Source organism: Lygodium microphyllum, chromosome 16, assembly GCF_053477565.2.
Source record: "Lygodium microphyllum isolate KBCC chromosome 16, Lygodium_microphyllum_v1.1.10, whole genome shotgun sequence".
NCBI lineage: Eukaryota > Viridiplantae > Streptophyta > Polypodiopsida > Schizaeales > Lygodiaceae > Lygodium > Lygodium microphyllum.
This window is the reverse complement of record NC_141150.1, coordinates 91,818,128-91,890,216: the sequence shown is the minus strand read 5'-3', so window position 1 is coordinate 91,890,216 and position 72,089 is coordinate 91,818,128. Positions and strand designations below refer to the sequence as shown.

Genomic DNA, 72,089 nt, shown 5'->3' with positions numbered 1-72,089 from the left:
TTCCTTTATGCCATTATCCTCTCTCTTTTCCTGGGCTTATAAAGCCTTCAAGCTATCCAAATTTGTCAATATGGTGTATTCATGAAGTATCTAACACAAGTTTTTGTTTTGCCTTGAGTGTTAACCCTTCTCTAGCAATTCTCTGGGTGAGTTCTGATGTTTTTGTGTTACAAGCTCTCTACTTGAATGTTGTGGTTCAAGCCCTCCCTTATTGGTCAATTGTGATTACGACTATTCTAGTCCCACTCAAATATTCATGATATGGAGAGTTACTTGGAGTCTTTGATTTCAAGACTGCCTTGGATACTTATCTCGACTGTGTAAGTGATTTGGTATTGTGTGGTCGATAGCACTAGTTGCAATGGAACTTTCCTTTTGGGGAGGTGGTTGCTATAGTACTTCCAAAGTTGTGTAGCAGCACCAAGGTGTTTGCACAAGAGAGATCCAACTCTCGAGGTTGGATCAAAGCACTCTAACTCCCTTCAAGGGCACAACTCTCAAAAGGTGAACAAGGCAAGTGCTAATCCTCTAAGATGAGCCTCGTGGTTATGTATCACTTGATGAGTACTTGCAATGGATAGAGAGTGTCGACACTTGAGTCCATGGACTGCAAGTGTATGCCTTGTACTCAAGAAAAATGGGAAACCCTTTCTACTATGAAGTTTAAGAGAGCTCAAATCATTTCTAAGATGTTATTAGTTCTTCTCATAAGGTCATGAAACTACTAAGTGATTTACCAACCCATCTTAGTAGTATGTGGAGTGTCGTAGCTCAAGGTTGTGATCGCCCTACAATTCCACAAGGTTGCGAGCTACCCCCTTTGACTTAGGAATGGATTTTGTACGAATGACCTAGTGACCTTCAATGTAAAGAGGTGGATCACTAAACTAAATACAAGTCATCCCTTCTAGATCCAAAAAGGCAAGCTTGTCACTAGACTATGTCTAGTTGCCCACTTCCTAGATGCCGATCAACTCATAATGGATAGCTGAGAATGGGAGGGTCATGTTTAGTGCAAAACCTACAATTCAGCCCAAAAAACCTACAATTCTCAAACCGGCTAGGATCAATCAACCTAAACTATGTCTGTTGGGAGCCGCAAATCTCTTTGAGCCCCCCAATTGACATGTCAATTGCTTGTAATAGCACTTTTGACTCTAAGTGGTTCAACCCTCCTCCTTCGCTAGAAATATCTATGAACTTTTTGGTGTGAAAGCAGAACCCAATGCATCTTATGCATCAGCCCTTATCTCCTCAAACTATATACTCTTCCGTCCCCATAGAAAAGAGCCAGTCAACCTCTTGCAGAGGACTTTCTCAACGAATCATGCAACCCTAGAAACATTATGGTTAGTACTAAAAAAACATCAAAGAATTTGTAGGTTTGCAGCATACTTTGGCTGATCACATTAAGAGTTTACGAATTCCCAACAAGTTCTGGACACCCACAACTAGTCATTTTAGTTAGTAGTGATGTCATGGCAACTAGTATATCTATCTATTCACCGCAATTGGCTCCAATGCCTGATGATTTGATGTTCAGCCCAATATCAAAAAATTTTACTAAAAAAACACAATAAATTACAGCAAATACAATCTCGAATGTGTCATCAATAAAACACCTACAAGTAGCCTACTAGACAATTACCGACTAGCTAGTCATCATCCCACCAGCTTCAAAAAAACCTTTTAATCCCAACCAATGAGCATTCAAAAATTTCATAGAGATTTTACGATGAAACTCTAGCCAACTTAGTTCCAAAACTAGTCCACACAATAGTTCCATACTAGCTCTCGTAAATCATGACTATATCCACTCATAGTATGTCCTTGGTACCTATCCTGTGCAAGTCTAGTTGGCTATCATAAGATCACCAATATTCCACGAAATTTCATGTCAAAAACTGAATTTTAGGTTGAATTACTGATGCTAAATGACCAGCACTCTTCTCCCTCTTCATGCACTTATATTCTAGTCTTTTAGGCTACACGTGGGAACTGTGACTAACTAGTTGTCAAGATGTTGCCACTACCTTTGCCTATTTTGTCCAAGCATCCATTCTCATAAAAAATTCAGCATAAATCTTTAAAAAACCAACAAATCTCTAGCATTACCCACATTACTTTACGATTTGAAAATATGCTCCAAGACATACAACTAGCAAACAATGTACCTAGTTGTTACAAGTCCAATGCTTCTAAGAGCCTCTTGCTTAATTCATCAAAATTAGAAAATCCAAATTTATTACAAAAAATCCATCCTATTTTTATACTCATTATGAGTGTCTTTTTTTCCTATACAAAAATCGCAATGATATCCGCACTCAATGCTCTTTGCGGGTACTTGATCGTTAACTGTAACTAGATAGTTGCCGTCAAACTCCCTATCCATGATATGTCAATCCATCCCATGATGAAAATTGATGAAAATCAGTAAAATCAAGAGAAAAACTTGCAACTTATATGGCTTTCCAACCCACGAAGCTCATCCAAGTGCTTAAGCACATGTTCTTGCCTCTATTGCATCATGAGATTTATTGATAAGTGAAATTGTTTTGTTTTATTTTTTCCAAAAAAAATTATGAATCAAAACTATTTTTCCCTAATCTAGAAAAAAAATATCCCAATCCAACCTATCCTATGAAAAGAAAAATATGTGAGGTTTCCATATCAAGTCCACGGCAAGAAAATCCATCTTGCTCGGACAGCATATTCTACTTGCCGTCCATGATCAAAGACTCGACAAGAGTGATACCATCATATCCTCACAACAACGAAACCAAAATGTAGGTTTGAGTCCCTACTTGCCGGATCTAGATGGGAATCACACATCACTCATGTGCCCTGTCTAACCGAGTTTGCTCACGGTCTCTCACCTCCTCGTGAACTCTCTTTTCATCAAATCTCTCTCACTCTGCTTAGGTATGGATAGCTACCCACGGCCCACCAAGCAAGAAGAATACCAAAAGAGAATAGTCGAAATAGGAGGCTCACCATGTTGTAGTCAAAGCTTTGATGACTCCACTAACGTCTACAGTCGAGCTCCGCACTTCTAGCTCAGTCATCCCTTGCATGCATAAAGAAAATCCTCTTGCTCATTTGTCCAAGACAAGATGGTTCCACCTTCTCTCTCTCTCTCTCTCTCTCTCTCTCTCTCTCTCTCTCTCTCTCTCTCTCTCTCTCTCTCTCTCTCTCTCTCTCTCTCTCTCTCTCTCTCTCTCTCTCTCTCTCTCTCTCTCTCTCTCTCTCTCTCTCTCTCTCTCTCTCTCTCTCTCTCTCTCTCTCTCTCTCTCTCTCTCTCTCTCTCTCTCTCCCTCTTAAACTCTCTACTCACCTGATGTTGCAACTCTATCTCTCTACCTCTCAATCTGGGAAGAAATCCCAAGAGGGTGAGGAAAAAGGGTAGAGGACCAAACACAGAGCAAGAACCAACACACAAGCCCGCACAAGACCTCTCTCTCCATGCCTCAGAATGCTTGTATACTCAAAGTACTCACCTTATATATGAAGTTTTAATCTTTTGAAGCTTGGTCAGGGCCCTATTCTCTATTGGCGCCCACTGCCCATTCACTTAAAACTTGCCCTCAAGGTCCTATGACCCTTCGAGCTATTTATTTTCCTCAAGAGGCTAACTCATGCACCCCTGCATCATTAATTGTGCTTTTGATTTTAAATGTTGTATGGGAGCAAGCCCAATGCTTGAGAAATTTTAATTTTATAACTTCTATTTGTAGGCAGCATGGCATTAAATGTTGGCACATTTAATGTTAGTCCATCGTCTTTTCCTACTACTTGCACTTCCTTTGACACCGGTTTCCAATCTTTCAGTTGCTTTTCTCTTTTTCCTGTTACCCTTAGTTGTTTCCTCTTGCATGCTCCACTTTTGTCCAAGTTTGTCTTTTTTTACTAAATCGGTTAATAGTGGGCATCCAACTGTAAAGCATCACTAGAAATATATGTCGATACATGTGCTAATCATGTCAATGGTAAGAATGCAAAAATGTTCACCGAAGTACATGAGAGCTCGTGTTGAGCTTGAAATATCAACAAAAAATAGAACATTAAAATATAAAGCATGGAAAAAGAATAGGGGTGCCACCCATGATTAAATGAATAAAATCCTAAAGATCAATAAAAAATTCATTCTTACATGTGCTAAATCCAAATCTTAACTTTCTAACCCTTTGCTTTTTACCTTGGATAAAGAAAAACAATTGGGGTTTTGCTTTCTGAACCACATGAGAGAGAGAGAGAGAGAGGGGGGGGGGAGGAGAGAACTACAAGAACATAATTCGAGAGATTGAGAGCTTGAGAGGGATTATGGATGACAGAGATACCATCATGGTACCCATAGCATCATCTTCATTTGGTTTTCTACTCCTCTTCTTTTTATCTCTTTGCATGTTCACTACTTAGTAGGATATCAAGGGGAGGAACTTCTCCTTCCATAATGTGTGGCTTTTTTCCTCTCAATCTCACCCCAGCAAACAATGATAAACTATGCCTAAGCACACAATAGGAGCTTCAAAGATTGATATGTGATAACAAACATTCCTCAAAATCAAAGGTTCTTCACCATTTTGGAGGGCTTAAAAATGAATTGTGCATCACTACAATCTATCAATAGGAATCAAAAGTAGCTTATTTAAACTCGTAGGTTTTTACTAGATCATGTTTACTAAGTTCTATAATTTTTTTAATCTTTCCTTGATTCAAGTGAAAATCAAGAAGGGGTATTGAAAACCTAAAATTTCATGTAACTTGAGTATACCATTGCATGCATAGCGCCTATGGGATTGAACTAGTCATTATTGGGAGGATTTTAGTGCTTATATTCTGCAATATTGATGCTTTTCTGTTTGCATGTAGATTCTTAAATACATGAGAGTAAATTTTTCATAACTTCTTGATTTACCCAACTCTTGAATTCCTTGCAAAGTTTGAACATCAAAAATTGTTTGTACTTTGATATGGAGCATTGTCTTGGGAAAAATTTTGCAAAATGGCTATGTTGCAACCATAAAATAAACTTTGAGAGCCCAAAACTTGCAAACTCATGATATTGGATTGATTAATACTTCAATTTTCATCATCCTTGTGTCTAGGACTTTTGAGAAATCAATTGACAACACAAGCTTGCATCTTGAGACTTTCTATCCACTAGAACGTTATCTTGAATTGGGTCTTGTCCTACATGTATGTTTTGGCTTGAAAACATTTCTAATACTTTAATGGCTACAAAACCTAGTTATAGCTAATGATAAAATCTCATTGGAACATGTTCACACCTTTGGAACTTACAAAGGGTGCTTCGCTCATGATCTTGCACCTAGTTCTTGTCAAGAAGATTGTTTTCTATAGACAATTAACTTATCTTGAGATATGCTTCCAAGTCAACCTTAAAAGCTTCAAAACTATAAATTCAATGTATTGGGTTTGGAATACCTAGATCTAACTAATTGTTAACAGTCATAACTCATAAGAAGGCAATTGACTCCATGATTCATCACCTATAGTATTTTAACATTAACTAGAATATTATGTTGCGTAGTACTTTGAATTGACCGCTTTTTTATGTCAAAATCACATGTAAAACTTTTCAACCTAAAAAATAGAGGTATTGGAGCTACAATAGCTCAATTTGATTCACTTTGAGCCTTTAACACCACTCAAAGGAGTTCTAACTTAGTGATTTTGCGCTCTTAGTATTACAATTTATCATATGTATCAAGAAGCAATTTGTCTTGTTTGATTTGATTGCAAAATTACTTCTAAGATTATATTTTTTTAAACACGAGGTATTCCCACTTGAGTCCTCTAAGTTGGCACCACCTAGAAATAAAGAATCCCTTATAGCAATTGGAACTAGGAACCAAGCCTTTGAACATCTTGTTGAGCTAGTGAGCTAGCTTAACAACTTGGAGTGAAATAGCTACATCTACATCTCCAGTAAATATTCAAGAAATTCCCACATTGAATACATCAAGGAATGAATTTTGAGTCACTACCTTGTCTTGAACATCAAAGAAGGGACAAAAAAGGTATTGAACTACCTTGTGTACCATCCCTAAGGCCACCTTGCCAACCTAGAAGCTTGAAACTTCAATAGAGGCCATTCTTGCTCGAGTGGCACAACACAAGGTATTCCCACATTGAATAATTTGAGGTCACATTTCTAAACTTGAATCATTGCATTATTTCTTGAGCTCAAAATTCCATTTCCTCATCCATATGTCATGAGAACTATTTGTACATGATCTAGGGAATTCAAAATTTATTGATAGAATTGATAAGGAGACCATCTTGGATCCTTGGATACCTTGAGTTAATGCAACTAGGAGACAAGAATATCTCCTCAAGATTCCTTCAAAGTAGAACCCCTAGGTAGCACATGGAAAGACCTTCTAGCCTAGCAAGAGGCTTGATATTTGACTAAAGCTTGAAAAGTGATCTCTCCTAGCACATAAAAAACCCTCAATCTATTGGTTTGATAACAAATAAATCCTACACTAAAAATTCTAGCTCTATTATTATTTTACTATCTTGAAGGCTTAACATCTTGCTTAATGTATAAACTTCAAAACAAGTGAATATAACTTGAGAAGGAAACATCTTGCTTCTAAGTTGAGAAGGAACCCATCATTGTGTCTCATTGTCTCATCAAAGAAAAAATCAATGTAAAATATTACACGGCACAGCGAACAGAATCTGAGAAAGAGATAGAGAGTACACAACAGATAAGAGGAGAATCAGTAAATTCTTTAGCTCCAAACAACTGATACAAAGATGGCTCTGTCCACCTGTGCGCTTCCACTGTGTGAAGCTTAGATGGCGATCTAGACAGAAGATAGGTGAAGAGCTTAAGGCTAGCTGGTACAACAACTCTGACTGGGTGAAAGATGAATGATCGATGGCTGTGAAGGGGTTTAGCTTTTATAGCCTGCGAAGGCCATTAGGTCGGCCTAACCAACCTACCATATAAGCCTCCACTAGTCGGTCAGGGAATATTCCCTTTACCATCGGGCCGGGGGCAGCACCCCGGGACCCCCCCAGCCAGGGGCTGCTTCCACGGTCCCCCGGACCCCAAAATAGGGGCCCCTTTTAACTCCCTTACCCCGCAACTCGATGCAATGCGCCTCGAGTTGCTACTAGCTTAACCACTCCGTCTAAACCAAAGATTAGGCCCACAATGGTCACCTTTTTTGCCATCCGGTCACATAGACCTCATCTGATATTCAAGTCAGGACTCAACCAATGTCCGGGCTCACATTTGGCTTCTCCTCATAATGGGGGCCTTACAACTTTGAGCACCATGGACCATTGGTGGCACCTAATAAGGGTGGGACATTGATCATATCTAACACCCCCCCTCAATGTCCACCCATAGGTAAACTATCTCCTCGGCCCAATGCCGAGTCTCTGAAGATGAACTTGAAGCAGATCCTTCATAAGTGCTTTGGTGAAGATATCTGCTCCATTCTCCTCTATTGGATAGTAGACTAGTTCCACTATCCCATCCTCCATCAAATCACACACATAGTGATACTGGATCTCTATATATTTGGTGCGTGCATGAAACACTGGATTTTTGGCAATGGCAATGCAACTCTAATTGTCACATCTCAGCATAGTTGGTTCTTCATCCTGCACTCCCATATGCCATAGAATCCTTCTCAACCATACAGCTTCACATGCAGCAAAACAAGCTACCTTGTACTCTGCTTCAGTAGAAGACAATGCCACTGTTGGCTGCTTCTTACTAATCCAAGAGAAAATTCCTGAACCCAAAGAGAAACAATAACCAGAAACTGACTTCCTAGAATCAATGTCTCATGCCCAATCTGAGTCACAGTTCCCCACAAGAGAAGTTTCAAAACTGTATGTGATACCATAGTCAAGAGTTTCCTTCAAGTATCTGAGCACCTGCATCCCAGCCTTCCAATGACTCTCATGAGGCTTGTTTGAGAACCTGCTCAAAACACCAACAACAAAACTGATATCTGGTCTGGTGTTACACAAGTAGATCAGACTGCCGACCAACCTCCTATACCTCTCAATGTCTGCTAGTGCTGATGTATCCTCAATGGATAACTTTGCATTCACTTCCATAGGTGTAGCTATCTCCTTGCACTCAGTCATGCCAAATGCCTTCAAGATCTCCCATGCATACTTCTTCTGAGAGATGAAGATCTTTCCTGGCTCTTGCCAGACTTCAATCCCCAAACAATAGTGCGATAAGCCCAAGTCTATCATTTCAAACTCAGAACTCAAAGCCTTTCGAGTTTGGTTGATCATATCTTCATAGTCACCTGTAATAAGAAGGTTGTCCACATATAGGACACTCACTACAGACTTTTTACCATCCCTGTAAACATACAAGTTAGCATCTGAGGCACATCTTTTGAAGTTTAGGTTTAAAAATAACTTATCTATCCGCTGGTACTATGCTCTGGGGGCTTGTTTCAGCCCATACAATGCCTTCTTTTGCTTACACACTTTGTTCTCAGAATGGGGGGCCTCAAACCCTGGTGGCTGAGCCACGTACACCTCCTCCTTGAGGTCACCATTTAAGAACGTTGACTTAACATCCATTTGGTACACTGGCCACTTCTTGTAGGCAGTTGCAAGTACCGTGCGAATAGTGGTTATTCTGGCAGTTGGGGCAAATGACTCTTGAAAATCAAACCCTTCAACTTGTGAAAATCCTTGGGCAACCAATCTAGCTTTCTACTTTTCTAAGGTACCATCAGCCTTGTACTTTACCTTCCAGATCCACTTGTTGCCAATAACCTTCCTCTTTGCTTGTCAATCCACTAGCTCCCGTGTCATTATTCATTATGCTGTCATACTCCGCTTGCATAGCAGCCTTCCATGATGGATCTGCAAGTGCTTCTTCTAAGTCAGTTGGCTCCTTTACTTCTCTCATAATCTCAACCATCAAGGCCATATTGACTATGTGAGCAGAAGCCCTCCTTTGCTCCTCTATTCTCTGAGACCTCCTTGGTCCGTCTGCCTTCTCCTCAACAGATGCAAGTATAGGATTATTGTGGTCATAGAGCTGCTTCACCCAGTGCGGCAATGGCTTTTCCGGTGGGGTGATGTCAGGTTGGTGAACTTTTTCCTCATCATCTGAAGATGATGCTTCCTCCTCCTTAAGGATGGGGATAGCTCTCGGGACAAGTTCATAGTGGACTACTTCTTCGCTTGATGATAAAGTGGAATAACTTGCCTTCTCCTCCTCCACTGTATGCGGCTCCTCCTTGAATACTAGATCACGGCTTGCGATGATCTTCTTTGCCTCTTGGTCATATAATTTGTAAGCCTCCTGCTCATCACTATAACCCAAGAAGATACATTTTCTGCTTTTTGGTTTTAACTTGTTTCTCTTCTCATCTGGAACATGTGCATAACATTTACATCTAAAATTTTTGAAATGTGAGATAGATGGTTTCTTACCAGTGTAAGCCTCATGAGGTGTTTTTCCCTTGAGAGCCTTTGTAGCTCCGATTTAGAATGTAGACTGCAGTATTAACAGCTTCAGCCCAAAAATGGTTAGGCAATCCCTTGCCCTTTAGCATGCATCTTGCCATCTCCACAATGGTGCGATTCCTATGTTCCACAACACCGTTCTGCTGAGGTGTGTGAGGCATCGTCAATTGACACTTGATCCCTTTGCTCTTGCAAAAGCCTTCAAACTCCTTTGAGTTGAACTCACCACCACTATCTATTCTAAATTTCTTCACACTTTTCCCTGTTTCATTCTCAACAAGTTTTAGCCATTCTTTAAACTTACCAAAAGCTTGAGCCTTATCACGAAGGAAGTACACCTACATCTTCCTACTGTAGTCGTCGACAATCAACATAAAATAAGAAGATCCCCCCAAGGCCTGTGTAGGCATCTTACCACACAAGTCAGCATGCACCAACTCTAGAGGAGCCTGTGCTCTATTCTTGCTTTCTTGTGGAAATGCCTTTCTCTGTTGCTTGCCCATCATACAAGCTTCACATGGTTCCTTCAATTCAGTTATTGTAGGTAGGTGAGCAACCATATCTTGCTTTTGCATCTCCTTCAACAATGCAAATCCGATGTGTCCAAACCTTTCATGCCAAAGCTTACTTGTGCCCACTCCAGCGGTGGCTGTAAGAGCACTTAGCTCATACAAGTTGTTCCTTCTTTCTCCTTTGCCAACAATTATGCCAGCACTATCAAGAATTTCTACACCTGTCTTCTTGAACCTTACTTCATGACCAAGATCAGTTATGGCAGCACAACTGATAGCAGATTTCTCCTGATTTTGGGAACATATAACACATTTGAAAGCTTTTTGACTTCATCATTTGCAGCAACAAAAGAAATAGTACATGCGCGCCTGCAGCAGGGCATTTAGCATCATTTCCAACCGTCACAGTGATGGATTCTTCTAGAGACTGCATAGAACTGTATAGACCTTTCTTATTGGTCATGTGACGGGAGGCCCCACTATCCAACACCCATGAGTTAGTGGTAGATTCTTCTTGCACCGAGGAGCACACTTCCTCAATGGTCGCTATGAATAATTCCAACTCTGCTTCAGCCGTATTGGCTGTCTCTTTCCCTGTAAGGGTATCATTCTTTTCATCTGCCTTCTTAACACAACAATCTGCCTTTGCATGTCCTTTCTTCTTGTACTAGAAGCACTCTCCTTGAAACTTCTTCTTGCCGCCCTTCTTCTTTTTGTCACCATCATTTTTTGTGGAGAAACCACCTTTGCCTTTTGCATTGGTAGAGAATGCAGCATCTCAATTGTTGCTTCCTTCTCGGGCTTTCAGCCTCTACTCCTCCTCCATTAATAATGCATAAAACTCCTCAAGAGTCAAAGCTTGAGGTCTCACTTGAGTATTAAGGGCAGTTACTAGTCTATCAAACTTTTGTGGAAAAATCCGAAGACACCTCCGAGCTAGCTCTTTGCTAGTCTTTTGTATCCCAGCGCCAGCCATCTGGTCGCGCAGATTCTTAATCCAAGTGATGAATGCTTCAACCATCTCTCCTTCCGCAAACTTCTCCACTGCTAGTTGATTCTCCAAGTTTTGAATCCTTGTTTGGTTTCGTGTTTCATACTGACTCCTTAGTACATTCCAAGCCTGTGACGCTTTGGTTATATGCTGAATCAAAGTCAGAACACTGTCAGAACAGCTTGTAACTAAGGCACACAATGCATCTGCATTCCTTCGTTTCCAAGCTCGTAGAATATCTGCATTCGGAGGAATCATCACACTAGGATTTGATTTTTTGAACTTCCACAAGGTGTAGTTTGTACCATCTAACTTGCCTTCGCTGAAGATTGGTGCACGAATCCTCAGTGTTTGAATAGCTGGTACATCAGCACCACCTCCTGCACCGCTTCCTGATGTGCCAGAACCGCTTCCGGAAGTCGACATAATTTCTCTTTGCTGTTGAAGCCTTTGCCTCTTGCACACTCTCCGATCTCTAGAGCCACCTGGGCTCTGATACCATGTAAAATATTACACGGTGCAGCGAACAGAATCTGAGAAAGAGATAGAGAGTACACAACAGATAAGAGGAGAATTAGTAAATTCTTTAGCTCCAAACAACTGATACAAAGATGGCTCTGTCCACCTGTGCGCTTCCACTGTGTGAAGCTTAGATGGCGATCTAGACAGAAGATAGGTGAAGAGCTTAAGGCTAGCTGGAACAACAACTCTGACTGGGTGAAAGATGAATAATCGATGGCTGTGAAGGGGTTTAGCTTTTATAGCCTGCGAAGGCCATTAGGTTGGCCTAACCGACCTACCATATAAGCCTCCACTAGTCGGTCAAGAATATTCCACTAGCCAGGGGCCGCTTCCACGGCCCCCGAACCCCAAAATAGGGGCTCCTTTTAACTCCCTTACCCCGCAACTCGATGCAATGCGCCTCGAGTTGCTATCAGCTTAACCACTCCGTCTAACCCAAAGATTAGACGCACAATGGTCACCTTTTTTGCCATCCGGTCACATTGACCTCATCTGATATTCAAGTTGGGAATCAACCAATGTCCGGGCTCACATTTGGCTTCTCCTCATAATGGGGGCGTTACAACTTTGAGCACCATGGATCATTGGTGGTACCTAATGAGGGTAGGACATTGATCATATCTAACAATCAAGATATAGGCAAGGATAATACCTTGAGCCTATGCTTCCAATCTTGAATATTTGCCAGCCTCACATTTTTACAAAAGCTCTATTGTTTACTAGAGAGACTCCCATGTCTAGTCTAAAGGACCTACTCTTAGAACTTGAATTGAGAAGGCTCATTCTTGTGAAGCACACCCAAAATTGACAAAGTCCAAGACAAAACCTTGAGGTGACAATTTTGGACCTTAACTCGTGATCTAGAGGACCCTAAAATGGGACACCTAGATTGCACATAACAAAACCTACCCAACCTATTCCAAGGCTTGTCAATTGATCCTTGTCTTGAAGAGTGAACCATCTTGGCATAGCTAGTGTACTTGAGGTATGTCAATACATTGAGCCTACATAGACAAGCTCCACACTTTTTCCAACTATAGCTAGTTGAAGGATCTACTTTGAGACCTTGCATACATCATTCCAAGATTGTGTATCACAAGCAAGTAGCGCCCGTTGTACTTGAGCTAAAAGAAGATCCACCCTTGCTTGAGAGACCAAATCTCAAGGAAAGTCATGTGAATAATTTGGTTGAGTACCTTAGATTTGCTTTTTCAAGCCAAGGTTTACTAGTTGGAAGATTTTGGCCTTGAAAGTCATTCGCCACACATTTAACTATATCCTCAATAAAAATTTGTGGATGAAAAGAAAATATTTCATCTTGCAAAACTAAACTTGAGGTAATGATTGATGAGTACCGCAATCCAATGTCTTGAGAGCCTAGACCCTTGTCAAAGCATTACAAAGTGGATTCTTGACCCCCTTGCATATATTTTAGAAAGCAATAGTTGAGGAGAGTCACGCTTTCCTAGCTCTTAGAAGCCCTCTTTCGCATTAAATCATATGATCATGGTATATCTTAAGATCTTAGTGTTCCTTTAGTTACTGTTTCCACCACTCTAAATATAATTTTAGCACCTTGGGCCAATGCGGACACCTTGTTCACAACACTCCAAAACCACTTTGTCTTCATAGAAGTATCCATACACAACTTGATCTGAGATAACACTTCTTCAATTTTCCCAAAGGTGAGTCAAGGTATGGAGTATGACAAGATATTCCTACTACACCTAAAAACATCAAGCTTGGACCTTGAACAAAGCCCAACACATCTCTTACAACATAGTAAAACTACATTGCCTATCTAAAAGGACCTCTTAATTGTCTTCATTCAATATGCACTCATAATTGGGTGATAACATCAACTCAAGCTATTAGAAATGTATCTTGAGTTACATGTAGATTGTCTAGAAACCAAAAAAACAAGCCTAGCTAGAGGTGCATGAGCACCCACTCCTTCCACAAAATTAATCGACAATATTGCCATATATCGAATGCTACGTTAAAGCTTATATACACTGGCCTAAGGGATTATATTGAGAAACAATAATCATCCTAGCCATTGGCATAGTATAGCCTTACATGGGGCACCTCTATCTGCTCATGAAGGATCATCTAATTAGGAGCTAACATCTCCTTGTCTATCAAGGTGAATATCTCAAGCCTATCAACAAGATCTCTGACATCTTTTGTGAACATCAAGACATTGCACTTACAAAAGCACTTTAGCCTTGGACTACAAATCTTGCATTCAAAAGGTTTTTGAATTCAATTCTATTTGAGATTTACCTTATCAAGACCATCACTCCTTCCCCTCAAGGTATTAAGAGATATCTTTAGCCCACAAATTAGGAGCTCCTAGACCTAAAAGGCTTTAACCTCAAGTTTCAAAGTAATTGCCTTACATAACAAAAGTGTGTTGACCCTCATGCTTCTTCAATACCTCAAGTTGTACCTTAAAAACAAAAATTGGAAACCTTATGAAACACAGCAAACTTGAGAGTTGAATTTTAGAAAGACTAAGACTTATTAACCATTAAATTGACTCAAGCGGTGCACTTATAAGAAACCTTCGACATCACATGTGTTCAAAGGATATCAAAAACCCCCTTTACATGCATGTCACGAGGCAATGAACTGGCCCCTTTTTCTTAGGAAACTCATGTCGTTTTTTCAAAGTTCAATCAACATGTTCCTTATATAAATGTAGCATATAAATTTATCCAACTTTTGTCAAGTGAAGCAGCCATTCTATTGATCATGTGTAACATACTCACATTTTTTGACATCCATCCCCCAAGAATCAAGAAATCTCTAAGAAATGGCCCTACCCTGTAAGGAACTGAGAGCAAAACACATAGATCAAACTTGACTTGCAACTAAAATAGAATAGCCCATTTGTCCATCTACTACTTGAATGGCATAATCATATCACCTAGAAGGATACCTTGAAATCTTAGATCTTGAAGACAACTCAAGGTGGTTGTCACATTGCTTCTTATATGGAACCCACATCTTATCTTTAACAAGCCTTATCAAAAACCTTGTTTGTTAAGATTTTAACAAAAGGGTGGAAGATTAGACTAGCTAGTTTTAGAGAATCATCAAAGGCATTTTTAGGGACTACATTAGGCGCAATAAGATAATACATGAAGTTAATTAACCAAATGAGGTATTTGCCAATATTGAATATTTTGGGATCATAGTAAAAAATCTCATATAGGAAATGTCCGAACACTCTAGAAAGCAACAAGAAGTTAAGAACTAAGTAGAAGAACAACTTGATAAAGTCAAAAAGATAAAATTATTGATGTAGAACTAGACATATCAATTGTTTGACCAACAGTGTTTAGCTTTGGCAACCCATCTGCTAACACGTGTAGGAGTAGAACTTGCAAGCAATTAATCATCCAAATTTCATAATATTTTCAAAGAGCTCTAGAAACTTAAAGCCTCTTAAAATCCTCATAAATGTATACAAGTCAAGCAAAAATAATTATTCAAATACACAAGTAATTTTTCATCGATTGACTCTTAAAGTTGTTATATGTCAGGTCTTTATGATTAGAATTAAAAATAAAGAGTTGTATAAAGTCTTGGTAGATAACTCAAGTCCAAATAAAAGCAACTTGATAGGAGTTTTTAAAGATGCCATTAGAGTAGAGGGTCTATAATAGAGAGAAATAAAGAGAAGACACAAACCTCAAGCATCATCACACTATACAACAATAAGAAAACTGAGACAATCATGTCATAAAAAGTGGCCAACCTTAACAAGAGCTTATAAAGATAAAGGAGACAATAAAAATTAGATTGTAGAAGCAAATGTTCAATGGATCCATGGTGAAGGAGACCACTTGTAAGTAGTACAAACTACTGCAAGGAAGCCTATGTTATCATTGTCAATCATTTAGCCTTGTTTGTAGCATAACATGTCTCCATTAGGTTTCATCTCAAGTATTGCATAACCGAGCTTAAAGAAAAAAACATATGTTACAAGCAACAATGGAGGTGATGATCAAACCTTGCAATGTATATATTCATCATAAGGCATGTTATCTTCAAAGGATATAAGTCCCATAGTGAGATACTAGATATGAAAAGCTTTAGGTGGTGGTTTTTCTTTTTTGGAAAAGGGTTTTGGGTTTTGGGTTTTGGGCGAGGGGGGGGGGGGGGGGGGGGGGGCCACAGGGGAGTGTTTACAAGGGAGTGTTAAAACCATAGCATTAGCATTAGCATTATAAACAAACAAATTGGCCCGATGATTTGTACATCATGTGGCTAAATGTTAAACTACGAAAAAGCTTTTTACATTGATATTACCGAAAGTTACAACAATGAAGCAAGGACCTACATTCAAGCAACCAAGGGATATGTGAATATTAAACACTCAAAATTTAATGAACTTTGTATGTGCACATGCACAATCATGTTCGAATGAAATTGAAAGGAGTCCAAAGATTTAACATCACTTGAGCCCAAGGTTATGATTAAGACCAAAATCTAATTGATTTCCCTCAAGTAAATTTCAACATTCCTAACATTTACAATGCCCAATCCATCACCAGTGATTCTTGTTTTCAACCAAGTCCTACCAAAATAAAACATTAACCATAAGTTTTCCCCATCCACAAAAATTTCCTAATCAAACCATCCCCTCACTAAATATCGTCCTCGAATTAAGAACATATTGAGATTTAGAATTAAAAGACAACATAGGTTAAGGATTCAATTTTTTAAAACTAGAAATGAAAGGGCCAAGCCATATTATACCAAGCATTGACCTAGTTTGGACCCAAGAGTTTTGCCTTTAGGATTGACATCAAGTCGTAGTGGAAAACCAAGAAGCCTAAAAACCAAACCCCTTCTCATAATCATGCCTTTTCAACTTAGCTTCAATAGGTCTTCAGCCATACTAGCTAGTGTAGTTTTATGGAAAATTATGGATCTAGTAGCCTCCCCATATATTTGAACAATCATGCTCATTCTTATAAACTTAATTATTTGTAATATTGTAATATCAAGAATCATGTTAGTGTCTTTAGGGTATCTTGGTGTTCGAGCTATTAATATCTATACCTCGACACAGAGTAGCTATCCTTCTACAAACATATAGTTTAATAAATAAGACGTATATTATTTGGATAAGATGTTAGAATGGAACAAAACAAAAAGAATGAAGTAAAAAAATACGTATAAAACAACAAATACCCCTACAAGTGATAATAGATAATGTACATAAAAGACATTTGGTTTTAAAAAAAAAGTTAGCAAATATGAATACAAAATACCCTTGCATGACAACAATAAAAAATTGATATCATGTGAGAGCAAATTACAAGCTAGTTGAGAATAGTTCTTCAAGAAATGGAGTAAAATAAGCATGTGCCCATTGCCTACATTAGAGTTCTTTGATAAAAGGACATGATCCCACATGATAATTGACAAACCAATTAAAAATGAAAATATTAATCATGAAGAGGCTTTTTAATGAAATAAAAGAAAAATTACAAAACATAATATAAGATATATCTTGTATTGTAGGACGAAATGGCAAGAAAAGTTGAGATGAAGACATTTTATTCTTTGAACATTCTAACTTCAGTCAAACTTTATAAACAAGACTAATATGCAATCTTCAAGATTCCCTTCCTTGTAGAGATATTGTGAAGCTCTAATCAATGCAATTGCTTTCCCTTTTCAATTTAGAGCATTCCAACTTTAAACTAGATTGAAATGTGCAACTCTATAAGGAGGTTTAAGGTTTTATATGCAATTCTTGCATGTTTACTTTGTTGCAATATACCGATGGTGTTTAAATGTGTCATGTTTCGAAGTGAAGTACATTTTTAGATGAGTTTTGTGTTGTTAAAATACATGGAGGATGTCGAAAGAAGAATATATATGCATATACAATTCGAGACACTAATCATGATTTTGGACATTCACATCTCTTTTGGTTGTAGACGCCATGGCCAAGTGAAAAGAAAAACGGAAACACTTCTTTTCCAAGGTCATATCTAAACAAGGTGAGGTTCTTATAGGCGAGTCGTTCATCCTGAGCACCATTCTTTCAATGAGATTTTTATTATTCTATAATATGATACATGCACTCTCATGTTGATTGGCTCTTTGAAATACCTGTCATTGGCTTGGCTCAACTACATTTATTAGCAAACTGTAAGTTCGAAAGTTGTGCTTTCATTTTCTTAAATACATTCAAAAGTTCCTTACATTTTTATTTTTGCCATGCGTTCAAAAGATCATTTTCTATCATTTTTGTTTCACTACTATTTACTAATCCTAAAAAGAACGAATGACAAATTTGAATCTAGCCCTAATAAACAAAAAGGATTGATAAAATTGCTTAAACTAATCTTAAAAAGAACGATTAACAAAGATTTGAATCTAACCTTTTAGCTTGCGAACGTGACGACCAAGGAAAAAAGTATGCACCTCCACACACTTCTCAATGACCTTTCTCTCTCCTTAAATAAGAGATGTTTACAAACTTGAAAAGTTTAAAAACCTTTCAAATGTTTAAACTTTTCTTAATAGCTTTTCTTCAATTGGGTGTACCCTTATGTTTTCCTACTTCAACCCAAGAAAATAACAAAAAAGATCATTACAATACGTCACATAACTACAATTGTAACATGTTACAGGTCTTAAAAAACAATCAACAAAATTTGTGCTTTGATTGTAGCCTACCTGTTGTAACAAATGTTTCTATTGCTCATGAAAGACCAGCAACTTTCCTTGGCTACAAACTACCTCAATTAGATAGTGTGATCAATTTTCCTAGTTCAGTAGCTTAAGGTGAATCTATATACTAAATCAATCTTATCAATCATTTCCATAAGCAATATTTATCATCAACGATTATAGATCCATACATTCCAAAAGGTATTAAAATACCCTCTAGCAATTCACCAATGAGGCAGATGTCTTACATCGAAACCATTAAAAACATCAAACTAACATTGGTTATTTAATAAAACTATATAAAGGACATCAATCCCAAACAAAGGTGTGAATAGTGAGATACACGCCCCAATTTTCCTAAGTAGAAACTAAAATTCAGGAGTATTGGGACACACTTCAAGGTCAAATTGAGTGTGTTGTCTTCATTAATGCTCTGCGTTTCATTAATGCACACTCCTACTTGGACTTGGTATCAAAAACCAAACCCCCTTTCATCAAAAAGCTAACTGCTTCAGTCTGATAGTGTAGCATTTGCAATGTTAACAGAATCAAAAAGCACTCGAGTTGGGGCTGCAACTCTGCGCATCTACAACTGAACAGAATTATGGCGCTTCAATTTAGAACGGTCTAGACCTTTCAGCAAAGAAAACAACGCTTTGAAGGTGTACACAGGACAAGTCTCAAAGATTAATTAGCACACTTTACTCTTGGCAAGGCACCCTTACAGCCGTCATATCCATTCCATCATGGTCCACAAGGTTAACATGATACGAGCAACTGCTCCTAAAAACCTTCACATGCAGTTTTTGCTGCTGCAGAAATGATTTACAAGAGTACGTATACAGGCTGATTCGCTTGAGACATTTTCCATAAACTGTACTTCCAATGCAAACAACTTTGCATGCGATTTAACCTGGAATGTACTTCTGCCAAAACACTTAACATGCCAGTTTAGCTGTGCCATAAAAAGACTTAAGAAGAGTCCTATTGCAAGCCAATGTACTTCCACTGCAGAAAGCCTAACATGTAAGTCAACCCTGCTGCAAAACACTGTCCAAGAACGTTTGTGCAAGCTAAATCTACTACAGGACCTTCACAGGAAGTGTTAAGTTTGTAGTCAGGTTTTCATCTTCTGACTACTGATGCTAGGTGCCATCTTGGCAAAAGACTTCCATCCTAATTGATTTGACCTTAGTTCCATCGGTATGAAAAAAATAGAAAGGTTCTTGCCAAGGTACACTAAATAGCCTACACTTACACTTCAAAATGTGCTTTCCAACTCCAGAAATACTACATCAGACAAATTTTCTCTTCTAAAAAGACAGGCAAAGACATTATCCAACTAAAATGAGCAGGCACATATACCACATACACCCGAGCTCTAAAATATACATTTAGATGTTGCACACATTACAAACCACATGGATTTATAAACGAAACCGCAAAAGCTGAAAACCTGGATGTATATGTTCTTTGGTCCATAGTTTAACAATTCCAAGTCCAATTATCTAATTCCTTTCCTTTTGGTGCCCCCAATTTAAGAGAAATTCAAACCACAGATTACAAAGAGCATGATACATTACTGTAAATGACAGACTCGGACCTTGATATGCACATCAAACAAAGTTCATTGAAAATATAAAGAATGCTATCATAGTAAAGCGATGATGATTAATTAATGAACTGAAGAAAATGCTAGAAAAAATAAAAACAATGTAAGAAAGTAAAATCAGAAAAAGGTAAAAAGGAACAACACCTCATGTTCATGGCAGCTATCATTTATCCAAGCAATAAAACAAACAGAAGAAAGTATTCATGCTGATGTACCTACTGATGCAATCTTTACTTCAAAATACAAATTTCAACAATTTTACAGCCTAAACTAGTCAACGATTCACATTAAGTCCACCATCACAGTGAGATTGCATCTACCTCATTCAAAATTTTCTGATATAATTTAGAGTGTTCAAACATCAAACTTTGGTAGACAAGCACTTAAGACACTGCAGACTTGATAAGATGACACTTTAATGAGGACAACACAATTTACTTTGTAAGAGGGGCACTGAGATCTAGTCTATGTCCAGCAAAGCAGCCACGTTCTTTTTTTTTCTGTGATAAGATATGCACACCTAAGCACCCTCAAGCGAGGGCACCTTCCTCCAAATATAAACTGAGAGAGCATGCTCTTGCCGCATTGGCAATGTTCCTGTGCACAGATAGGCCATACTTGTGGGAAGTGCCCACATCTTGGTCCGGTAGGCACAGTCTTTGGCCAGTCATCTAGCGTATATAAAGCAGCTTGCTATTATAGTCACACCAAGATTGGGAGGCTGCAAGTTTTTAAACCCTTAATTTGCAATCATACCAGCAAGGTTTGAAGTCTAATTTGTACAGCTCCTCCAATGCAGCAACTCATGCTTTAACAGGCTGATCCAGTTTGAGAGAGTATTGTCATCACGGATGGGGATCTCGGGAGGCTTCTAGGGCTCTCTCCAGCGAGCATAAGAGACTTATTGGCAATGGAAATGAGAATTGTATAAGGCTTCGTTTAGAGAGCATAAGTGCAGTTCCGATACTTACTTTCATCATTTGGCATGGCTGAGAACATTGCTATTTCTTCTCCTATGGACCCTTTATCATATGGATTTCAAGTCAACCTTCACTCACTCAGACCTCAATATCCCTGGATTAAGGTTGTGCAACCACTTGCATAAGGCCGCCCTTTACTGGATGACTTGCTCATCACAAGTGTAGTTGACAAACATGAAACATTCGTGACCATTGAGCTAAAGGTGCATTACACATTGAACCTTAATTAGCTCATTCAACATCCCAAAAACTCGTTTAATGCACCCAAAGTGTTCTAAGACCACGCTAGAAAATGAAGGCGCCAACCCAAACAGAGTTGGCTCATGTGTCTATAAATAGGGATCTGTCCAGTCACTTAGCATATCTTGAATCCTTTATGCATCCCTAATCTCTCCATTCTACCCATCAACTTCTGCTGCTGCCATGACCTCCTAGAGGCTTTCCATACCTACCTTTGGTTCTAGCTGTTGTCACCATAACTCCAGCCCTTTTTTTGACTACTACAGCCCTTGTTCGAGTATTCCTAGTTACTGCCCTAATCATTATGATCCAGTGGACTGCTGTGTTCTCATCCCTACATAATGCCACTCCCACAAGAGTCATCCCTACATAATGCTATTTGTCATTTGGAGCACCTTTTCAACATCAGCCTAATCTGCATTTGCATCTGCAGAATCTCCTTTGGAGTTTCACAACACTTATTCATAATCAGCATGATCTGTGTTTGCATGTGCAGCAGGTTGTTTCGAGTTTTCAACACTTTCCACATCATCTTATGCTCTCACTGTTGGTTACTGCAAGGAAGATCCAGCTCCGGTGGACGACACACATCAAACTCTCCTTCAGCCCACTCCCACAAGAGTCATCCTCTGTTGGACCGCTCTACCCTTGAGCACATCAAACTGTTGGTTACTGCAAGGAAGATCCAGCTCCGGTGGACGACGCACATCAAACTCTCCTTCAGCCCACTCCCACAAGAGTCATCCTCTGTTGGACCGCTCTACCCTTGAGCATTGTGTGCATTCGCTTGTGTACATTCAGCATTCATTCAGTGTCGTCAGATTCCACTCTCCTCTATTTTGGTATTTTTGTTCTTTTTCCAGGTCTGACTTATTGTGTATCAATCATCTACTTCATTTTGCAATTTTATTTCATTCCTCATTTTTCTTGGCACCCATATATCTTCACATGGTATCAAAGACAATGCTCTACTGAAGAGTAACCAGCAGCTATTGTGAAGACTTAATTTTGTGCAAGATACACAAACCACATGCAACCAACTTACAATGGGATACAAATGCAATATTACTCATGATGGCTAAGAAAAATCTGGTGTCTTCTCAGGATTCTTCATCACTAGAGGCCCTAAGGAGGCATTGTGGTCTCAATGAGGAGGACAATGTTGAGCTAAAAATGTATTACAAACTGATTAACTCTTTAAAACAGCCCCAGAACATGTACATCACCAAAAGTTTCATTGAATTGTGTGCAGTCCTAGAGAGTCTTTATGTCTTATAAGCAAAACCCTTAATTGAGGATGCTTCTGAATCTATAAATAAACTGGCTGCCCACCATTCAGGCCCATCCTTTTGTGCAGGTTTCTCACTCTACGGTGCAGATTTCATCCATCAGCCACCTATCATCTACTGTCCAGCCTTCATCGATTGCAGCCCATCACAATGCAGCCCCGCGCAGCCTGTTTCCAGCCATCGCTGTGCTATCTGCAGATCCTGTTCTGCTGCACTTGCTGCTCCTCTGCAAGTGCCATCCATCATGTCATCATTGCACCTCTTCAGCTTGCATTTTCAAGATCTAGTGCTAGGTGACAAGCTGCTGCCATCTCTCCCTCCAAGTGACTGTTGGAACACTTGCGTTTTTGCTATCCAATAGGCCACTTGCATCAACACACATCTCTCCAGTGATTGCCTTACTATCCTCAACCTCAAGATGATACTGTATTTACTAGATTTCAGCCTCTAGACGACTGCATTTTGGTAATGAGCCTGCTGCCCTTCATTATTCAGCACTTTCTCAGCTCTGACTAGTGGTTGCAGCACTCAGGATCCATCTCCCATTTACATCACTCCAACATCATTCACTATACCCTTGAGCATCCTGTACACTCTTCCATTCATCTATAGCATTGATTCATTCACTTCAGAGTACTCTTCTCTCTCAACGTGTGATTGTGTTTTTGTAATTTGGGTTCGAGTTTTGAGAGTTGTGTTTAGGATTTGTGTTTATTACGTTATTGTCTAAGTTATTGTCTTAATCTTGGTCATATTTTATGTTTTCTTTGCACAAACTCCAGCATACCTTTACATGGAATCAAAGCCAGTGCTCCTTTAAAGAGTATTATGTAGTATTGTGAAGGCTTGGTTTTTGTGTGAGATACATGGACGACACACAACCATTTTTCAATGTCTCAAGATCCTTCTATGTCATGTCAAGCTTCTCCATCATTGGAGGCCTTGAGGAGGTATTATGGACTCCATGACAAGGATGACACTTCATCTTCACCTTCACTTTCTTCTCCTTTGCCAAGCTTCAAGATAGACCAAGAGTTTGAAGACTCACATGCATCACATATGGTCCCAATTACATCCCTCCTACTAGCTTTTCTACTACATCCGGACCCATTGGTGAGGCTAGCCACCTCTCCGATCAAGGAGGACATACGGCATTCGGGACAACTGGTGAACCAACTTCTTCATCTCAGCTGGGCCCAATGTCAAGTTTGTATAAACCCTTTGAGTCATATGAATCTAGACCCTTGCTTTGTTTCTCCTTTTGATGTGCAAGAACCGGATAATTTTCAATATGTCAATTTTTATTGAGGAAGCCCTAAATGCAAATATGCATCTACAAGTATACCTGGAACTATATCTTCTATTTATTTTTGACATGGAATTGGCACTTCTCTATCACACTTTCCCCTATCCCAATCTCCTCTCTCAAATCTTTTTCTTTTGCATTCTATAATTTAGGATTGCACTCCACTTTTGCATCCAGCACCATGGGAGTTAGGTTTTCCATCTCTCCTCCTAGTTCATTCTCCTTCTCTACACCCCATGTTACCTGTCCTTACGTGAAATCCACTTGACACCTTGGTACATCATTAGGGGGCATTCCAACCTTCAACACTGTGCCTTCCACCTACCCGCAAGTGAGCACATCCTTTTACCCTTGGACGATTGTGACACGTATCCCCCTAACTACCACACATACTCACTTCCATTGACCTTTCAAACACAAGGATTTCCATTCTCTACTTATGGTGAATTGTCACACGCTCCCTGGGTCACTCCCATGCAAGGATATTCATTCTTTGCCACACATGTCCCTATCCCCCCTTTATGGGCTGCTCATGCCATCAAACTACCCTACTGCTGAAAACACAAATTTTCAAAGTTGTGTTTGCTGCATGAATTTTTTGTGTTCTATAAGTGCTTTCTACAAAGACAAGACAAGACAAGACATGTACAATTGTTTCTTTGCAGATGTAGCTGCTTATTCTCTCTGCTCAAGCTCTTCTTTAGTCAAACGCAGAAAATTTAGTGTTTGCAGGTTTCAAGATATGGAATATCACCAAGGCTTTGATCACTCATATGTCGAGTCTATCCATACTCCCTCCGATAGACAGTGTGATCATTGCAAAGATCGGAAGTCCAAATCCCATTTTGAGCAAAAAACCTCTATTGCCGGGTCACACACAAATTGGAGCAACCAACTCCTCCCCCCTCTGGTCATGTCTCCCATAGGGCCATTTCTTTTGGCCCCAAGATGCATATAATGGAACCGTCAATGCAGGTGCCTATACTCCCTTGTTAGACGATATGAGGAATGAGCTTGCATCCCGTGGCAGGATGATATCTTTAAAGGATATGGCAATAATTTTGTGGACTCAACTACCTTCTCCGAAGTATGAAGTCCTCTACACCAACCTTCTTACATTAAGCACCCGAGAGACACTTCTATGGGAGGAGCTAGCCCCGCTTGTCTTAGTGCACGACGAGCATCTCGGATAGGTAGAAGCAAGTGCATCCAGCTCCATGAAGGCTTTTAGAATACGTACAAAGGAGGGAAGAAGGAGAAATCGAAGGCCAAGCACAAGAAAGAGAAACAAGAGAGTTCTTTAAGCTCAAACACAAATTCAAAGCCTAGATGCTCACACTATGGGAAGGGGACACATCCCAAGGAGCAATGTTGGAAGAAGTACCCTCACCTTCGTCCATGACAACTAAATCATATGAGCCTCCCTCTACCTCTATACCAACTGTTATTGTCACGAGGACGTAAAGTTTTATTGCTTTACATAGCATTTGATTAAAACTTAATCAAATGTACTAATGTAACTTGCATATGTGAGGTGCAACTTAATTATTTCACAGTGTGGGGCGGGAACCTAAGACACCCCCCGAAATATCAATTGACACCAAAGGCAAAATTTGTAACAAGTTATATGGGCTAATTTATCTCCCAAGATGCACGAGTGAACGTCAATCCCCTAGCAAATCAAGGGGCAAATTGATTTAAAGGCTCGATTGTCATTTATGACAGCAACAAGCACTGGGACTAGTGGGGGAGGTTGAAGAATCTCAATTCTCCGACACTAAGTTTTGGGACCAACAAGCTATCCAATGTCCAAGATTAAGCATTAACATTTGCATTTTCAGTTTATGTGAAAGTTATACTTGTTGCAATTTGTGTTAAATCAAGTAATTACCACCCTATCAGAGAAGGAAGCTTGATTTCAATTACCCATGAGTTTGTGATTCTTCATATCCATGTGTTGGAGAAGCCTTCTTCAATGGATGCTTTGTCTTCCAAGCAGCTTTGGCTGATTGATAACAGTGCTTCGAGTCATATGACTCCAAAAGGAGAATTGGTACATGCTCTTCATCCATCTAACGGTCTTGTCAATATTGGTCACATTTGTTCCGTGCCACTTAGAGGTGTTGGCACTTTGCCATGATTGCATGCATGTTCCTTGAGCTCCATTTCGAAAATCCTACATGTTCCAAGCTTGGGCTTTCCACGTCTCTCTGTCCATGGGCTTACTAGGAAGGTTACATGGGTAGTCTTCACCAAGCATGCCATTTTATTGAGATTCTACTTTAGAAGCTCTTTTAGCCACATGTTGCCAAGGGAGCGAGCTACACAAGCTCAATTCCCCTTCTCTTGTGCAAGGTCCTCTGCGATATTTGTCTCTTGCTACACCAGTTGCCGGTTAAGCACCATCTATCCCACAAGCTTCATCCCATCCCCAACCATCTCCTCTAGTGCTTCCCTCGTACCCCCCATCCCTTTCAAAGGGGGGCCATCTCAATAAAGTGGCTATGGATTCTGTGGCCCCTAGTGTTTTAGAGGGTGATTCCCAAGATTGTGAGGATCGTGATGAGCTTCTTTATCAACAATCTACATTGATGGACTTCTTCAACATTAGCGCTCTTCTTGACACCCTCGGATCCGCAAACCTTCTTTGGCCTTTAGCCACATCTAAGATTTAAGAGGGGGTATTAGCACTCATGTTTGTCATGTGCTATCCTCTCGCACTTGAGAGCCTCAGTCTAAATCAATTGGGTACATTGGGAGCTGACATATCTCTCATGTGTTTTGACAAAGGAGGCAAAGGTTTAGGTGTCTTCACACCATGCATTTTATCCCTGTTTAGTCTTGTTTGGTTGCAATCAGCCTAGAGACCTGCCAAGCCAGCTTTGTGCTACCATGCTGGTATTTTTGCTGTCCAAACTTGCCGTCCAACTATATTAAATGCAATCAACTAGCATCAATCAATCAATTTTGCCTATTTTTTGTTGTATATAGCAGCTGCATGGTTTGGGCAGATTCATTCTTCCTTTTGCAAGTTAGCACACACTCAAATTGTTGTGTTTGTCCCTGTCTCCAACAAGAATTACTAGTTGTACAAATTGTTGCTATCATTATCACCATCTCTGTCAACGTCTATGGTGGTGGTGTTGAGCTACAATAAGTATTACAGGCTGGATTAGCCTCTTAAAACAGCCATAGAAATGCTTAATTAATGAAAAACCTTGAAAAGGGGAGCAGTTCAAGAGAGCCCGAAACTTTACATAAATAGGTAGCCTACCCTCTAGTCAGTCCAATCTCGTTTCTACAATCTTCTAGCTTCACTGCCCACACCCTGTTTGCAAAGGACATCTTAGCCAAAGTTGCCCGACCTTGTGCACACCCACCCGAGGCCTATTTCCAGCCTTCACCTACCTGCCCGAGCCTGTTGCTGCTGTCTACTGCTGTTGCTAGCCCTATGCAAGCTACAATCGCAGCTGGCAGCAATTTGCTGCCTAGATTTACTGCTCACGTGAACTCCCAATCAGTTCACGACAAGTCTTCCTCTACATTTGCTGTTGCCTGCTGCTGCGAGCCTCTGATCAGCCCCTCTTTAGGTTGGGTTTGGCTGCAGCAACTACCACTTACTAGTCCTTGGCCCTCTACTAGCTGCATTTCGCAGATTTCTCCCTCTTCTGCCTATCCGACACCACTGTCTGCTATTTTTGCTCCTGTCGGACATCTTGGAGGCTGTCTTGTTGCGTTTTGGGATCTGTCAAGAGTATGACACTCTCTCCCGCTCATTACCTCTCACTCGAGGGTTTAGGGTACAATTTTCAGTCCCTACATGGTTTGTTTGTTGCATGAGAATTACATATTCAGTATTCAATCATTCACTCAAAGTTCTATTGTGTTCATTGTCTCTGGGTAACCCTAACCCTAACTCTATTCAGTTGAGGTTATGCTTTCTCATACACTTTCATTTATGTTTCCATGTTAGGATGTTTCTTCACATCTATCATGATGTTCGAGCTTGACCCAATGGCCTCACTAATGCTTTGGGCTAAGTGTAAGGCCAGATCAGTCCGCCATTGTATTCAGCATTCATTTCAGATTTGCTACAAATTTCTCCTCTTCCTGCTATCTTTTCTAGTCTCCTTTTCTTTGTGTTCATGTTCCTCTTTTGTTGTGCACTCTCACATAAAGCTTGTTTGCTTTGTCATGTGGTGATCTAACCATTCCTTTTCATTCTCCTCTTGGGCGCAACTACTTGACAACCTGCAAACCATACCTTTTTCTCTTACGTTCACTATAGTTCCATCTACCTTTGCGGGTCTTGGTAGGCCACTAGGCAACCGACAAGCACCCTTTCTCTGATGGCTTGGCCTCTCCAAGGTGATTACTTGGGCTCCCTTGATCACCATCCAACCCCAAGCCACTTGTTCCTAAACATAGCCTTGCTGTCAAAAGGTCCCCTATTGCTGCATTTGGGACTCCTCTACAAGCGCTAGCTATCATGTTATCATTGCACCTCTTCAAGTTGTGTTTTTAAGCTCCAATGCCCAATGACAAATTGATGCCATCTCTTTCCCCAAGCAATTGTTGCAGCATCTACGTTTTTGTTCTCCAATAGGCAACTTGCATTTGCACACACGTCTCAAACTGTCGCCTGACTATCCTCAACCACAGGTGATCAATCCTAAGCTCGTTCAAATGGCCTTGCTGTCCAAAGGTCCCCTATTGTTGTGTTTGGGACTCCTCTACAAGCACTAGCTATCATGCCATCATTGCACCTCTTCAAGTTGCATTTTCAAGCTCCAATCCCAACGACAAATTGCTGCCATCTCTTCCCCCGAGCGATTGTTGCAGCATCTACGTTTTTACTGTCCAACACGCAACTTGCATTTGCACACACGTCTCAAACTATCACCTGACTATCCTCAACCTCGGATGATCAATCCTAAGCTCGTTCAAATGGTACATTGCTGCGTTTACCAAATTACAGCCTCTATACTACTATGTTTTAGTGACCAGCCTGCTACCCTTTGTTATTCAGCACACTCTTAGCTCCGACTAGGGGTTACAACACTAGCAATCCGTCTCTAGTGGACATCACTCCCCGACAACGTTCATTGTTCTACTCTTAAGCAATCTATGCACTCTTCCATTCATCTGCTTTACATTTCAAGTTTGGGTTTTTAGTTTTGCATTTATTGTGTTACTATTTGAGTTATTGTGTTTTAGTCGTAGCCTACATTCTTTGTTTTCTCTACGCAAACCCTAGCATATCTTCACAAACAACACATCATCTCTTTTTTCTTCAATAGATATAAATCATATATTGGACGCGGAATTCACCAAGTAGTTACAAAAAAGATATCCTACTACACTCCTCTTCCACAACTCTATACTCCAAAAAAAAAAAAAATGCATCAATTAGATCACTGTTAAAGTGGAAGCAATGATAGAAGAGTGAAAAACTATTGTAATAAGCTGCTGAACACGAGAGAAAAGGGAAAGAGAAAGAAAAACACTACACAAACAACTCAAAAGCATTCGGAAATGGAATCCATATACAAAGATATGAGAGAGTACAGAACCTCTAACCAGCCTTCCTCCTTGGACAGGGTGGTAAATAACCTGATTAAGCACCATTTATGTGTTGAGCAACAAAGGAAGGTCTCTGTTTATGTGTGTGTATGTAAAGTCCAGGTGTTAATTTAAGGAACTACCACTTTATGTGAGTCATAGACCGGTTTCATGGCTCCATCCGAGGTATTTGAATTCTTTTCTGTAAGAATTTAAGCTCGGACAGTCTTGGGTGAAAAGGCCATACACACAGGTTTTACAGAGATTACAGGACGAGAGAGATTGGAGACATGGATAAAGGCAAAGGAAAACTCCCCCATGAAGAAGAGAGTTCTTCTGCTCATAGACACCGAAGAGAGAGTATTGGTGTGCAGGTGTCAACACCTTCTAGAACCAAGATTGAACCACATGATGAGGAGCCTTGAACAGGAGGACTTGTTTATGGCACAACTCCTCAGTATGGTTGGCTCTTTTCAACAGCTGGTAAAGAATCCTCGAATGCAAAAAATTTTGAAGTCACATAATGAGGATTCTCAGGCTGAGTCATCACATCATACCATGGAGCGCTCAAAAAGGCAAACCTCTAATGTGCGTGAGCATGTGGAAAAGACACCAAACATGGAGACAAGTCCAGTGCAACAAGAACCACAAGCACAGGATCAGGGAGTGAATGGTCAAGGCAATTATGCACAAGTGGCACAGCAGACTATTCCTCCTCAATTTGCTACTTATCCTGGTTACTTTGGTGGTGGGTCAGTTTTCCAAGCAATGGCTGGATTACCCACGGGTTATCAGGGATACTTGCCTAGAGGGCCACCAAGAATAATGCCTATTGAGGCAATGAACCCACTTTATGCTAATATTGGTCTACAACCCAATTATCAGACTCTGCAGAGTCCTTATTTGATGCTTGGAGTACAAAATGCAGCCGCTGGTTTTTCTCAGCCTAGTGGGCATATGGCAGCTAAGATAGGTGAAATCATAGAAACAGGGAACCGCCGTTCCGACTTGTAGGAACGGCCTAACGCGTTCCAAACCCTCCTAGGAGGTGAAACGGCCAGGGAACGTTTCCTAACATTCCCCCTGCCGTTCCCTGTTGGAACAGCCGTTCCAGGCCTGTTGACTGAAAATTGACGTTTTTTCCTGTTTTTTTTTTCTTTGCTTGGCTCACAGTCCTACCACCACATATTCATCCATCTCCATTGCCTAATGTCCACACACTACTACTCTCTCTCTCTCTCTCTCTCTCTCTCTCTCTCTCTCTCTCTCTCGGGTTGAAGATTCAAAGTGTGAAGACAATCCACAAGCTAATTAGGAGTCCATGCAGTTAAAATTTGATGCATTATCAACTCTTGCAAATCAGAATCAAATTTCAGCCGATCCTCAATTCCAAGGTATTGATCCATTTATATTGTCTAATTTCAAGGGAAATTGGGATAATTGAGGCAATTCAAGGAAATTTGGAGCTATGGGGGTAATCGAGTCAATTTTGGGACATTTGGGTCAATTTCATGCATTGACGGGTATTGGGGCAATTAGAGGGACATTCTTAGGGGCAATTTGGGTCATGCAGGGCATATTTGGGGCACTTAAGACATGTGCCGTTCCCCCCGTTCCCGTTCCCCGACCTTGGACGTTCCCCCCCCCCCCCCCGTTCCAGGGGGTCCCGTTCCCATTCCCATTCCCCGTTCTAGGTAACTATGGGTGAAATGAATGCTGATAATGCACCTAAGGAGCTCCCCTTTTTTACAACCACCTGTCTATGACAACCTGACACCAAAAAGTGCAAAGCCTAAAGACTATAAAGAGGGTGGTCAGGCAATAAAGTTTGAAACCTTCAGTGGTATGCAAGATAAGCTAAAAGCTTTGACATTTATACAACAGTTTGATGCAGCTTACACGGGAGGGAATTTTACTGAGACTTCTAAGATGCGAAAGGCTGCAACTTTTTTGAAAGGTAATGCTTTGCAGTGGTGGAACATATTGTTGATGCAAGGATATGCACCTGCCACTTGGGTTCATTTCAAACAGTTGTCGGCAACCTCATGGTTAACTAACACGTTTGAAGTAGATGTCATGACTGCATGGCATAAATTGGACGCGGCAAATTGTACGGATTTAGAAGAGTATAATAAGAATTTTTGGGAAGCACTTTTGCCCGTGAGTTCTTACAGGACAGTGCCCCTATCTATACAAATTGAAAAGTACTGTTGCGGTTTGCCCGAAGCCATCGGGGATTATTGTACCAAGACTAGGGTTACAAATATGGTACAGTTAATTAAAAATGCTGGTGTGGCAAATGCATTGTTGAAAGAAAAAGCTGTCAGCTTTAAAGGCACTGAAAATAAGGATTCTCAGTTTAAGCAGGATCCTGGCAAGAAGAAGAAGCAATTTGTAGAAAGGACCAGTTTTACAAAGAAGTCTTTTTGGAAGAAAAGATTTCAGCAACAACCTCAGACTTCTTTTAAATAGGGTAAAGGACAAAAGAGGCCACTTTTTGGCAAAACATTTGAAGAAAGAAAGGCTTTAATGATGGCTGGAAAATGCTTTATTTGTGAACAAAAAGGCCATATTGCTTCTAAGTGCCCACAGCAATTTTCTAAAGATGCACCAAGTAAAAAGAAGCCCAACATTAGCTTAGTGCCTGATATGGTGGAAGATCAATCAGTGACGCTACAGAATTGTGCAGAGCCTGGAAAAAGATCAGAGATTCCACAGTGCTTATTTTCTTTGATCCTAGAGCTCCTACAAACTTTATCTCACCAGCATTGGCAGCTAAGTTTGGTATACGTCCCGAGGAAATGGGACCAGTTGGACAGACTGATTTGGCATACCCAAAACATACTGAACCTGTCACCCCCATTCTTGGCAAACTTCATATGCATATTCAGAGCTATGTGGACACAGAGGAGTTCCATATTATGCATCTAGAGGGGTGTGATGTTCTCTTGGGTATCCCATGGTGCCACAGGAAGCATGCTATCTTGGACACTTACAATAGAACGATTACTCTTGTACATAGGAGCAAGACTCATGTGTTAGATGTGCAGCTTAAAGGAGAGTCTATCCCAGTTTTTTTTGCTTCTACAATTGCTTCTGTGATGAAAATTCATATTTCTGCGTACTTGGTTTTTGCAAAGCAAGTTAATGAAGTTGACAGTAATGTGTCTGTACTAGATGAAAGTAGAAGGGCTTTCTTGGATCAATTCAATGACTATTTCTCAGATTCATTACCAAGAGAGTTAACCCGTGAGGGGCCTGAAGATCATACCATAGATCTTATTCGAGGGACTAGTCCGCCCAATAGGCCACCGTACAGGGTCAGTGCAGCACAGCAGAAAGAGATTATGACACACCTTAATGAGCTTTTAGAGAAAGGACTAATTCAGCCCAGTAGTTCTCTATTTTGTTCACCTATGTTGCTAGTTCAAAAAAAGGGCGGCTCTGGCGAATGTGTATTCACTATAGAGCCTTGAATAAGAACACGATCAAGAATAGGTTTTCAATTCCCAGGATAGATGACATTCTTGATCGATTACAGGGAGCAGGAATGTTTAGCAGGATAGATTTAAAAAGTGGATACCATCAGATCAGAATCAGGCCAGAGGATATCCATAAGACTCGTTTTAGAACGACATTTGGTCTCTATGAATTTTTAGTCATGCCATTTGGATTGACCAATGCTCCTGCTACGTTTAACAGGATGATGGATAGAATTTTCCACCCTTATCGAAGTTTCGTTGGCACATTCTTTGATGATATGATTATCTTTTCAAAGAATAAACAGGAGCATAGAAAACACCTAGTTGCAATCTTTAATGAGCTTAAGCGTAACAGATTGCTCATTAATGGTAAGAAGGGTGAATTCTTTTTGGAGGAGATTCACTTCCTTGGGCACATAGTTTCTAAAGATGGTGTGAAGATGGATCCTGCAAAGATAGAAGCAATTGTCTCTTGGCCAGACTTGAAAATCGTTCATGATGTCCGCACTTTCCTTGGCCTATGCTCTCACTATAGAAGATTTGTAAGACACTTTACAAAGATTGCTTCCCCTTTACATGCGCTTGAAAAGAAGGATGTCAAATGGCAATGGACTGATAAAGAGAAATCAGCATTTAGATGTTTTAAGGGGAAAATGACTACAGATCCAGTACTTATTTAGCCAGATCTGTCTAAGCCATTCGTAGTACAATGTGATGCATGTGGAAACAGCATTGGTGTTGTATTAATGCAGAATGGCCAAGTTGTGACATACGAGAGTATAGTACTTTCTGTCGTTGAAAGGACTTTCCAAATTTATGAGAAAGAATTATTGGCTGTGATCCATGCACTCTCTAGTTGGAAGCACTATTTGCTTGGTGCTGATTTTGTAGTGCAAACGGATCATCAAACACTTAGATACTTTCTCACACAGGCCAAATTGTCAAAGAAACAAATGCGTTGAGCAAATGTCCTATCTATGTTTCATTTTCAAATAGTGCATGTGGAAGGCAAGAAGAATGTAGTTGCAGATGCTTTATCTCGCAAACCATAAGTCTCAACTGTTTCAATTTTTTATCACCATGAATTGGATGATATGAAAGAGCAGTATACTAATGATGAAGATTTCTTTGAAATCTATGAACAGTTGATCAATGGCCAACATCATGACCATTATGTGTTCAAAGAAGGCTTTATCATGATGCATGGAAGACTATGCGTTACAAAACAGCTAAGGCCAAAAGTTTTATTAGAAAGTCATGCTCCACCATATGCACGACATCGTGGTGTTGATGCTACAGTCAAAGCGGTAGAGACTTTCTTCTATTGGCCAGCCTCGAGATCTAATATTGATGCATATGTAAGATCTTGCCTTGTATGTCAAAAGGTCAAATTTAATAGACAGAGAGCACCAGGGTTATTGCAGCCACTGCCTATTGCAAAAAGACCATGGAAAAGTATTGCCATGGATTTCATTTTTTATCTTCCAAGAACTTCTTCAGGGAATGATGGAATCTAGACTATCATTTGCAGATTCAGCAAACAGGCACATTTCATTCCTGTAAGGAAAAAGGTTAAGTCAAAACACATGGTAAAGATATTTATGCAAAATATCTTCAAGTACCATGGACTGCCACGATCAATTGTCAGTGATAGAGACCCAAGAATGACTAGCTTGTTTTGAAAAGCATTGTTTGAAATATTGGGCACTACGCTGAAATTTTCATCTTCTTTCCGTCCACAAACTGATGGACAGTCTGAAGAAGCAAATTCAACTGTTTCAGATTTACTAAAGTGTTATGTTTCAGATCATAAGACTTCTTGGGAACACTACTTGCCTTTGGTTGAGTATGCATGCAATAATATAGTGCACTCATCTACTGGCAAAGCACCTTTTGAGATTGTGGAAGGTGAAAAGAAATTGCCTCCAATTTTGCAAACAAAAGATAACATCTTTAAAGCAGATCGTTATGTAAAAGATTGGGAAGAAGGATATAAAAAGGTCAAGTATGCCCTAGAAAAGTCAGAAGCTAAACAAAAAAGAGCTGTTGATAGTCATCGTCGAGAGCTCTTGTTCAAAAAGGATGATTGGGTCTTATTGCGCTTTAAAAAGGCACGTTTGAGAAAACAGAAGGGCAAGGAACATTTATTTCCAAAGTTTAGTATGCTTTATTATGGCCCTTTTCAAGTCTCAGAGAAGATCAATGACGTAGCATATAGGCTGAAATTACCAGAGAATTGGAAAATTCATAATGCATTCCATGTGAGTCTATAGAGGCCTTTTATTGGTGAACTGCCAGAAGATTTGGGTCAAGAGAAACAACCTCAAGTAGAGGAATTACATGAGATTCTAGTTCCTGAGCAGATCCTTGCACATAAGGATAGGAAAGTGAAAGATAGAGTTATAAGAAGATTTTTGGTGAAGTTCAAGAACTATTCACCAATGGATGCCAAATGGATGGAAGAGGCTGAATTAGCAGATTCGCCTCAATTATTGCAACTTACCGAGATCTACCTCTAATTTTGCAAAGTACCTATGAGCAACTCGCTCACTTTGGTTCATGAGCAATCTCCATCTACCATTTAGTCACTTGCATCTCTCTTCACACATTACTTTATCGTTACAGGTCCTAGTACACCATTGAGCAGCCCACGAGCACCTTTCTATGATCCCTTGGCCTCTATGGGGTGGCCCTTTGGACTCCGAGAGAAGATAGCCATTGCCTCTATATTCTTGGTAGGTTCTTGGGCAACCCACATGCATCCATTGACCAATGTTCTAGTTGCTTTGGGGTGGGATCTCTCAAGGTACACATGGGGTGAGCTACGCTTGGCAATCCCTTGTGGTTTCGATTTAAGACGTGATAGCATGTGTGAAGCTAAAAATTGTGCATTACACATTCAACCTTAATTAGCTCCTTAAACATCCCAAAAGCCATAAACAATGCATCCAAAGTTCATAAATAAGGATCTGTCCAACCACTTTGCACGTCTTGAATCCTTCTACATGCCTAGTCAGTCCTATCTGCCCATCATCTTCTATTCCTACCATGACCCCTTTTGGAGGCTTTCTACACTTCCATTTGGTTCCACCTCTTGTTACCATCACTCCAACCCTCTTTCCAATTGTTATGGCCCCTTTTGGAGGCTATCTACACTTGTGTTTCGTTCCAGCTACTATCACCATCACTCCAACCCTCTTTTCAACTGTTGCAACCCTTGTTCATCTATTCCAAATCATTACGACCCGGTGGATTGTTGTGTTTTTTCATCCTTATAGGCTGCCCTTGTTTGTCTACAGCACCTTTCAGCATCAACATGATCTGTGTTTATATCTACAACAGGCCGTTTTGAATTTTAGCACTTTGCTACATCATCCTATGCTCCAATTAGTTATTACTACACTTAGGATCTGTCTTCAATCGAATCCATATCTCCCTCAACCCACTCCCATGAAAGTCATCCGCTGTTAGACTGCTCTGCCCTAGAGCATTGTACACATTCAGCATTCATTCAATTCTATCAGATTCTACTCTCCCATATTTTTCCTGTTTTTTGGATTTTTTACGTTTTTTGCACTTTGTTTGAGTTATTGTGTTCTAGCCATGTTATTGTATTTTGTGTTTCCTCGGTGCAAAGCCTAGCATAGCTTTGCATAGCCTCCTTTATTCTTCTTTCACCTTGAGACATTCCATTACTAGAGGGCATTATTGTCATGCAATACAGGTATACTACATAGTAACTTCCAATATTTGGCATGGCTGATTGTGAGGCAAATTTAAGGACCAAGAGTGCAAGCTATCCTAGTGGGTTGTTGAATGACTTCTAATACTAAATATCAAATGCTGAATTTGGCTTATTTTTACATGGCCATACGTATCCATGTGAGCTGCCATCTTTAGCTCATTTATGCAAAGTCCTTTACTTTCATTTTCATAGGCTTGGATGTCATGACCCTAGGACACACAAACTGTGTAGAGGGAAATACAATTATAGACTTGACAGAGTCAAACTCAGCTGAGCACATGGACCCTTAAAGATCTGCTATGAGTTTTTATTTGACCTTGGGATATGATAAAAAACATTTAATGAATATGGACTCTCTCTTTGGTGAGTTTCTCTTGAGAAATGATAAAACTTCAATAATGAAAAAAATGGTAAAGTATCTCATTTGTGTGATACTGAATTAAAGGTTTCTAACAACCCCAAAACTTGATGAAGTTGAATTAATCAAACGCACATGCATATTCTTGCAACCTTGTTTTTGCTAGAATACTATTCAACACCTAAACCTTAAAAAAGATGCAATGTAAAACCAAAGCTATATGCAATAACTCAAGCTTTAGAATAGAGGCCAAAACTAACATAACCTGCCATCCATTTAGAGTGATTAAAAACATAAATCAAAGGTAGTAGAGCCAACAATTTTGATGCCAATGACTTATGAACAATGATTCATGAACATATTAACTTTTGCCATTGAGGCCACAATGGTATTGAGCTTCTTGACAAAGCTCGTGGAGAAAAATATTTTGAAACTACTTAGGGGAAGCCATTGTGAAACCAAGGTCCTTTTAAAACTATCAAGAAGGCACCCTCTGGGACAAACCACTAAAGGAATCTTTTACAAGAGGAGCATGTAGAAGAAGCAACATTATACAAAGCTTGTGTAAACAACCACCTTGGCAAAAGCTTATGAGCAAAAGCTATGATGGAGAAAACTTGCTGAGGATATGTTTTGCATGAGTCAAAAATTCTACAAAAAATTTGTATAATATCTTGCATTAAGTGGCTCCAATATTTATTTAGGAGAAGGTTTTTTATACTACTATTTGTTCAGCCCTAGCATATACCTGTTCTCTCTTGATTGATCTTTTCTAGATTAATTGATGGCTTTAGTGATGTGATTGACTTGCTTTCATGGTTAGCTAAGATTTGTGATTGGTGTGAGCTCCTCCTTTCTCAATGCTTAATAAGACAAACTCGTTATGGTTTTCCCACCTTGTAAAGAAACTCTTGTCAAACTCTTGTACTCCTGTTGCCTTTTCACCACCTTTTTGACCAATTGGCAATTTGTGAGCTAGCAACAATGACATTAAAAACTCTAGATAGTGCACACCCACAAACACAATATGCAATACAGCACTCTTCAATACATCCTTTGTCATTAGCTCATATTTGAAGTTGACTTTGTCTTTAAATACCACACCCTATTTGGTATTCAGAGTGCATGTCACTTTAATCTTGTAAAGAGATGTTCTCAATTTCATCGCTTCTCTCTTGGTTGCAAGTTTGTTTAAGCCATTTCTGCAATTGCCAATTCTCAAACTAGTATCAATGACATTCACAACTCCAAGGAATCTATTTGCAAATTATGAAAGATGTTGTAGTGCATGTGTGACATGGTAGCATTTTCCTTGGCAAAGGCAATACTTTTTGGTGACAAGAAGAGCTATAACCTATCAAAAATGTCCCTAGACCATATGTACATACAAAAATTTTAATAGCCCTTGGCAATCGTTTCATTGGTCAAAAAGTGACATTTTATGTTTTTGGAGACTTTGTAATTATCTTAAATGGTTTGGCCTTCTTGTAAATTGTATCAAGAATTTTGGGCTATTTTAAACAACTCTTAGCCCTTAAATTGATGAATCAGTATCATCAATAACAATTGTCTCTTCTCCAAAACAAGACATGATCTCAACTGAACAAGGTCTTCTCCTAGCAAGTCATCAACACAATCGCATGTGGGATGGTGCAAGCATGCATAAGTGATTCGAGTGCAAACTAGAGTGGCCATTACACGAGAATGAGTAAAGATTGATCGTGACTGATTGACATTGTCTTGGGTTGAGTAGAAACGTGCTTTGCCGATACAAAGTGCAAGAGTTTGTTGGATAGTGCATGGCTTGGGCTTGCAAAGCCGTACCTTGTTCATCTTTTGTAATATAAGATTTGAGTATTGTTTTCCCATTTGGCTTCTCTAGTCTTTTTATGAGTTGTGCATTCAAGACCTAGTGCCTTATAACTTCCTATCAACAGGCGTTAAATTCAATGTTTTCCATGAGTTGAGAAATAAAGCTTACAAGCACAAGATGAAGAAACTATAAACACTCCCTCTCAAATCTTGGCTATGTTTAAACACTATAGGAGTGCAATGATTCAGCTCATCAAATATGTGCCATTATCCACATCAAATAAGTCCAATACACCAAGATTGCTCATCTTTTTTAAATACTCCATACAATACAAGATAACATGCTTTGAAGAATGATTTTAACAAGAAAATTTTCAATTAGACTATGTATTCTCACTTTTAATAAACAAAATGTATGTTGGTGCATATAAAAAATCATAGGTCCTATTCTTAGTTCAATATCTACAAAAGTGTTATTGTTCCATCCATTGAAAACTAGACCATCCACAATCTTACAAAATTGCAAATTCACACCAACCTAACAACTGTTCCCAAAGAATCAATTCCAAAATATTGTTTACTTCCTAATGCAAACACAACAAATTGTTACATAGATTGATGCTTCTCTTCTCAAAGCTGCATGTGGTGATATTGTATCTTACAATCCCTACCATTCGTATCCCAAAAGGTTGCATTATCTTTGGACCAATATAAAATAGGATTACCAATTCTTCAAGATCCCTAACAAAAGCACTTTTAAAGTCCTTTTTTTCTTTGTTTTTAAAGAATTGATTCCAAGAAATTCCAACAACAAATTCATACTTATCTTCTCAAAGTGTTGTGTGGCAACATTCCTCACTCATATTGTACTTCTCCACCGGATAACAAATTGGAATGTTGTCTAATAGCATATGCTAAATTTGTATAGTGATTGTTCTGTAGGAAATCTCCAAGATAATATTTCCAATAGACTACTAGGCCATTTCATGAACACATATGGCCTAACATATGCCCCTACAAAACCAAAAACGCTCCTACAAAGCTTGACAAACAACCCTTAGTAAGATAATCGTCTTCATTATACTGCACATCCCCCTTATGCTTATTTGCACTTTTGTTTGCTTCAAATAATATACAAAGGCTCTTACCAAATTAAATGCCATATGCCTTGGTGGATTGCAACCCACTAGACCCTTCATCCCAAGAACCACTTTTTGAGGACCACAATAGATGGTTTCATTGAGAGACATGGACACCTAGGCGTACATCCCACAAGAGATGCAAATAGCCATCAGTCAGCTAAAGATCTCCTCTCATCAACTAGAGATTAAAGAAAGAGCAACTCAAATCCTAGAGCCGAGAGGACTTGCAAACTATGCCAAAAGGACGTGGAGAGCAAGGAGCACTACATGTGCAAATGCAAGGCCTACAATAGAGTCCAGCCATAGATACCCTCTACTTTTCAAAGGGGATACCTCCCTAAGACTAGTTATGGAGTCCACCTGCATATCATTACTCTAATCGGGCACCACACATGAGGTGGAAATTACAAGCCACTGACTCTTTGCAAACATTCATCGCACACTATATCCTCACATAGAGAGGGATGGCACTCCAGAGAGCTCAAGAGATTAGAGTTGCACATTAGCCGAGGATGCTATTATATCACATATTAGGATTGCGCTAGTGAGATTATGAAGATCCATTTGTGGCACAAGCAACACCTCATGCCAATAAGCAACCATGGTCACTATTGATATATTCAACTTCAAGTAATCCTTCTTTCCATTTTCTTGGAATTTTAGGTCTCAAAAATAAGTAAAAATTATAATTGTTGAGCATACTATGTCACACAATGCATTTGCAGATGCAAAGTGGAACAAAAGGGGGACTTAGCAAATTCACCTCACTTGTTGCAAATTTACCTAAAAGCATTTAAGTAGAACCCACTTTGGTAGAGGCTAAGGCATATTAAAAAAAGCATAGATCTAGAGCTCAAGAGGTCTTTATTACTTCCACTACCTTGGTGATGCTATGCTCATCAAGGTGTTATTAACTTGTAATATATACACTTTGGACTTCTATGATGAGTGGCCATGACAATCCACTTGTAGCAATTCATTACTTATTGTAGCTAGATGTGCAGCCCTAGCAATCAAAAGGATAATTTCACAAATAACAAAGACATGAGGACCTTTAAGCCCAACTTTGGTAGTTTTAATGTTTACAGATTCAATGGATCTAGTTAGAAGAAGATGGATTGTATAAAATTGAGAGACCATTGAAACATAAATAGTTGGTGGGATTGCAATTAGCAAGTTGCCCAATGCCAAGCATTACAAGGAAGATCAAATGAAAAGAATCCATCAATAAACAAAGCATGTCATACTTCATTTTGGTTTCACAAGAGCTAAGGAGCTTTAAGGAAGATGACTTCATAAGAATCCCATCACTAGCATAACTTGCTGAAATAAATGTAAATTAATTCAAACCCCATTACGTGATATCACACTAAGCTGACATCTTAGAATAGCCTAAACCATTCCTTACTCATTGCAACTAGAAGTACCATATTAAAAACTACTTGTTAAGAAATGTTAATTTCTTTTCAAAAAACATAGTTGTGACTTATAGCATCTGTAACAATTGTAAATAATGCATGGAACTTGGTCGTATGTATTGCCAACATATGGCTGCCATGTTCCAATCACATTGGCATGCCATAGAGGATACTTCTCGTTTTTCAAGAGGGAGGCATGTGATGGGCATGTGATTTATCCTATTCTCTTTTGGCGAGTCTGAGACATTGCATGACTTGTGCATGACATGGGCAAGTCCATCAAAGATCAAGGTTCTGTGAATGAAAAATGAATATATTCAATTATTTCAATTTGAATGAATCTTCATGAAGTTACTAAACTTAGGTCCAAAGCGTTTCCTTTAGACTGGACACTTAAATTCAATGGACTAATGGCCGAATAACTAAATTTCAATTTTAAATTCGATTGTTCAAGTGACAAGTTGATAACATGTATGAAAAGTTTGAGAAATGCACAACAAGCATGAAAGCGCAGCCTCCTCCATCATGTGGCCTATATTTGGACAAATTTTGGCTGCCACAAGACATTAAATGCCAACATCTATTGACCATGCCACTACTAAAGCTAAACATGCTGTTCTACACATTGGCAATGCAATTCTTAAGTAAGACAAAGTTGTCCTATGCCTAGCCATGAATTTCTAAGATAGATGAAGCACATCTATCCCACGCAAATTCGTGCTAACTCTGAAAATGGCTGTTCCATGCAGCCAAAGCTGAATTGGTGCAAGGCATGCTACTCCAAGTTGGTTTATTCCATCTTGGATATACATCAAGTGATTCTACAGCTCATCCAAGCATTTCTACAAGATTTTGCGGTCTTTTCTATTTGTAATTTGTGGCATTCAAGAGAAATATATTGCACCAATGCTTGCCAGATAGGTTACCTTGGTAGGATCCAATTTAAGGCACATTCGTCCTCTTGTACCTCTATCGAATTATTGCCGACTTACTCAAATCTAGTGTCCTTGGCCTTGGCTGGTCAAAGCAATTGGAGACGGGTACTTGAGAGTATTGCATACAAGTAAGCTATTATACTAAATTGGCCTACTAAGAGCTAAGATTGGAAAGCTAGTGCTTAGGGCTTTCTAATCAATAAGCAATTGTATTTCCAATTTCATAATGATAGTAAAATACCAGAAGGGCACCAACCTTTTAAGCCAATCTTCATTCGTCTCCAAGTGCATGACCATTCTAGCTCCATTAATTCATTTGTTTTTTATTGCTAGCTTCTTGCTTTCAAGATTAAGAGCTTGCAAGTAAAATTTCATTGCCCTTTGGTTCAACAAAGGCCGATTTCACCAAGCATGGCAAGCTCACTCGGTTCTAAAAGGAGGCTATGGCTAAGGTGGAAAGCTCACTTTTTCTCATGATCAATTGTCACACTCTAATCAAAGCAATTGTGGTCAATGTGGAAGCCATGGCTATAGCAACACCTTTTGGCACTCGATGATAAGAGTGTTTTGGCAACACAAATTTGCACTTCTATAAGTATAGTGGTTGATGCAGCCCCCTACTACCTACTAACCACCTAGAGCAAGCCTCATCTACAATTTTGTTTGTATGCTGGAAGGCCACCAATGGATCTATCCAACATCTACTTGTCTCATAAGCTTTTCCTTACGGCCAACCCCATAAGCTAACAACAGGTAGGCTGCTACTTGGCTCTATCCAACAACAACCTAAGCAAGGCCTATGCTGAACACTAAAACAAGCCAAAAGGTCAAGATTATGCAACAAATACCACTCAATATTATCACATAACCACCTTTGACACCATAACCAACTAGGGATCATCATCTTCCCCCAAGAAGACGATGGAATGGCATAAAAGCTTTATAAGTTTCTTACAGCTAGCACCTTCATTGGCAAGCTTGGGTAATGGATTCGCACACTTGTGAGCACAACAAGGTACATATACCAAGCCACAACCCATAGTGTTGAGCAACCAAAACAAAAGGACAGCATTAACACAAAATAATCATGCATTTAGGTCATAACTTAGCTCAACAAAATAGCCCCAAACGGATTTATTTCATCGAAAATGCATTTTACTTTGGTTGTAGCATGAATGCTAAAATATCTCATTTATAAGGACATGGGCAGCAAGCCTCCTATCCTTATCCCCTCATTCCCAAGTTGTGCATGCACTCCATTCTCTACATCATCAACCTTCTCCTCTTGACAAAAAAACTCCCACTTAACCAGATTTGTTGTCTCTAGTGTTGCTTCCACCTTCCTACAGCTGCCACCCTCCAAAAAGGACTCCCAACTGTTGTGTCTTCAATCTAAGCCATTTCCACCACATTGTTGCTGCTATTGCAAGTCATCATCAACTTCTAGTGGATGCAATCTTGGTTCTAGACCGTTGTTCACCATTATTGACATCACATCACCTCAAGAACTTTCCTATTGTCGACGAACATCTCCAAATAGATGTGTTTTGGCTGCCAACTATGAAGATATGCTAGGGTTTGATGAAGTATTGAGCTAAAAATGCATTCTGCACTTAATTAGGTCTTAATAACAGCCCCAAAACTCAAAATTACCAATAAAAAGAAACAAGATCCTAGAGGGTCTCTCTCCCACGCGCCAAACTCTAATTTGGGAGAACTGCTTCTAGCCTTCTGCCCTCTACAAATCTGCTGCATTCACTGCAGTTCATCCATTTGCTGCTGGTTTCAACCGGTCATCGGCTGCCACAAGGCAGCACCTCCATTTTCCAATTCCCACTACCATGCAGCCTGCCACATCAGCAGGCTGCATTTTGCTGCTGTAAGCTGTCGTCCAGCTATCACATCAACTTCTACTCCTGCATTTGCAGGTTTCTGCCTTGTTCCAGCCCCTAACACTGATCCATTGATCCATCCACTCTTTGGACTGTGTTTGCTGCTGTCGGACATACTCTGAGGCTATCCACTGCAATTCAAGTTCCATCAAAGTACAACACTCTCTACCTCACACTCTCTGCCCTGATCCTTGACACACAAGAGGTCAAGGGTCAATATTCACCTTTGCATAGTATGCTTGCTACATTGAGCATCATACATATATTCATTGTTCATTATCTTCTTCAGTGTTCACTATCTAAGTTACCCTAACCCTAATTGTGTTCTATATCAATCTGTGCTTTGTTGTATAATTGTGTTTGTTATCTATAAAACAAGTATTTCTTTACATCAAGAAAACATAGAATGCATAGGCGCAACTAAAATACATAACTCAATTAAAAAGAAAAAGCAAATTATGGAAGAATGAAAGTGCAACTAAATGAATAATGTATGTTGAATGAATGAGTGAATGTATACAATACTCAAATGCAGATCAATCAACTCATGACAACTTTCGTGGGAGCAAGCTAAGGGAGGCTTCAGAGGGCATCGTCCACCAAAGGCAAATCCCAAGTGAAGTAACCACAAGTTAGTGCAGAGAATGATGCAAAAAAATATTGACTCAAAAAAGCACCAACTAACTATATGGATGATGACATGGCAATCAAGGCAGCCTGATCAGCAATCACCAAGAGTAGACCAACAGTTGGGTGATGATGAGGGAGAGCTGGAATTCCAGTGAACCAAACTAAGTATAGGCAGCCTTTAGATGGTCATAGCAGCAGCTGGAGATGATCAACAGGCTAGAAAGACCAGGGTACAAGTGACCACGCATAGTCTCTGTTTACAGATATGATCTTGATGTGGAAGCTATGCTTCATCATTTTCCAATATTTTTCATCCAAAAATTAGTCATCAAAGCCCAACTCTCCTCCTTTATATATAGCTTCTTCACAAGGTGCTCAATTGAGGCATTCAACTCAAGAGATTGATCATCTTAATTGGGGAGGACAAACCACTCAAGGTGGAATCTGAAGATCAAATTCTTCATTTAAACGGTACGTTCGTAAAATCCCTTTTAATGTGAGCCGAATTCTCTCTCCCTTGCTCCTTCTATCATCCAAGCTTCAACTTTATGTAACTGCAAAGATATACGTCACTATCAACATGGACATGAGGAAAATTTGTATGTAAAAGTGCTCCATGAGATACACCCTTCTCTTCCATTTCTTTTTTAACTATGAGTTTGGTGCTTTGCACTACTGCTTTGTTGTGAGGAATGCCTCCCATGTAATATGCACCTCCTAGTTATTCACAAGTCACAAGTCACACCCTATCCCCTGGTCCAAAGTCTCAAGAAGAAAGGGTAATAGAAGGAAGAGTTTGCTTCTTGACCCAAAGCAAAAAACTCTTCTTGTGCTAATGATTCATCTATCAAAATATGTTGTTGCACAAGATGAGTGAGAGAATGGAACGCACAGAGAGAGAGAGAGCTCACAAACGAATGAATGCTGGATATGTAAGAGTGCGCAACAGAAGAGCACAAACATAGAGAGAGAACAAAAGAGAAAGACTACAATTAAAGAAGAGAATGGAAGGACAAAATCTGCACCAAACTCTGAATGAAAGCTGAATACAAAAGGTAGATTGATCAATCCCTACAAGAGAGCCCCATATGTTGGAATGTGCTGGAAACCTGATTAAGGTAATGACCAGCCAAGTGAAGCAGCAGCTATAAATAGCCAAACACCCAAAAAACTAGCCAACGTGCATCAAGGCATGCAATAAAAGCTGGACAACCTGCTTTAAATAATGCAATAAATACAGTTGCCATAATAAACATTGATCTACTTATACTCGACAATGTGAACAGAGTCCAAACCACTAAGAAAGAAATGCACAAGATGGAAACTAACTAGCAAGTCTTGAAACACCTAAACCAACTGAAAAAGAAACGCACGATCTAAACAAAGCTGCCTCCTGTGTTATAACACATGACATTATTGATAGACACAATGTCACAACTCCAAATGTCATCGTTTAACTCAAATTGAGGAAAACAAGCAGAAGACGATTAAGTTAGACCCACAACAACTAACACCCCATCTCAAATCTTGGATGTGGCTAAAGGCCAAAGAAGATGGAACAAATCCAATGGTGGCGAGTAAGTGTCAATGTTGATGAAGTCCATCAATGAAGAAGCTCCTCATGATCTTGGGAATCCCCCTCTAAAACACAAGGGTCGTCCAAGGAATCCACAGCCGCATCACCGATATCATCCCCCTCTAAAAGGGGTAGGGACATACAAGGGACATGACATTACTGATAGACTCAATGTCACAACTCCTAATGTTGTCATTTAACTCAAACTAAGGCTCACAAGAAAAAAACAATAGTGTCAAACCCATGGTTGCTAAAAACTTGAATGTCACTAAAGGCCAAAGAAGATAGAATGGATCCAAGGGTGGCAAAATAAGTGTCCATGTTGATGAAGACCATTGATGAAAAAACTCCTCGTGATCTTGGAAATTCCCCTCTAAACACAAGGGACCAAGGAATCCACAACCACATCACCAATATCATCCCTCTCTGAAAGGGATGGGGACATACAAGGGAACCCCCACATCACCAATATCATCCCTCTCTGAAAAGGATGGGGACATACAAGGGAATCCCCAAAGGAGGTGGTGGGAAATGGGATGAATGAGATAGGTAGTGCACAATTGAGAACATGTGCAGCTATGGAAGATTACCGCAGAGGACCTTATACAATGAAAGGGGAATGAAGTATATATAGCCCCCTCTCCTGCCAACCCTCGCTAAAATGTCTCTTAGAGAAGAATCCACATAAAGAAGGCATGTTCAATGCTTGGATACCAAGTCTAGTAAGGCCATGAACTAAGGGGAGTGGGCAACCCAAGTCCAAAACAATTAGAACTTCTAAAACAAAGCTCAATGGATGGTCAAGCAAAAAAAGCAAAGTGTGAATATCACTAATAAGTACTAATTAAATGTCACCAACAATGGCTATACACTCTAGCGGATGAACATCCTACAATGAATCACATCAAGGAGTCATACGACTCAAAGCACCACTGTCAATAAGCTAAGATCTCTCTAAGGACAAGACAACCAATGACGAAGGCTTCTCCATCTCATAGATGTGAACTCGTAAGTTACAGCTAGAGCAAAGGTGGAGGAACGCTCCTATGATTTAGTTTCATCTTTCACTCCCAAAAAAAGGTGAGGGTATTTCTTCCGACATTTCTCTTCAACATGGATACCCTTCCCACAATGTGGACATATTACGCTTCTATGAATCCATGTCAAAGCCTAAAGAAGACTTCTTATCCTACTTCTTGTTCTTGGCCTTCTTGTTGCCCCCTTGTGAACCTACAATAAAAGCTTTAGTAAAGTTGGATCCACTAATACCAATCTCCTTGAGTCCCTCTTCATGCTCCAAATCAAAGGGAGCTAACTCTTTCCATAAAAGAGTCTCCCAAAACCTTGATATAAGCAAAGTGGTACAAAAAACAACATATTTGGGAGATGACAATTGAGTAAGATGAATCATCGCCATGTCCTCCGATGAGATCATCCTGCCAAGGGATACAAGCTCATCTTGCATGTCCTCCATCTTGTTGATGTTATCCTTCATAGCAGCCTGCAGGTAAATCATCAATAGAAAACATCAAGAGTTTCTTCTTTGTGGCTATGCGGTAGGTAAAGGCCTTCTTATGGTAGAGAGAAGAGAGCTTCCTCCACACCTCCATAGAGGTCTAAAGTCTAAGCATATGCACAAGGAGAAAATCTTGCAAACTCATGACAAGAAAAGATCAAGATCTAAATTTGAGTCAATCCCAAAGAGCTCCTAGGTCCATCGTAGAACCAATACGGAAATCCTGTTAACGAGTCATTCCTTGGCCACGTCAGTAGTACGGACAGCACAAAGGATGGCACACGATGCCACATCAACAGGTCGACAAACACGTGCCACGTGGCACAGCTGCAGTCGGCCAGTTTTCTGTTTAGTTGGCTGCATTAAATGCAGCCGACCTGTTTCTGCCTAATTTTTGTGATTATTTTCTCTGCTATTTATAGCAGTTCAGTCCAGCACTTGGACATACATTCTGATCTTGAGATCTGACAGAGACAAACTGCAAAGACGGACAGCACCCAGGCTGACGGAGATCGAGGTCCTCAAGGCAGAGACACATGCAGATATTTTCTCTGCACCCGTGTATATTTCTGCATTCCTATACAGCATACTACACTGCAGATTTTCTGTGTTACAGTCTCCTTTTATCTCTCTATTTTCTCTCTGTGTTCACTCTCTTTCAGTCTTTGTCCTACACTTCCGCATCGCTACACTCTGACATGGAAACAGAGCGGTGAAGACGGACTGACGGAGTGCTGAACCTACCTGAAGAGGAGATTTCAGCGCAACACAAGGCTGCGTTTCTAGCATTTGAGGGCGAGCAGGAGGGCTGCACATCGGATTAAGGCTGAAGCGAGCGTGGGCGTGCGGGAAAGGAGTTCAGTTGGTAAATTTGTTGCAGGTTGTTGTTGTTTGAAGGGGAGGTAGGCCACGTTTCAGGCCTTCCGTTGCAGATTTTACCTTGTCATCGCCTCCAGCACTTGAAGAAGGTTCGAAAAGCGGAGGAAAGAGCCCAAGCAGGCTGCGTCTTCACAGTTAGAGGGGGCTGCTTTTGCATTTGTGCAGGCATTACAGGTGAACATATCTACAGAGACAGATTTGGAGTTCTCGGCGATCATGGACAAGAAGGTGCCTGTCCTACCAGCTCTTCCATCAAATCAGAAGCTTGATGGTGACAATTACTACATCTGGCGGGTGATGATGTTGGCCATTCTGGAGTCTTAGAGATTAATAGGCCCTCGATGAGAGATGAGTCCAAACTCTCCTCCAAATGCTCATGCAAAGTTGACCAAGGCCCAGTCTCATTGGGACAAACTAAATGCCAGGATTCGTTCTTTTCTTTTTCTGTCTTGTACTACAACCATGATCGCTCACATCAAGCACTTGACGGTGGCTCAAGAGATATGGCTAGAGCTCAACCGGATGTATAACCAGATGACCCTAATGAAGAGGGTTTCTTTGGAGGTGCAGATGCAAACCTTGTCCATGAATAAGTCTTCTTCGCTTCAGGAACACATCAACAAGCTTCGACAATTTCAAATGCAGGTCCAAAATGCGGGGAAGCCTATTTCCTCAGAAGACATGGTGATCATTTTGTTGTCCCAATTACCGCCACGATTTGGTACCTTTTATTCTGCTCTTATTGCATCGGGGCGGGAGTCGACTCTTCGGTGGGAAGAGTTGGTTCCTATGGTCTTGGACCAAGAGAAACATTTGAAGGGACAAAATGCTTCCAAATCGGAGGCATTGATTTGTCAAGCCTCTCAGAAGAAAGGGAAGGACCAAAAGAAGAAGAAGGACAACAAATCCAAGAAGGACAAGGAGAAGGAATCGACTTGCCATATTTGTGGTAAGACCGGTCATTGGAAGAAGGATTGCCCCAACAAAGACAAGAAAGACAGAGAAACATTTGAAGGGACAAAATGCTTCCAAATCGGAGGCTTTGGTTGGTCAAGCCTCTCAGAAGAAGGGGAAAGACCAAAAGAAGAAGACGAACAACAAATCCAAGAAGGACAAGGAGAAGGAATCGACTTGCCATATTTGTGGTAAGACCGGTCATTGGAAGAAGGATTGCCCCAACAAAGACAAGAAAGACACCAAGAAGAAGGACACGAAGGATTCTAGAGCGGTGACTGCACCCTCATCAACTGCTTTTCTACACTTAGCAATCATTGAGGACCCTACACCAAAGACTTCTAAAGTTGCAATGAGAGCTCCCCGGGCTCGAGAGTGCATGTGCCAGGCTTGGGGTATCATTTACTTTCAGTCCATACGATTTGTGCTCTTGGCCTCTTGGTGAAGTTCGACAGTTATACTGTTCAAGTCCTTGATCGTGGATCGAGGAAGGTTCTCTCTGTAGGGTATGAGGAGAATGGCATCTATAAATTGAAGTCTTCTACAGCTCTTACCTCTCTTCTTCTTATCTCTCAGACACAGTCGGAGCTATGGCATGCTCGGTTTGGCCACCTGAACTATGAATACCTTGGGAAGGCGTCGTAAGGAACGTCTGTCCAAGGTTTACCGGACATAGTGGTGAGCCATCAGCCATGTGTCTCCTGCATTCGGGAAAATCTGCATCGGGATGCGATTCCCGACAAAGCTTTGCGGCAGTCTACTTTACCTATGGAGCTTGTATCTACCGATCTTTGTGGCCCGATGAGGACCGAGTCCGTGAAGGGGAGCTTGTACTTCATGTTGATTGTAGATGACTACAGCAGGCTAACATGGACCTATTTCTTGATATTGAAATCGAAGGCTTTCTCTCACTTCAAGGATTGGCTTCTTTTTGAGGAAAACCGATCTGGTCGAAAACTGAAGACCTTGCGTTCAGACAAGGGCGAGGGCGGTGAATTTATGTCTAATGAGTTTGCTTGTTTTTGTGCAGATAGGGGCATTAACCAAGAGTTTGCTAACACCAACATTTCTCAAAAGAATGGCATTTTGGAGCGGAAGAACCGAAGTGTGATCGAGATGGCGTGCACCATGATGGGGCACTAGCAAACACCTCAATTTCTGTGGGCCGAGGCAATGGCTACCGCAGTTCACATCCTCAATCGACCTCCCACTTTGGCCCTTGACAGGATGACTCCTTTTGAGGCTTACTTTGGGACTAAGCCTAATGTCTCGTATTTCAAGATCTTTGGGTGTGACACCTATGTGCACATCTCGAAGACATTGCGTGACAAGTTTGAGGCGGCTTCCCGACGACAGGTTTTTGTTGGCTACAGCTCCCAATCCCAAGGTTATCGTCTGTTTGATCCCACCAAGCGCGATGTTTACACGAGGCGAGATGTGCGGTTCGTGGAAGTTCCGAACACAGAGGGGGGTGAGGAGCACCCCGTCTTTGGAGATCTAGGGGAGAGTTGGGCTACCGAGACAGTTCTTTTGAAGCCAGAGCCTCTTGATGGAGATTCTTCTTCTAATTCAAAGTCTTTCCTTCCACCGGCCACCCCCGTGGAGCTTCCGCCGGTAGATGTACCCAAGTCTTTAGTAGATGGAGAGCGACAGGGAGAGATCTAGCCTCCTCCTCATTGGACCCGTGACACACTCCGCGATTCAAGGATCGAGGGGGCCCCTGAGGAGTGGGAACCGCAGGATGGACCGGGGAGGTCACGGAGGAATCAGGCACATTCTTCAAAGCTTCTTTGCTCTTACTATTGTTTGTTAACCCATGTTATGCAATATCAAGAGCCCATTTCAGTAAAGGAGACTTTGCAGTCTGACGATTGGCAAAAGGCTATGGAAGTCGAGTTGAAGGCTATTGAGAGAAATGGCACTTGGTCTCTTGTGCCTCGTCCCTCTCACAAAAAGGTGATTAATGTCAAGTGGGTCTTCAAGACCAAGTACCTTAGCGATGGTTCTTTGGACAAGCGCAAGGCTCGCCTTATTGCTAAAGATTTTGCTCAGCGCCCAAGCATTGACTCCCATGATATATTTGCCCCCACTGCTCGTACGGCAACTATACGAGCTGTTCTTGCCTTAGTTGGCCATAGGAGATGGCCTGTCTATCAGTTGGATGTGAAGTCGACCTTTCTCAATGTTGACTTGCAAGAGGAGATCTATGTAGAGCAGCCTCCTGGATTTGGATCCTTGGATGGGCAAGTTTACAGGTTGAAGAAGGCCTTCTATGGCCTCAAGCAGGCTCCGCGTGCATGGAATGAGAAGATTAACTCGTTTCTTCAGTCAAAGTTGGGATATCGGCACGCTCCACAACCGATCCGCAGCTTTATGTGCACACTTCCAAGGCTGGTCGTGTGTTGTTTGTGTTGTATGTTGATGATTTGATTCTGACAAGGGATCGTGCATAGAAGGTCCACGCAACCAAGACAGCATTACCTCAGACTTTCGAGATGACGGATTTGGGGCTTCTTCATTTTTTCTTGGGTCACGAGATTTATCAATCTCAAAAGGGAATTTTCATCTCTCAATAGAGACACATTCAGGAGCTCTTGGTGACTTTTGAGACGGAGACTTGTCGATCCATTTCTACTCCTATGGATCCAAACTGGAAGGCCACTTCACACTCAGATTCTCCCTTGACGAATGCTTCCGGCTACCGTCAGTTGATTGGATCCTTGATTTGGCTGCTCAACACTCGTACTGATCTTTGTTTTGTTGTGGGTCTTTTGGCCGGATTCATGAGTGAACCCCAGCAGATGCATTGGCAAGCTACCCTGAGGATTCTTCAGTATTTGAGGGGGACCTCTAACTTAGGGATTTCTTATCCAACAGGTACAGTGTTAGCGAGTCATTCCTTGGCCGCATCAGCGGTACGGACAGCGCAGAGGATGGCGCAGGATGCCACATCAGCAGGTCGGACAAGTGCCACATGGCACGCTGCAGTGGCCAGTTTTCTGTGCAGTCGGCTGCACTAAATACAGCCGACCTGTTTCTGCCTATTTTTTGTGATTATTTTCATTGCTATTTATAGCAATTCAGTCCAGCACTTGGACACATTCTGATCTTGAGATTTGACAAAGACAAACTGCAGAGACGGACAGCACCCGGGCTGACGGAGATCGAGGTCCACAAGGCGAAGACACATGCACATATTTTCTCTGCACCTGTGTATATTTCTGCATTCCTATACAGCATACTACTCGGCAGATTTTCTGTGTTACACTGTCTCCTTTTCTCTCTCTATTTTCTCTCTGTGTTCACTCTCTCTCAGTTTTTGCTTGCGCTTCCGCATCGCTGCACTCTGACAAATCCTCCATTGGACGAGGGGTTGGGATAGTAACAAATGCCTACAGGCCAAATGTGTAATGTATGTGCTCTGCTTTGCATGACCAAAGGGAATATTTCGCAAGTTAATCTTCTCTAGGCAAAGAAGGAAGCACATGCACCTAAAATAGTGCCATAATAGCGATACAATGACGTGCAATACAAAACTTGTGAGAAACATGTAGAGAAGCAAGGGGTAAGAAAAGTGTTGCAATCTTCTTGATCCATCAAAGTGTCAATCTCTTCATGATCCAAGCTCTATACATCGATCTTCTAATGGTCTAACTGATCAAACCGCCCATAGTTGCCAAAGGTATGAAACAGATTTCCAAGGTTTCATACGAGTTTCCTAAAATGTAAGAAGCATGTTTCATTGGAGATGAAAATTATTTGAATTTTTTATACATAAAAATGTACTTTAAGTCCCATGGGACATGACAAAACACGTATTGCACATGATTTACCCATGTACACAGAGTCTAACAATCAATAGACCAACAAATGATTAGTCCCCACACACACCCCAAAGCATCGATGAGGGCACCCAATCAAGTTAATGACAAATGGCAACACCAAAAGACAAAGGAGAGTCTTGAATGTTGAAGTACACTGGAAACCTACAAAAGATAATGAGCAGCCAAGTGGAGGAGCAGCTATAAATAGCTTAACACCCAAAAAATTGGCCAATCTGCCATGCAGTAAAAGCTAGCCAACCTACATAAAATAATGCAAGGAATGTCATCGCCATAATCAATGCTTATCGCCTCATACTGGCCAAGTGAACGCAATCCAAACCATTGAAAAAGAAATGCACAAGATGGAAATTAACCAGCCAATATGGACACACCTAAAACCGACTAAAAAAGAAATGCATGCTATAAACAAAGCTACCTCCTCCATCAAAACATATAACATTACTAGTTGATAGAATGTCGCAACTCTTAATGTCCTCGTCTAACTTAGGTTGAGGCTCACAAGCAGGAGATGGCTGTGCAAGACACACAAGACTGCTAACAAGATAATTCTCAAGTAAAATATATAACGATGTTTGATATACACTCAACCTAAGTCTCACTAACAAAAAAGATAAAGAACAAGGTCCGTGCACAAAAGCCACAACCTATAAATACGCTACAAGTTGGCTTTGCTGAGACTAGCCAACTATCATTGTGCCACATGGCATAGCCTATCGGACTTTACTTGACTGCCATCCTCCCCGACTGGCCACACCTCCCCACATTCTACCCACCTACTCAAGTTAATTACCCAACCTTCCTGCATTGGCTACTTGCCACTCATCCAAAGAATGCACATCCTAACACCCCTATCAAATCTTGGATGAGTCATAAGATTTGGGGATCGAGAGTGTTGGTCTAACTCACATTGAGGTTCACAAGCAAGAGATGGTTGTGCAAGACACACATGATTGCTAACAAGATAATTCTCAAGTAGAATATGCACACAATGTCGGATATACACTCAACCTAAGTCTCACTAACAAAAAAGATAAAGTGCAAGACCCATGCACAAGGGCCACAACCTATAGATAGGCTACAAGTTGGCTTTGCTGAGACAGGCCAACTATCATTGTACCACATGGTATAGCCTATAGGACTTTACCTGACCGCCGACCTCCCCAACTAGCCACAACTCCCCACATTCTATCCACCTACTCACATTGATTGCCCAACCTTCCTGCATTGGCTGCTTGCCACACATCTAGGGGATGCACCTCTTAACACCCCTCTCAAATCTTGGATGGGTCATAAGATTTGGTGATCTAGAGTGTTGGTCTTGTAAAATATTACACGGCGCAGCGAACAGAATCTGAGAAAGAGATAGAGAGTACACAACAGATAAGAGGAGAATCAGTAAAATTCTTTAACTCCAAACAACTGATACAAAGATGGCTCTGTCCACCCGTGCGCTTCCACTGTGTGAAGCTTAGATGGCGATCTAGACAGAAGATAGGTGAAGAGCTTAAGGCTAGCTGGAACAACAACTCTGACTGGGTGAAAGATGAGTGTGAGATGGCTGCGAAGGGGTTTAGCTTTTATAGCCCGCGAAGGTCGTTAGGTCGGCCTGCTGACCGACCTACCATATGAGCCTCCACTAGTCGGCCAGGGAATATTCCAGGGAATATTCCCTTTACCATCGGGCCGGGGGAGCTGCCCCCGGACCCCCGCCAGGGGGGCCGCTGGCCCCCTGGGACCCCCCAGCCAGGGGCCGCTTCCGCGGCCCCCGGACCCCACAATAGGGGCCCCTTTTTGCCATCCGGTCACATAGACCTCATCTGATATACAAGTCAGGACTCAACCAATGTCCGGGCTCACATTTGGCTTCTCCTCATAATGGGGGCCTTACAACTTTGAGCACCATGGATCATTGGTAGCACCTAATGAGGGTGGGGCATTGATCATATCTAACACCCCCCCTCAATGTCCACCCATAGGTGAACTATCTCCTCGGCCCAATGCCGAGTCTCTGAAGATGAACTTGAAGCAGATCCTTCGTAAGTGCTTTGGTGAAGATATCTGCTCCATTCTCCTCTGTTGGACAGTAGACCAATTCCACTATCCCATCCTCCATCAAATCACGCACATAGTGATACTGGATCTCTATATGTTTGGTGCGTGCATGAAACACTGGATTTTTGGCAATGGCGATGCAACTCTGATTGTCACATCTCAGCACAGTTGGTTCTTCATCCTGCACTCCCATATGCCATAGAATCCTTCTCAACCATACGGCCTCACATGCAGCAAAACAAGCTGCCTTGTACTCTGCTTCGGTAGAAGACAATGCCACTGTTGGTTGCTTCTTACTAATCCAAGAGAAAATTCCTGAACCCAAAGAGAAACAATAACCAGAAACTGACTTCCTGGAATCAATGTCTCCTGCCCAATCTGAGTCACAGTTCCCCACAAGAGAAGTTCCGAAACTGTATGTGATACCATAGTCAAGAGTTTTCTTCAAGTATCTGAGCACCCGCATCCCAGCCTTCCAATGACTCTCATGAGGTTTGTTTGAGAACCTGCTCAAAACACCAACAGCAAAACTGATATCTGGTCTGGTGTTACACAAGTAGATTAGACTGCCGACCAACCTCCTATACCTCCCAATGTCTGCTAGTGCTGATGTATCCTCAACGGATAACTTTACATTCACCTCCATAGGTGTAGCTATCTCCTTGCACTCGGTCATGCCAAATGCCTTCAAGATCTCCCATGCATACTTCTTCTGAGAGATGAAGATCTTTCCTGGCTCTTGCCAGACTTCAATCCCCAAACAATAGTGCAGCAAGCCCAAGTCTGTCATTTCAAACTCAAAACTCAAAGCCTTTCGAGTTTGGTTGATCATATCTTCATAGTCACCTGTAATAAGAAGGTCGTCCACATATAGGACAATCACTACAGACTTTTTACCATCCCTGTAAACATACAAGTTAGCATCTGAGGCACATCTTTTGAAGTTTAGGTTTAAAAAGAACCTATCTATCCGCTGGTACCATGCTCTGGGGGCTTGTTTCAGCCCATACAATGCCTTCTTCAGTTTACACACTTTGTTCTCAGAATGGGGGGCCTCAAACCCTGGTGGCTGAGCCACGTACACCTCCTCCTTGAGGTCACCATTTAAGAACGCTGACTTAACATCCATTTGGTACACTGGCCACTTCTTGTGGGCAGCCACTGCAAGTACCGTGCGAATAGTGGTCATTCTGGCAGTTGGGGCAAATGACTCTTGAAAATCAAACCCTTCAACTTGTGAAAATCCTTGGGCAACCAGTCTAGCTTTGTACTTTTCTAAGGTACCATCAGCCTTGTACTTTACCTTCCAGATCCACTTGGTGCCAATAATCTTCCGCTTTGCTGGCCGATCCACTAGCTCCCAAGTGTCATTCTTCATTACGCTGTCATACTCCGCCTGCATAGCAGCCTTCCATGATGGATCTGCAAGTGCTTCTTCTAAGTCAGTTGGCTCCTTTACTTCTCTCATAATCTCAACCATCAAGGCCATGTTGACTATGTGAGCAGAAGCCCTCCTTTGCTCCTCTATTCTCTGAGACCTCCTTGGTCCGTCTGCCTTCTCCTCAACAGATGCAGGCCTAGGATTATTGTGGTCATAGAGCTGCTTCACCCAGCGCGGCAATGGCTTTTCCGGTGGGGTGATGTCAGGTTGGTGAACTTTTTCCTCATCATCTGAAGATGATGCTTCCTCCTCCTTAAGGATAGGGATAGCTCTCGGGACAGGTTCATAGTGGACTACTTCTTCGCTTGATGATAAAGTGGAAGACCTTGCCTTCTCCTCCTCCACTGTATGCGGCTCCTCCTTGAACACCACATCACGGCTCGCGATGATCTTCTTTGCCTCTTGGTCATATAACTTGTAAGCCTTCTGCTCATCACTATAACCCAAGAAGATACATTTTCTGCTTTTTGGTTGTAACTTGTTTCTCTTCTCATCTGGAACATGTGCATAACATTCACATCCAAAAATTCTGAAATGTGAAACAGATGGTTTCTTACCAGTGTAAGCCTCATGAGGTGTTTTTTCCTTGAGAGCCTTTGTGTAGCTCCGATTTAGAATGTAGACTGCAGTATTAACAGCTTCAGCCCAAAAATGGTTAGGCAATCCCTTGCCCTTTAGCATGCATCTTGCCATCTCCACAATGGTACGATTCCTGCGTTCCACAACACCATTCTGCTGAGGTGTGTGAGGCGTCGTCAATTGACGCTTGATCCCTTTGCTCTTGCAAAAGCCTTCAAACTCCTTTGAGTTGAACTCACCACCACCATCTGTTCTAAATTTCTTCACACTTTTCCCTGTTTCATTCTCAACAAGTATTAGCCATTCTTTAAACTTACCAAAAGCTTGAGCCTTATCACGAAGGAAGTACACCCACATCTTCCTACTGTAGTCATCGACAATCAACATAAAATAAGAAGATCCCCCCAAGGCCTGTGTAGGCATCTTACCACACAAGTCAGCATGCACCAACTCTAGAGGAGCATGTGCTCTATTCTTGCTTTCTTGTGGAAATGCCTTTCTCTGTTGCTTGCCCATCATACAAGCTTCACATGGTTCCTTCAATTCAGTTATTGTAGGTAGGTGAGCAACCATACCTTGCTTTTGCATCTCCTTCAATACTGCAAATCCGATGTGTCCAAACCTTTCATGCCAAAGCTTACTTGTGCCCACTCCAGCGGTGGCTGTAAGAGCACTTAGCTCATACAGGTTGTTCCTTCTTTCTCCTTTGCCAACAATTGTGCCAGCACTATCAATAATTTCTGCACCTGTCTTCTTGAACCTCACTTCATGACCAAGATCAGTTATGGCAGCAACTGATAAGAGATTTCTCCTGATTTCGGGAACATACAACACATTTGAAAGCTTTTTGACTTCACCATTTGCAGCAACAAAAGAAATAGTACCTGTGCCCGCAGCAGGGCATTTAGCATCATTTCCAACCGTCACAGTGATGGATTCTTGTAGAGGCTGCATAGAACTGTATAGACCTTTCTTGTTGGTCATGTGACGGGAGGCCCCACTATCCAACACCCAAGAGTCAGTGGTAGATTCTTCTTGCGCCGAGGAGCACACTTCCTCAATGGTCGCCATGAATAATTCCAACTCTGCTTCAGCCGTATTGGCTGTCTCTTTCCCTTTAGTTTTAAGGGTACCATTCTTTTCATCTGCCTTCTTGACACGACAATCTACAATTGCATGTCCTTTCTTCTTACAGTAGAAGCACTCTCCTTGAAACTTCTTCTTGCCGCCCTTTTTCTTTTTGTCACCATCATTTTTGGTGGAGGAAACACCTTTGCCTTTTGCATTGGCAGAGAATGCAGCATCTCCATTGTTGCTTCCTTCTCGGGCTTTCAGCCTCAACTCCTCCTCCATTAATAATGCACAAAACTCCTCAAAAGTCAAAGCTTGAGGTCTCACCTGAGTATTAAGGGCAGTTACTAGTCCATCAAACTTTTGTGGACAAATCCGAAGACACCTCCGAGCTAGCTCTTCGCTAGTCTTTTGTATCCCAGCGCCAGCCATCTGGTCGCGCAGATTCTTAATCCGAGTGATGAATGCTTCAACCGTCTCTCCTTCAGCAAACTTCTCCGCTGCTAGTTGATTCTCCAAGTTTTGAATCCTTGTTTGGTTTCGTGTTTCATACTGACTCCTTAGTACATTCCAAGCCTCTGACGCTTTGGTTGTATGCTGAATCAGAGTCAAAACACTGTCAGAACAGCTTGTAACTAAGGCACACAATGCATCTGCATTCCTTCGTTTCCAAGCTCGTAGAAGATCTGCATTCGGAGGAATCATCACACTAGGATTTGATGGGTCGGGGGTAGGCTGTGGTTCTGCGTCAGTCCCCAGCACAGTCTCCAGAAGCTCATAAGAATCAAGGATAGTTGTAATTTTGAACTTCCACAAGGTGTAGTTTGTACCATCTAACTTGCCTTCGCTGAAGGTTGGTGGACGAATCCTCAGTGTTTGAATAGCCGGTACAGCAGCACCACCTCCTGCACCGCTTCCTGATGCGCCAGAACTGCTTCCCGGAGTCGACATCGTTTCTCTTTGCTGTTGAAGCCTTTGCCTCTTGCACGCTCTCCGATCTCTAGAGCCCCCTGGGCTCTGATACCATGTAAAATATTACACGGCGCAGCGAACAGAATCTGAGAAAGAGATAGAGAGTACACAACAGATAAGAGGAGAATCAGTAAAATTCTTTAACTCCAAACAACTGATACAAAGATGGCTCTGTCCACCCGTGCGCTTCCACTGTGTGAAGCTTAGATGGCGATCTAGACAGAAGATAGGTGAAGAGCTTAAGGCTAGCTGGAACAACAACTCTGACTGGGTGAAAGATGAGTGTGAGATGGCTGCGAAGGGGTTTAGCTTTTATAGCCCGCGAAGGTCGTTAGGTCGGCCTGCTGACCGACCTACCATATGAGCCTCCACTAGTCGGCCAGGGAATATTCCAGGGAATATTCCCTTTACCATCGGGCCGGGGGCGCTGCCCCCGGACCCCCGCCAAGGGGGCCGCTGGCCCCCTGGGACCCCCCAGCCAGGGGCCGCTTCCGCGGCCCCCGAACCCCACAATAGGGGTCCCTTTTTGCCATCCGGTCACATAGACCTCATCTGATATACAAGTCAGGACTCAACCAATGTCCGGGCTCACATTTGGCTTCTCCTCATAATGGGGGCCTTACAACTTTGAGCACCATGGATCATTGGTAGCACCTAATGAGGGTGGGGCATTGATCATATCTAACAGGTCTAACTCAAGTTGAGGCTCACAAGCAGAAGATGGCTGTGCAAGACACATGACTGCTAACAAGATAATTCTCAAGTAAAATATATACACAATGTCTAATATACACTCAACCTAAGACTCGCTAACAAAAAAGATAAAGAACAAGACCCATGCATAGAAGCCACAACCTATAAATAGGCTACAAGTTGGCTTTGCTAAGACTAGCCAACTATCGTTGTGCCACATGGCATAGCCTATCAGACTTTACCTGACCGTCAACCTCCCCGACTGGCCACATCTCCCAACATTCTACCAACCTACTCAGGTTGATTACCCAACCTTCTTGCATTGGCTACTTGCCACTCGTCCAAAGAATGCACCTCTTAACACCCCTCTCAAATCTTGGATGGTTCATAAGATTTGGGGATCTAGAGTGTTGGTATAAAATGGCCTAAGGAAGAGCTTTGGTGAAGAAATCCGCCGTAAGTTGCCTTTATCAAGCTTTTAATCCTAGGGAAGCACTAGTAGAATAGAGACCTTGCGATCCATAATGACTTGCAAATCCATGTTTGAGTCACTAAACATCCTTCTCCCACCTTGAATGGGTCACACTTCTTGGATAGTCCCCCATCGATTCCGAAGATGGGTCCCAAGCTGCTGTCCAGAATCATCTATAATCTGCAGCAGTCACCTACTATCAAACACTCTCCAAGTAGCTGTGTTTTAGCTGCCAGCTGCTGCCCAACAACATCTTCAGTATCAACTGGCCCTTGTCTACTGCGTTTCATCACCCCCAGCTCTCACCCTCTACATCGAGTGGTTTTGCTACACTCAGATCATTCTCAGAGGATGACTCCCCCTCAGTTGGCTCCCATGAGAGAGAGACTATCGGACAGTCTACTCCTTGAGCTCCCTCCATCTATACCTTTTTCTTATTTTGTTCACTCATTCATTACTTACTTTCTTCTTTCCTTGCCTGAGGTCACTGCATGTTAGTTGTGTTTGTACACTCTTCAGTGTTTTCTCGGCAAACCCTAGCATATCTTCACAAACAATCCCCATCACCACCAAGCAAGTTGCTCTAGTTTGTAGGAGGTTGTGTTGTTTCTAAATGGGTACTCCTTTCAACTCCTCACAACCTCATGGTATAAACCATGCTCAGCCTTATATTTGTTAGATAGTTGGTCCTAGTTTCACCTCCTTTGGTTGCACTTGCAAGATGCAACATCTTACATGTCATATGTTCTGAAAGGTAAAGACTTGGACTTGTCCAGCTGCTTGAATTTCCCAGCATTAATGCACTTGTAGTCACTACAAGTACATACTTACCCAACTTGAACCCATACAGTTGGTTGACTTTTCCACCCCTTTGCAGTCCATCTACAGACAATGTCCTCACCAGATAGTCTATATCCCATGATGCAAGCCATTATGCAATACACCAATCTGACATCCATTATCCAAAATATAAAATATAAGTGCATATTTACTCAACTTGCATCCATGCAGTTGCTTGAGTTTTCCAGCATTCAATTCATCCTTCGCAGTCCATCTAAAGATTGTGTCCTCACCAGAGAGTCTGTGTCCCATGATGCAAGCCTTATGCAATACACCATTCTGACACCTATATCTGCAATAAAGAGAGCCAACTCTGGCTGTGATCAGCTGCATAGCTGTTCTCTTCAATTACAGTCATTTGCATAAAGGACCAAGGCTTCTGATATTACATAGTGGGAAAATTTGCATAGAACAAATTTGCTCCTAATGGTGTAGCATCAATGACCTCAGTCCTGAAGGTCAACAATCAACAGTAGCCAAAGAGAGCCATTTCCAATAATGATTCATCTGCTGTCAGCCTATACTAGTCATTACACACTAGGTATATGAATATGCAGTGCCAGTGTGCTACAGATTTGAAAACACAACATTTCTTTGCAAATCTTGAGTGGTGGAATGAGACATAGGGCTCTGCAAAAGCAAGAAATGTGAATGAAGAAATTTGGTCTCAGCATGTTAGAGTGAAAGGAACTGGTCTTACTAATAGTTTGATGGACAGCTATCCAGGTGGAGATCAAGATTAACGCAGATGAGGCAACTCATATATCCGAGCTATACTGGGTGTCCAGCCACTAGCAGGACTGCATGTTTAAGGTTTAGCTGGGCATAGCCTATGCTTGTATCAATTTTCAGAGATATGTTGTCTTTCATTGAGAGCGGAACCCAGAGCCCAATAGCCTAAAAGGCGTGAAGATGGACAACTTGTGAATGACATGTCAGAGTGAATACAGATGGCTTTTGGGGCTGTCTCAACTTGTATGAAAATTTAGAAAAGCCACCACCTCACCGCACAAGAGAATAATAGAAAGCAATGCAAAATTGATTCAATGAGAAAATCGCAGCATCCTGCCTACCAACTTTCAAACAACCTAATAACCAAATCCTTGAAATGTTATTGCATAAACACCTCTGTTGTTCCAAACAGCTAATAACATTTCAAGGTGTTAAACAAAGCCAGCTACCTAAAAACCACATCTGTTTATAGAACAAATAAAAACATCTCCAGACTGAACAAGAGCAGCAGAGACATTACTTCAAATTGAGTCAAATCATTTAAGTACTTTGGGACTCAAATTTGAGTTAAAACATAGTATCAACCTCAGACCTCAGGAGCTCGGGCAGCAGCTCACTAGGATAGTATAATGTTGTTCAAAACAGTCAATAGCATCTCAACATGTTTGAAAAGACCAGTCAATCCAATTCCAACTCGTTTTCAAGCATGAGCTGTAGACCATCAACTCCACTTTGGGAAGACTGGGACTTCACAATTAAGTTGAAATGTAACTATGATAAGGGTCCGCTGCATCTTTGGCTTTCCAGTATCAAGAAGCTTTGGAATAATGCGATAATAATCAAAGCGATGCCTGTTGGACAGCTGATCTGCCACTTTCACGGCTTTGAAGGAAAAAAATGCAAACACAGTTTCTCAATGTTGCATCTCAGTTTTGGAATAATGTTGTAATGATCAACGCAATGCCTGTTGTCAGCTGATCTGCCACCTACACGGCTTTGAGACAAAAAAGATACAAATACAGTCTCATCTTGCAAATTTGAAGGCCTTTGGCACCAAGCAACAGCTCTAACTCTCAGAACTCTTCAAGATATCAACCTTGCTTAACACATCCATGATAATAAAGATGTAATTTTACAATTAGATCCCAACTAAAGAAAGACCATCCCTTACTAAGTTAGGTTTCGTGCAATCATAGTAGGAATAAAGCTCACATGGATAGAGCAGACCGTCTACCTTGAATTTCAGTTAACAGCAGAACAGGCTATCTGGGAATCCTCACACCCTAAAGCATCAGACAAGAATTTGATTCAATGGAACGTTCATGTTCAAATGCTCATAACATAAGCCCAACATGATGATTGTACAAAAAAGAATGAGGTTGGGCTTCATTGGGATCTTTTAGTCAAATTTAAAGTCACCCCCAAACTTAGCACTGCTGCACTAACATCATCATATTCAAGCATCTCTTAAATGAGCAAATTCATACCAGCAATCAGCTTTAGACCCAGATAACACCTTACAATCTACAACTGCTACATGAAGGCTGTACTATGTATGAATTCATAAAAGCACTTTCATTGTGACCCCTTTCAAATGGATCAGGTTATTGCATGGTAAAGCAAATGTTGTGAAGACAACATTCATCAGATACAGATAAAATTCGGCAAGGATGACTCTGTGTAGGCTTTCTATGCGACTTTGCTTGAAAAGTGTGGACCTAATAATACCCATACCAAATCAAGCATCAGACCTACAAATTTTAATCTCCTAGTTCTGGTTCACTGCCCATATAGATAAATGAGATTGCCATAAGCCTCCACTTGTAACCCCATTAATCACTTTTTTATCAGCCCTGACAACACTGGTCATGAAGGTTGGAAAACAAATTATAGATTCATAGCTTGAACTTAGGCATATGACATATCTGCAACTTTGGCAAGAAAAGTAAAATCTTCAACCACATGATTCAAGAAAATGGAAAATGTCATAAACTCATCAAAAACCATGTGGCTCCTCCTTACACTAAGTGAACCAATATATTGATCAGCATTGATTTGATGCAGTGAACTTACTTTATTATTTGAAATAGATAGACAGCTCAAATTCAGAGTTACAACTCACTGTCACTAAGCCAGTCTGGTGTAATAATCTCTAATCCACTCTTAAGAGAACTGCAATAAAGTTTATAATCAAAAGGAGCTCATTTTTCAAATTAAATGCAGCTCTATTTCAGCTGAATGTGATCATGATCAAGTTGAACCTTGCAATCGGAGCTTGAGATAAGGCATAACTATTTACGTACTGCTCAGAATCCTCCTGCTAGATAGCTAGACTGCCTCTCAAGCATGACCACCCAAATTACAAGAAATAATGTTCAGCTCAGAAAGCATCTTGACATAATGATCTTGACAAGGAATGAAAAAACTATGTTTGTAGAGTCTGCACCAATGTAGCTTCAGTCTTCTCAATTCTTTACAGAGAAACAACCAAATAGATAATTTAAATTTCATGGGCAGGAATAGCCAATATCTTGTGAAGTTACCTCACTAAGAGTCAAAGTCACCTCTAAATGCATTATGCTAGACCTTCCAAGTAAATAATTTACGACCACATAGTTACAAATCAAGTTGATGTATTGACTCTGAGAAATGCCCTTGTTGAGGCCTGTGTTTAGTTAATACACTGCAGATGCTTGCTAATTTTTTGCGTAAGTCACCAGTTAAGCATTGTCCACCCAGCATTCTGCCCATGAGTTCTCACAAAACATAGCTTTCTAGCAGTATCCTTGAACCATAAACCACGTGTAAAACTCTACAATACCACAAAAACGTTCAAAGATCTTATCAGACTGCAAGTATTCTCTTTCATTTTGCTGCTAAGAACTTTGATGCACTAAATTCCACTACTTCTGTAAATCTGTTTATATAGGGGATATGATCTTGAACACTCGTAACATTGCAGCCCAGTAAGACTTGGTCACATTGCGAAACCTTCAATTGGGGCATGCTAATCTTTCATCTGGCACCATGCTCATTGGATGTACAAAAAACCTTCTGCCAAGCCTAAGTATCTGCCCAAAATTCAGAAGGAATAAACTCTTCTGCCATACGAAAGATGACCCAAATGTAACAGACAGAAGAACCGCTTGAAAATCCATCCAACAATTCCCCCTACATCTGTGCAAAGAATAAAACGGCATGAGGAAGACTGATCTGTTTGGCCACAATCCACCACAAATCCACTCAGGACTTTGTCGCACACAAAAATGGCCATGTAGTGGTGGAAACAAACAACATAGTCGACCCAACACACAGAGTTCAAAGGATACTACTGCCAAATAAAATGAAAATTCAACACAATGATAATTACCAAAACTTAATAATATCCTCGAGGTTGAACATCATAAGCCCCTGAACCTGGGTGACCTCCATATAGAGATGAGGAGTACAATGCTCCCGCTCTCATCTAGAAGAAAAGGATAACAGAAATTTTCTTTTAACCAAAGCATTTACTGAAGTGCCATGATAAATGTGCAAGTTGGAGATCAGGAAACCAGTACCTCAGGAGCAGCAGAGATGTAGCCACTGGTCTCAGGAATCATTGCCTCATAGCCATGTTCAAGATGGTCATGATACAGAGAGCTACTTCCAGCCTTCCCCACCACAGCTGTGAGGCCGAACCAGTCAGAAACACAGGAATGTCCAGATCAATTGCTCAATCTTGAGAAATAAAGTGGTCCTGCTTACCCCCTCCATCATAAAACGGGACAGGTTCCTCTCGGCCAGACAACAAGCCAGCCCTGTCAGACCTGAAGCCAACAGGCTGGATGGCAGGTCCAGGTGCAGATCTAATTATGAAACCAGAAGGTATTTAGGGTTGTTCGACAAACAAAGTTTGTTCCACAGGAAACTGGTGGAAATTCACTAACTTACGAAATTGCCATGAGCAATTTGCAACACAGACCTGGCAGATGCAACGTAATTTGAGGTACTGTCAGGTATATGGGCAGCTTCAACATATTCCATTCGAGCTTTAGGATACCCTCTATGATTTGCATCATAATAGCTTGAATCATCATCCTGGGAAGATCCAATAATCAACATAAGATAGTACAACAACATACACAATCCTGGTCAGCCTTCATGAAACTACTCGATGATCAATAGAAGCTCACCCATGCAGAAGCTGGTCGTTTCACTCCAATACTCGGGTCCTCATAATGCTGAACTTCATTCCCATAATCACCATCCTCATGTGCATAATGTTGATGGTAAATATCTTCATGCCGAGGAACTAAGCGGTGCCCAGGATGTGATGCCCTGCTTCTTTGGGGTGGACCACCACCGTGAAATCTTTGTGAAGTATAATCCTCCCTTATAGCACCTGACCTGAAATCTCTTCCCTGAGGAGCACCATGTTCAGATTCAACCCTGTGGTATGCACCTCGGGCAAAGTTTGTGTCACTGCCCCTTGGGTCTTCTTCTCTAGGATCAGCTAGGCCAGCCTCAACGGGTCTAGCGTTATCTTCACGTGTGTAGGCACCCCTCCGGCCACCCCTAGATGCATGAGAGAATCGAGAACCTGCAATAAAGCTCCGTCTTATACTGCTAATGCTCAAAAGACAGGGAATAATGTAAAAGATACCCATCAACCTACCTCGTGTATATTTCCCTCTAGTACTGACAGGCCATTCCTCTTCTTCCCTCAAAAGCCTTAGGAGCATACGAACCTCATCTTCATCATAAAAACGCTTTCCTCCTCGTCCCATGGTCCCACGGCCACTGTTCCAGCTAAAACCTCGGCCACCACGCCTCAAACCAGAGTATGAATTGGGAAACCAGGCTGCCAAAAGATAAATGAAGTGCTCTGAGAATAGACTATGTAACAAAGGCACTCTTGTATAGTTGAACAAAACAAATCATAGAATAAAACATTCATTGCCCGCTGAAAGGCTAGCAGCAGTACCTTCATCCCTTCCCACCCGCCTTCCTGCCTGACCAAAAAGCTCTGCCCGCCCCATCCAGCCATGAAACCTGTTTTTAGGTACTGGTTTTGCAAGAGAGACCCTCAATTTCACCTGAATCAAAGCTTAGAACCTTCAGTGGCCTGTGGATCGTCTGAGAGCTCAAAGAACTCAATCACACTTATAGCAACATATCAGAATGCTGGATCTTTTTTCTGTTACCTTTTTGTCCCCATCCATCAACTCCACTTCTCGAAATTGTTCAACACATGCCAGCGCACTTTCTCGAGCTAGGTAATTAACAAAGGCAAAATCTTTTCTCTTAGCAACTGGCATGCTCCGTGCAAACACAATTCGTTCGATTTCACCAAACTTTCCAAAGTGTTGTTTTACTTTGTCATCGCTCCAATAAGCTGGCATTCCATCCACAAAGACAGATTTCACCTGAAGGGGGAAAAAGAGAATAGAAACATATAAGAGAGCAGCCCTCACAGGAAGAAAGACCTATTACCACAGTGTCAATAACATGTAGCAAACCTGAGACATTGCCACATCATCTGGCTCATTCAATGGTTCTGCCCAAGCAACTTTTGCAGGCTTATCATAGCCAAAGGAGACACCTGGCTGCTGAAGGCGTTTGAAGGCGTTTAATGCATCATAATGCGTGGCTAACTCTAAAAATGCATAACCACGATTTAGCCCTTCATTCTGAGCATCCTCTACCAAAGTTAATTCTTCAATGTTCTCAACACCGTATTCTTGCAATTTCTGAAGAACCTGCATCACCATGAGACTAGTTCTAAGCTACAAGTGAAGTCACTTTCAGAGCTAATTGAGTAGCAGAAACCCAAAAGGCTATACAAAGCTTAACCTCTGATGACTTCCAGTCTCTTGCAATGTTTCTGATGAACAAGACATCGTGATCTTTGTTGGGTATTACACCACATTCTTTCCCACGAATCTGCAATATCAAAATCCAAAGAAAGAAGAGTTGAAGATTTCGTTAATACATGAATCACAGTTGAGACAAGACACAACAAGACAGAGCATGCAAGTCTGTCTTGCACTATACTCGAACATCTGCCAAGAGATGCAGCTGCACAAGTAAATAGCAAGATATACTGCATGTGCCACAAGATATACTGCACTGGCACAAGTTCTTAGGCAAGCCGTGTCAAATGCAAGAGCATATGAAAATTGTTCTCTGCTTCCCATACAGTATCCCAGTTCAAGCAAATCAATAACGGCTCACAAGCTTCCACAAGGCGATAGAAAACAGAAGAACAGAATTTGAAACACAACTTTTACTGACCCGAGTGCGAGCAAGTTCTGTGGCAGCTCGAGCAGCTTGTTCTGCGGTTCCGAAACGGATAAAAGCATACCCCTTGTTTTTGCCAGTATGAGGATTCATCATTAAACGCACCTCCACAATATCTCCCACCTGTTGAAAAACAGTTCTCAGGTCATTTTCTGTGGCATCCTTGTCCAGGCCACCAACAAAGACTTCCAATTTCTTTCTCTTCTGTTTTTCTGTCATGGGTCTTGGTTCCAATAATTCCCTCTGGAAACCCTCTTCACCATCAGAGCCTTGTTCTTCATCAAGTTCCTCATCATTATATCCTTCACCATCAAACTCCAACTCTTCACCATCCATATCCTCGGCTGCACCTTCATCGACAATCTCATCATCATGATTGGCCTTGTGAGAAGGTGCTTCAGCTGCCTGATCTACCTTGACAAATGCTGTCAAAATGTCACTGCTCCTCCCTTCTACAACTTGAGTTCCCTGCTTTGCAATTTCCTTCACATCATTAGCAGTCCCTTTGCTTTGAGTTTCCTGCTTTGCAGTTTCCTTCACAACATTTGAGGCCACTTTGCCTTGGGTTTCCTGCTTAGCAGTTTCCTTCACATCATTGGAGGCTCCTTTGCCTTGAGTTTCTAGCATTACACTTTCCTTTGCATCATTTGAGGCCCCTTTGCTCTTCTTCACTACTTTCTTCACTACTTTGACTGGTTTGCTGACTTTAACCTCTTTGGACTCGTCCCCTGCTGCTTGCTTCTCTACTTCTTTCTCGTCAGTGTCTTTTGTCACTGGGAGATTAGACTCACTGAGAGACTGGTCGGCCTCACATTGAGCCTTCTTTGAAGCAGAAGAGGAAGTGCCCTTCCTTACAACCACCTTCTTTTTCACAATCTTAGTCTTGGGTTTTGCCATTGTTGCACTTGACTCATTGGGTATTTTAGCATCTCCAGCAGTAGACCTTTCACTTTCTTGAATGTCATTTGCATTTTGTGCTGAACCATGCCCTGCACTAGGACTTTTGGGAGTGGATGTTGGATGCCCTTTAGATGCCAACACTGTTTCTGGCTTTATTTCTTCAGGTTTCACCAAGCTGGCAGCACCTTTGTTGCCATCCTCTGTTATGTTTGCAGGGGCAGACTCTGAAACTGCGGGTTTGGTGGTCTGCACTGAAGCTGCTCCCGCTTTGACAGGAACTTTCTTCACTACCTTCTTGATAACTTTCTTAGTAGTAGTAGGAGTCTTCATTAGTCAGTCGAGATCTCAACCCTTGGCAAAAGGCAAATATTTTGGACAATAGAACGCGAGCCTGTACAGATCATGCATCAAAAACACAGATTTATTGAGACAAATACAACAGTAGCAACACAACATGTTAGATATGATGTACTTTCAGAACAGCAAGTTGTATTGATAAACATCATTAATAGTCCCAGCCAAAAAAAAACCTTAAGGAAATGTAGCCTAGACTTCATCAAAAAGAAAGTTTGACATGCGAATATGTGAACACAACACGTTAGATATGGTGTATCCTCAGAACAGCATATTGTATTAACATACAGCACTAATAGTCCCAGCCAAAAAACTGAAAGAAATGTAGACTAGACTTCATCGAAGAGCAACAACCTTGACATGAGAAAATGTGTGAACAATCAAGAGACATATTCTCACTAAACAAGTCAAATTAACACAACGATGCACTTAGGCTCAATCGACTAAAAGCAGATAGTCAAGCACCAGTGAACGAGCAATCGCGTGGAGGCTTTAAAAGCCTAAACCAGGCACAAGACTCTTCACAGAAACTCCATTATTGTACCTACTGTGTTTCTCCTGCAAAGGCATTTCCCCTTTCGTCCAAGGGCTAAATTTTGCCCTAAGCGAATGCAACATAAAGCCAAGACAGGAAACCCTGGTTATTTCCGCTTTCACCTAATGCGTGAGGAGCACCAGATACTCACAGACGAAGAATGGCAGGCGGACGCGAGCTGCAGAGTAGCTTGAAAGGGAGGCGCTCCGATGGACGCTCACCCTGAGAAACCAGCACGGACGCAGAACACACACACTGCACAATGTGCGAAATACCAGGCCACTTCCCTAGTCTGTTCAAATGAATGGGGTATACAGGCTTAATTCCACGTTGTGACCCCCCCTTAGCACGAAATTAAATTATTCCTCAATACGTGATTTTTCTAAAATGTGATTAAAAAAATGAAAAAATGATTTTTCCCAACCTGAAGTCAAGGTGAGATTTTTTATTTTTTTTTAATGCGTGAATAGTTGATATTATTGTCAAATAAGTATTTACAATGTGCCTTAGAGGTGCCACAAGCACATCCAAAAGCCTACTTATTGAAGGATTGGGAAGAGAGCCGAGATCTTCAAACTTTTGAAGAGGGCTAATGTATCAACATGTTCTTTCGCTAGCGGCCAAAACAAGGTTAATTGCACCCCTCATGTTTTCCTAAAATGAGATTAAATGAAATCAATAAGTGCTTCTTCCTAACATCAAGTTAAATAAATTACTAAGTGCTCTATGAAAAATATAAGAGATGTACTTAAGCTTGTGTACTAAGTGATTTTCATCAAATGAGATTAAATGAATTAATGCATGATTTTCCTAAAATATAATTAGACTAATATAACAAACTTTTCTAAAAGGAAATTAAACAAATCCTTAAGTGATTATTCATATCATGAAGTTTTCCTACAATGGAATTAAATAAGTCAGTAAGTGATTTTTTCTAACTTGAAGTTTAATAGATTACTAAGTAAGCAATATGTAACAAGTGTGCGCCTGAGCATTTGCCTCTACAATATCCTTTTTGAAAGGAATCAACATAGATGTGCAACGAAACGAAGATGGCACAAGATATGGAGGCTCAAGCAATCTTCTTCTCTCTTCTTCCATTCAGTAGGATACACACAAAGTATCTCACCAAAATGATAAATACCTTTTGACTCTAAAGTCTCTTTATGCACAATCTCATTTATTTAGTGCATACATAGGATATAGACTTAGCTTATGTTATATTTCTCAACACTCCCTCTCAAGCTCAAAATAAGCTTGCAAATACGATATCCCAAGTGCACTTCTAAAGTGCTCAAACTTTTCTTTACCTAATACTTTGGTAAAGATATATGCAACTTGGTCATTTGTTTTAACGTGTAACAAGTCTATCTATCCATCCATAACTTTATCTCTAATAAAATGATAGTGTACTTCAATATGCTTCATCTTTACATGGTAGACTCGGTTCTTTACCAACTTTATGCTGCTAACGGTATTACAATATATGATAACTCCACCATCTATCTTAATCCCCATATCACATAGAAGTAGTCTCAACTATGCATTCTCACATGCTGCCTAATGCTATACCTCTACAATTTGCTTCTATGATTAACAAAGCAATTGTGGGTTGCTTCTTGTTGCTCCAACTCGCCATGACTAAACCAAACGAAAAAGCCTAACCACTAGTGGATCTCCTATCCATAGTACTTTCTTACCTAGTTTGCATCTGTGTATCCAAACAATGTAGGTCTTTCTCATAGAACAAGCCATAGCTAGTTGTCTTCTTCACATA

General features: G+C 41.1%; 1 protein-coding gene across 6 annotated transcripts; it reads right to left on the bottom strand.

Annotated features, from left to right (window-relative positions):
• Positions 1-18,498: 18,498 nt before the first annotated feature.
• LOC148023115 (uncharacterized) lies at positions 18,499-70,616 on the bottom strand. 6 transcript variants are annotated; one of them, XR_015693612.1, is made up of 14 exons: positions 70,464-70,616; positions 68,518-69,814; positions 68,077-68,166; positions 67,743-67,982; positions 67,428-67,649; positions 67,208-67,319; positions 66,899-67,084; positions 66,417-66,823; positions 66,206-66,321; positions 65,989-66,089; positions 65,802-65,908; positions 65,612-65,707; positions 63,454-63,524; positions 62,762-63,235 (listed from the first exon to the last, which is right to left on the bottom strand). XR_015693612.1 is itself a non-coding variant. In XM_087696116.1 (13 exons), exons 2-12 carry the CDS (start codon positions 69,751-69,753, stop codon positions 65,618-65,620), a joined length of 2,907 nt encoding a protein of 968 aa, XP_087552242.1. In that variant the 5' UTR covers positions 69,754-69,814; positions 70,464-70,616; the 3' UTR covers positions 18,499-18,808; positions 65,612-65,617. The 6 variants fall into 6 exon arrangements, 4 of the variants coding, with proteins under 4 accessions (XP_087552242.1, XP_087552241.1, XP_087552240.1 ...); XR_015693611.1 differs by having other exon boundaries at positions 63,476-63,524; XM_087696116.1 differs by lacking the exons at positions 62,762-63,235; positions 63,454-63,524 and adding an exon at positions 18,499-18,808.
• Positions 70,617-72,089: the final 1,473 nt, after the last annotated feature.

Bases quoted from the DNA above. Each gene is read 5' to 3' on its own strand.
- LOC148023115 (XM_087696116.1), bottom strand. From the start codon at position 69,753: ATGAAGACTCCTACTACTACTAAGAAAGTTATCAAGAAGGTAGTGAAG. The intron at 67,085-67,207 runs GTACTGCTGCTA...ATCTTTTGGCAG, and splicing joins GCGGGTGGGAAGGGATGAAG to CCTGGTTTCCCAATTCATAC. The intron at 65,909-65,988 runs GTAAGCAGGACC...TCGGCCTCACAG, and splicing joins CCCGTTTTATGATGGAGGGG to CTGTGGTGGGGAAGGCTGGA.